General features: G+C 38.3%; 2 protein-coding genes and 1 non-coding gene across 3 annotated transcripts; 2 read left to right on the top strand and 1 right to left on the bottom strand.

The window, feature by feature from the left end:
• Nucleotides 1-1,794: 1,794 nt before the first annotated feature.
• Nucleotides 1,795-1,901, bottom strand: LOC118492608. Its single transcript, XR_004894614.1, has one exon. It is a non-coding gene; the product is annotated as a small nucleolar RNA R71 (small nucleolar RNA).
• A 24,271-nt stretch (nucleotides 1,902-26,172) lies between these two features.
• LOC118492152 lies at nucleotides 26,173-58,105 on the top strand. Its single transcript, XM_035989958.1, has 3 exons — nucleotides 26,173-26,659; nucleotides 26,786-27,363; nucleotides 58,052-58,105. Exons 1-3 carry the CDS (start codon nucleotides 26,173-26,175, stop codon nucleotides 58,103-58,105), a joined length of 1,119 nt encoding a protein of 372 aa, XP_035845851.1.
• A 40-nt stretch (nucleotides 58,106-58,145) lies between these two features.
• On the top strand, nucleotides 58,146-67,951 carry LOC110883124. The gene is made up of 5 exons (XM_022130963.1): nucleotides 58,146-58,911; nucleotides 58,997-59,070; nucleotides 64,569-65,520; nucleotides 65,606-66,073; nucleotides 66,165-67,951. The coding sequence occupies exons 1-5, from the start codon at nucleotides 58,146-58,148 to the stop codon at nucleotides 67,949-67,951; spliced, it is 4,047 nt and encodes a 1,348-aa protein (XP_021986655.1).
• The last annotated feature ends 4,138 nt before the right edge of the window (nucleotides 67,952-72,089 follow it).

Genomic DNA, 72,089 nt, shown 5'->3' with positions numbered 1-72,089 from the left:
CCCTACCAAAGGAACAGATAATAAAAGCCAAAACTGGATCACAACAGTAGATTCAAAATAAACAGATGTTTGGTTGCAAGTCTCTCCCCTTGAAAGTGGTTTCAACATCTGCTGACCTCCTATCCGCTGATCATGCAATCTGCTGACCTACAACTACTGACCAAGACAAAGTCTGATAGAAGAACTAAAGCTCTGCTGCTCAATCTACTGCCTTGGATCAAGCACTGCTGATCATGACAACATCTGCTGGGCTCACAGCAGTGGAAGGATGCAGCAGCAGTTTATATTTGGTTTATGCATTGTAATGTAATATCAGTAGTTAGCATAAGCAGTATTTGTATTGATCAGTTGTTAGAGTTTGTTAGGAGGTTAGATGTCACTTTCATGGTGACGTCAGCTTAGATGCTCAGAGGTTTGCAAGTGCCTATAAATAGAACAGTACTCTGTACTGTTCTGTTAAGCTCATTCACCATCTTCTTTCTGCACGAACAAACACTAAGCTCAGGCTGAGGGGGAGTTTGCATATCATTCACACATTGTAATCAGAGTTTAAAAATAAATTTAATCATTTGATTCAGTGTTAGAAAATGTATGATTGATAGCATTTCTTCTGTTTGATTGTGAAAAGTTTGGTTCCATTAAATTCCGATGCACTACTCTTTCATTTGTCCATCTAAATTCAAACACAAATCACAATCAATCCAAACTCAGATCCTAACACTTGGACGACCTCGGTATCTTACCAACACTATACTACGTCCATGATGGGTGCACTTGCCCATATGTATGTTTAGTGTTAGTGAATATCGTGTTTATAAATTTAAAACTTGGCTAAAAAGTGTAAAAAGGGCTTAAAATATACACCTAAAATATATACACACTGACACGCATCAAGTTTTTGGCGCCGTTGCCGGGGACACAAGGATTTTAAGAAAGTTAGGAATCAGCGGCCTAATCATTTTTTTATTTTATTTTTATTTTTTTTAGGATTTTCTTAATTTTTCAGTTTCTGCAGAGCTCAGCACGGGCCGTGCCTGGTCAGACATGGGCCGTGCCTAGCAGTGTCACTGGCAGTTTTTATTTTCCGAGTTACAGAGAGCTGAACACGGGGCCGTGTCGGTGCACCACGGGGCCGTGTCCAACTTTCCAGTAACAGGGATCCGGAAAACAATCGCTGTACCTCCGACCACGGGCCGTGTTCACTGACCACGGGGCCGAGGTGAACTTCCTGACCAACATTCTTTTCTGTTTTTATTGCAGGACTTGGAACCAGACACCACATCTGAACTTTCTACGTAGTGTATAAGCTCCAGTTCTAGTAGAGACATAAAGGAACCTCTAGAAGAACCCGAACGCTTTCTCAGAAAAAGATTTAAAGCTAAAAACCAAGAGAAGGTTTCGGGAGACCCACTTCCAATGGCGGACCAACGTACCCTCATGGATTACCTACGACCCACCGTGGGTAATCTCGGCGCCGCTATCAATGTACCGAATGTCGAAGCTAACAACTTCGAACTTCGGCCACATTTGATACAAATGCTTCAAAACTCCACAACCTTCCATGGGCTTGCGGACGACGATCCCCATCTACATATTACTAATTTCTTAGAAATATGTGATACCTTTCGGATCAATGGAGCATCAAATGACGCCATCCGCCTTCGAATGTTTCCATTTTCACTAAAAGACCAAGCAAAAGCTTGGCTCAAAGCCCTCCCAGTTGGTTCGGTCAACACCTGGGATGAACTAGCCCAAAAGTTTCTATATAAGTATTTCCCTCCCGCTAAAACGGCTAAATTAATGACTGAAATTAATACATATTCACAAGAGGATGGGGAATCCTTATATGAAACTTGGGAAAGGTTCAAGGAGTTATTGCGAAAGTGTCCTCATCACGGTCTTGCAGTATGGCAACAAGTATCCACTTTCTACAGTGGGTTGTTGCCACACACAAGACAAATACTTGACTCTAGCTCCGGGGGACTTTTAGGTAATCGCCGCCCACATGAAATATACAATCAAATTGAGGAAATTGCTCAAACCAATTTTCAGTGGCACACTCCCCGAGGCAATAAATCTATTGCCCCGGGCGCCCATAAGGTTGATGAAAGCACTTCTTTACAAGCCCAAATCGAGGCCCTTTCTTCAAAAATCAAAAAGTTAGAAATGACAAAAACTGTCTCGGTTATGGCTTGTGAAGGTTGTGGTGGGCCACATGAAAGTTGGAGTTGTATGAAAGAAACAGATGATCAACCCGAGTCGGTAAACTACATTGATAATAGACCTAGGCCGTCTGGTCCTCCAACGGGTACCTACAACCAAGGATGGCGTAACCACCCTAACCTTGGTTGGAGAGAACCCGGCAGTAGTAGCAACCAACAAAACCTAAACCAACGAACAAACTTTCAACAACCAAGAAATGAGTCACAAAATTTCCCTCAACAACAAGGTGGACGAGAAAGGCTTGAAGATACCGTATCTCGCCTCATCTCCGACACTGAAAAGAAAAACTCGGATCGATTTCAACAATTGGAATCGAATTTTAGAAATCAACAAGCTAGTATACAAAACATTGAAAAACAAATAAATCAATTAGCTCAAAATTTCTCTGAGAGACCACAAGGCGCATTACCAAGTAATACCGAAACAAACCCAAAAGCACAAGTCCATCATTAAGAGACCGTACCGTGGGTTCCGAAGAAGCTCCACCACCGCCAACTGAGGGAAGCACAACACCGCCCCAACAAGAGAAGGCTTCTCCTCTAATTCAAGAGCCTACCAAGGCTCCTCCGGTTCCATACCCCGGTAGGTTAATTCGTTAAAAGACCAATGAGTTCAAAAATCTACTAAAACAATTGCATGTTAATATTCCTTTTATCGAAGCCCTAACTCAAATGCCTAAATACTCAAAATTCATGAGGGACTTCCTCACTCATAAAAGGAAAATTGAATCATTGCAATTAGTTAACTTAGGCGAAGAATGCTCCGCCCTCGTACTCAACAAACTCTCACAAAAGAAGATTGATCCTGGAAGCTTCACAATTCCTTGCTCGATCGGGGAATCCCCCGTTCGTAATGCACTAGCCGACCTTGGGGCTAGCATTAACCTCATGCCTGCATCAATGTTCAAACGACTCGGCCTAGGAAAAACAAGCCCTACCAAGATGAGTATACAACTTGCCGACAGATCCGTCAAATACCCGCAAGATGTCGCTGAAAATCTGTTGGTCAAAGTCGACAATTTCGTCTACCCGGCCGACTTTGTCATACTAGATATGAAAGAGGACACCGAAGTCCCCCTCATACTAGGGAGGCCATTTCTAGCCACCGCGCAAGCAGTGGTAGACATGAATGACGGAACACTTACTTTGAAGTTTGGGGATAAGGAAGTGAAGTTTGGGGTTGGGAAGAGAGTAGAGGACGATGACCCGGTCAACTACATGAAGGTCATTGATTCGAGTTTGGATGATGCTCTCCGACGGTGCCACATGGGATGCAAAACATCCCGCTCGAAAAATATATGACCTCACTTTGGGTTTAGCCAAGGACCCTTATAAACGTGGCGCACCACGGAGGCATTTCGCGGAACTATCCTTAGTTTAGCTTAGATTAATTTTTAGTTTAATTTTAATTTGCAGGAATAAAACACACTCGGGATGGTAAAGGACAACAAGGGAAACGAGAAACATAACCCCATGCACGAAAACAGGGCCATCCGACAAAAAATTCTTCATTACAGTGAGATCAGCACGGGCCGTGTCCGCCCAACACGGCCTCGTGCTGCACAATCTGCAGAAAACACCCAGTTCAGGTAACTGGACACGGGCCGTGTTCACTGAACACGCCCCCGTGTCCAGGCTTCTGTTTCTCTTTACTAAATTTTGTCACTGGCACCTGAACACGGGGCCGTGCCCGGACACCACGGGGCCGTGTCCAGAGTGCCAGCAACATAAAGTTTTGCTTTTAACACCCTTTTACACATTCAATCAACCTAAAAACTTATTTTTGGGACACATTGAGGACAATGTGTAATTTAAGTGTGGGGGGATGCTAAAACTTTGAATCTTGCAAGTGCTAATCAACAAGCCTTACACAAAACTCTACTGGAACCGCTAATCACCCCAAATTTTTTCAAATTTGTTTTTCATTTTCTTACTTGTCTAAGTTTAAGTTTAAGTTGGGAATTTCAAGTTCTAAAAAAAGGTTATATTTTTACAAGTTTACAACCGATAGCGTCGTGATAAAAAGAACCAACATAAGAAAATTATGAAACGACATGACAAGCTTAGTTAAAATTTGATTATATATACTTGATCACATAAAAACCCATTCCCACAAAAGTGAGTTTTGAGCCTTTATTGAGCATACAAATACATATCTTTACACTAAATGCTCATTTTTCGTTTCTTGTGTGAATAGCCGCTTGGTTCGTATGACTCTAGAACTTGCCACAACAATGCATTCCCGGTCCTTACCAATTAAACCCGAGTAAGTAAATGATGGAGGCATTAGGACTAACTCTTTTTTTTCTTTTTACACCATTATTTTTCATTTTTTTACCACCTACCCAAAATCCCCCTAGTTAACCCCTTTGAGCCTAAACCTTTTCATTTCTTAACCCAAAACAATCACCCTTTTTACCCACCTAAACCTTTTTATTTTAACCCTTTCTTTTAGTAACAAAGCTCGGTTTTTCTTATAACTTCTAAAATATATATATATATATATATATATATATATATATGATGAAACCAAATAAACAAACAAGTTCATCAAAATTAACCTTGTTTAAAAGAAATGGTTCATCAAAATAAAAATAAAATTGTGAAAAATAAAAAGTGTTTAAAAAAAACCAATGCTTTTTACGCTTTTCGCCCTTTTTCTAACCACTAACCCAACCACCCACCTTTACAAAGGTATATAGTTAAAAAGTGTACGATCGTTTTCGGCCCTGATTGAGTCAATCAGAAGAATTCCTATCCAAAACAAGAGGCGGAAACTAATGTCTTGGTGCAATTTCAGCTGGATTCACTTATAACTGTTGTTGTATTGATCTTGATAACGATTACAAGCTCTGACAACACTTCGGCAGCACTTCGTGGCTTACCGGAAGACAACACCTAGAACTATGTGTTAGATTTCGCTCATGATACCCTATTTATAGGTTTACTGATTTCGCTTTTACATACCATGTACATAAGGGCGAAATTACAAACTTGCCATATGAGCGAAATCAGTATTATCATGTCATAAGAGCGAAATCAGGACTTTGACACATGAGCGAAATCACCTCTAATACAAGATTCTTGATTTTCGTGCCCTGTTCTATCCTATACAATACAAGACTCGATACAAGACGTAGTCGACAGACGGATGCACCAACAAACTCCCCCTCGGATGTTGACGGAGTCTTCAGTGTTGAGTCTTCGATTGTCAACCTTCAGTCTTTATCAGTCTTCAATCTTCCTCTGAAGTATTTGTTATTGCAAGAATCCTCATTCTCTATCTTTATCATCAACAAACTCCTCTCTCTCGGATGTTGAATCGTTGAACTTCATCAGCATCAGCAAATCCAGAATTAATACTGGCTTTCTTTGCTTTATCACGGTGTCTTCAGACTCCCCCTCTCATTCTGATGGGATCCTAGTCTGGAATTCACAGCTTCGAGATTCATTCCAAGATCATTATCAGGCTCTTTTTCAGTTCAGTATCGTCACCTGGCTCAAGTTTACCTGCATAATCTCTACCCAACACATAAGTTTCTTTAAAGATTAAACCTTCAAACTTTTAGAAACTTTTGCAAGAAACTACAGTAATGATTTTACATTCAGGATCTTTTCCTAGCTCTTATCAAGCAAACTTAACAAGTTCACATACTCTCTCCCAAACCTGTTCTTCATGTTTAGCACTTGAAATTTTGAAAATCAGCTTTTCAACACTAGCTGTCGAAAATCTTTTTGAATTTTTCAAAATTTATGCTAAAACACACTAAAATCTTTTTGGATTTTCTGAAAGAAAGTAAATGCAGAAACGAAATATTTACAGACAATATTTTTGTGAGTTCGTGCAAGAGGATCATATCAGTTTTGAGATAAATCACTAACACCGTTAAGCTAGATTACATTCTAAGTTCTAAACAATTCACCTAGATTGTCAATATGTTTGTCCTCTTAAATTTTCACACAATTTTCAACTGTTTCGAGATACGCAATTAGTGTTTTAATTACTTAGACTTATTCGTGTGTCCCACCTCTTGAATATACTCCCGTATCCAGATCCCAATATTCAGTCCTACAGGTGAGTATACCGCAGATGATATCTGTAAAGGGGTAAAATTGCGAGGGCCGTGAGAGCTCAGGTCGATACTTCCGTATACGCAAAGAGATGACGACTTTGACTTTTCGGTGTGTCCCCTTTAGAGGATCTTTTGATTACAACATCAGTGATTATCAATTTTATTGTTTCATCAGCTTGCTGAGGGCGTAGCTATGTTTCAAGCTTTTTGCGGAAAGCATTATCCGGGGACTAGGTCAGTACTTCCATACAGCAGAAGTCCCAGGATAATACCCCAGATATCACTGAGCATAAGGACCTAGTATCTCAGAATAAGGGACCTTTCAAACAAGATTTCAGGGGTTACCTATATATCCAAGAAGCTATTAACCCACAGAATAAGCAAGTTTGAATTTAGGTTTATATCTCGTTACAGTTTACTAAATGTGTAAAAACCTACTAACACATCTGCAGCGAGATTGTTTATCACATTTTGACTTTACATTTCTTTAGCGTGCTGTGATAGTCCACTGATGTACTATTATTTCCTCTTTTAAGCAACAAAAACTCATTTTTCAATTTTATCAAGTTTTTGGCCTTTTCAAATTTTCTAATGTTTTTGGAATTTCTGAAAATTTCTTACTCCCCCTAAAATTCAAAAACATTTAACTAAATTGAAAACAAACTGTACAAAACATGACAACTGATATGAATCACCTCAATTCTCCATCCGTTTGGCATAAACAATCAGAACTCCCCCCTCACAACTAACTATTTTCCCATAATGATTTCAAAACACTCACGTTTGTTTTAATCAAAATGGTTTTTCCGGAAAATAAGTTTTGTTGATTTTACCACTTGTAAAGTTTGGGGATCAAATCATCACATTGTTTTACCAATCTTTTGAATGATAGTTAACTCAAGTTCAATTTAATAACCTTGATTAACCACTTGTAGTATCAACCTGGTTCAAATTCTGAACCACTTGTACAAACAACAAACAAACATATCAAACCTGTTTTTCAACCAATTACCATCTGTTGGTTGAATTCTCAAGGTGCCGATTCCTACTCCTCGCTTACAGACCTGGGAGTTCCGGCAAGTCCTGTTTAAAAAAAAAACATTTTATAAGTATTTTAAAGAATGATGCCGATTCATGCTCCGCGATTACCAACTTGGGAGCTCCGGCAGGTCAGGTTTTTATTCTTTGAAAAATATATCCACCCACGCCTGACCGTCCTTGGGTGTAACAACATCTTCTTCTTCATCTTTTCTTTCAACAGATTTGTGAACACGTCTTTTAGAAGCATAAAATTCTTTGACACTTTTGGCCTTACCATTGACCATTTGTCCAAAGATACGTTTCACATTTCCGTTGAAAGTCTTTTCAACATCAAATTTCTTCTTGTCAGAATAAAATTGATTTGAAATTTCAACTTTTCCAACTTTCTTCATAAAATTTTCAGCACGCAAAGGTGGAAAATTTTCATCATTCATAGTTGGAACAGATCTTTCACTCTTTTTCTCAACACGTGGCTCCTCTGATTTTGTGGAATCAGATTCATCACCAGAATTGTTACCTGAACCTTTCACAACCCATTTCTGATTTTTTACATTTTCTTTTCTTTTCAAAGCACTCTTTGAACATTCTCCCTTTTCAAAGGTTGAATTTTCAATGCCAGTAAACTTTCGGGTTGAAAGTTCAGTTTTCTCGACAACCTTCTCTTTCAGTTTACCAGAGACTTCCTGTTTTGGTTTGAATGTCTTCGGACAATTCCTAGCAACATGACCAACAGTTTTACACTGAAAACAGGTTCTCTTTTCAATCTTCTTTTGAACAACATTCTTCTTAAGTTCTTCTTGCTTCTTGGCAAGGAATTCTTGATTCGTCTGCTTTCTGAACATTTGTTCTTTCTCAGCCTTTGATGTTTTCCCTGAAACAAACACAGTTTTTGGTTTATAAACTTTTTCATTTTTATAATTTTTCGGTTGAATAAAACCAAGACCTTTCTTTTTGAAATTACGATTATGGTTTGGTTTCTTTTGGAAACTGTAACCACAATTGTAACCCATTTTCTTGTTAATTCTTTGTTGTTCTCTTGAAGTGTATTGTTTAGGTTTTCCAATAAGATTTAAATCTTTTATTTCAGAAATATTAATTTCTGTAATTTTGAAAACCTTTTGAATCATTTCAAATCTGACACTTCTTATTGGAAAAGCTTCATCAGAATATAATTTGTCAGAATCTTTCAAAGTATATGCCACTTTGAATGATTCATCATTCAAATTAGATTTTGATAGCAAAAACTCTTTATCATAAACCCGTTTGTCCTTTATGACTGTTGACTTTGACGTATCGGACTCAGACTTTGACTTGGATTTGGACTCCGGTTTTGACTCCTCTATGTCATCTTTATCTAACACCTGATCGACCACACTTTTTATCAACTTTGACTCATGATCTGTGTCGGATGACGTGTATGTGACATTAATATTTTCTGGCAAGTTATCCGACGGCCCAGACTCCCATTGTAAGTTTATTGCCTTTTCGACTCTTTCGGAATTCGGATTTCGAGGTGAATATCCATTTTCGACCAGAGGCGGATATTTATTGTAGACCACACTTGGTTTCTTACCAGAAATATTCACTTTATCTTCATCTTTTGTCACGGATTTCTCTTCTTCTGAAGTCTTTACTTCATCAAAAGTCTTCAAATTCTCCACAATCGGATAAATCCTGTCAACAACAAAAGTAGAACATGAGTAACTTTCTAATAACTTGTTGACTCTTTCAGTTTCGATTATTTGTGTTTCCAGCTTCAATTCTAGTTCAGCACACTTCTTTATGTGAAAATTCACATTATCAAGCTGTCCTATGTAAGCTCTCTTCAGTGTATTCATTGCCACAACTTGTTCACCGTTTGAATCAGTATATTTGTTGATTTCTCTGTTCATTGTATCATAGGATTCTTTCAATCTGTTTATGTTATGCAGCAACTCATTGTTCTGCTTGATTAAAGAATCACAGTTCATGCACTTTTCAGGAACTTTGACAGGTTCTGCATCAACTTTGACTTCAAATTCAGGAACATCCTTGACTGTTCTATTTGATCGTAAAAATTCAGCTCTTCTCTTTTTCTCGGCTTCAGCTTCAGCTTTTAATCTCTCTTCCTCTTCTTCCTCTTCTTCAAGCTTTCTTCGTTTTTCCTCTACAGCTTCCATGAATTTTCTGCACTTTTCTGCCCATTTCAGATCGTAGGCATTTGCAATGAAAGCTTTAACATTTGAAGTGTCTTTGGATATCTCTTTGGCCATGAATTCTTGATCTGGGCAAAAATTGCCCCAACAGAAACCTTCAGCCAGTTTTTCATCATCTTGTTCTGCCAAATACACTTTGCTGTTTGTTGGAAGATATTTATCCCAGATAAAATTATCATATTTGCCCTGATTAACTAGACATGCTCTTTTTGATCCTTCAATCACATCTCTCCCGTGTGCAGTTTGTGCCTGATGCGATGCTTGTGGTGTGATTTGATGATAGATCGCCTTTTTGTGATAATCGTTGTTTCCGAAAGGGTTCTGAGCTCCACTTGCTTCTCGATTTGTGCACTCCCTCTTGAAATGCCCCTTTTCCCTGCAACGGAAACAAGTAACTTTAGATTTATCAAAACCTAAAGGAGAAACATGAGCCTCACGAAAATCATCTCGGCCTGTAATTTGTTTAAACTTTTTGGCTCTTCTCAACACACTGGCCATGCACCATTTAATATCCATCAATTCCATTTCCTCAGCATCGATTTGATCGTAATCCTCTTTCGTGAGCATTGGATTACCGATCTTTCCGGCCACAAAAACTATAGGATTCCAACACCATTCCCAACAAAGACATTTGATTTTTAGCTACTTCTTCAGAATAATCTTGATCACTTTCAGGATTTAATACAATATTGCATTGAAGTTTTCTTCCGTTCTTTGTTGCAGAAATGTTTGGATCGAATGATGAAAATCTTGTGCTGCTTGATCCCTCAGAAGAATCTTTCACACTGAAAGCAGTTTCAATTTTTGGAGAATGATTTGTTGTTCCAGTAACACCACTCTTGTAGTACAAGCTGATGTCCTGTTCTCCATCATAGTTCTTCATCCTGGCGATCTTCCTCTGTTCCATCTCTTGAGCTTCCAGGTGTTTGATGAAATCTCCCAGTGTCATACTTTTATAGTCTTTTCTGTTAGATCTCAGCATCATCAGAAACGTTCCCCAGATTTCATGAGGTAGCGCATCTGCAAGTTTTTCAATCAATTCATCAGTATCCTTTTTAATACCAAGTTTCGACATATTTCTCACCAAGTTACAATATCTCTCGATAATTTGCTTGGTGTTCTCGGATTTCAAACCACGAAACAAATCAAATTCTTTCTTCATGAGAGACATTTTGTTTTTGAGCATATCATCACTTCCAACAAATTTTGCTTCCAATTCTATCCAAATTGAATAAACAGTTCCATCATGTTGAAGCAGTATCAAAATATCTTCTTTTATCGCTTGTTGAAGCAGACTCCCCATCAATTTCTCATCCCTATATTTCTTTTTATCTTCAGTACTCATTTCTCTAATTGTTAACTGAGTATTATTTCGTGTGGGTCTAACATACGGCTCTTCAGTGTGTTCCCACGCATCCAAATGATACGCCTCAACCCAATTTCCAAACCGTTCGAACCATGCATTGTAATCATCAATATCCATGAGTTTAGGCGGTTTCTGAGACGTCCCGGTTTCATTTTCAAGTAAAGCATTCTGTGTGATTGTAATCGGACTAGCAAAAGCGTTATAAAATTCGTTGTCCATTGTTCAAATATCAAAAATTCACAAATTTCCAAGCTTAGGCAAAATTGACCTTGGAGCGAAATCCCAGATCGATCTTTGAGTGAAATCAGATGTAGTGTGTACTTATGAGCGAAATCACACTTAGTCGTTGGAGCGAAATCACACTTGAATGTCCACAAGAGCGAAATCTGATTTACTGGTCCACAAGAGCGAAATCAGGGAGTTTCCTATAAGCGAAATTAGATCTTTTGTTTCTCAAAAGTGAAATCAGCTATGTTCCAGGAGCGAAATAAGATCTTTATATCCTTAAAAGCGAAATCACCTATGATCCATGAGCGAAATCAGGCATGACGTCACTTTTTGCACAAGTCACTACGAGCGAAACTTCAAAAATACTAAGTTTTAGGTCGATTTTAGCTTTGAAACTTTCAAGGGTTTATTAATGCATGATTACGAGTGCTGTGTGTGAAATTGAGCTGGTTTTACCGTGAAAAATTTTCAAAAATGACAAAGAAGGTGTAGAAAATCAGAATATGCAGCTGAAATGGCAAGAACTCTTCCTCCTGAGCTCTGATACCACTTGTAGGATCGTTTTCGGCCCTGATTGAGTCGATCAGAAGAATTCCTATCCAAAACAAGAGGCGGAAACTAATGTCTTGGTGCAATTTCAGCTAGATTCACTTATAACTGTTGTTGTATTGATCTTGATAACGATTACAAGCTCTGACAACACTTCGGCAGCACTTCGTGGCTTACCGGAAGACAACACCTAGAACTATGTGTTAGATTTCGCTCATGATACCCTATTTATAGGTTTACTGATTTCGCTTTTACATACCATGTACATAAGGGCGAAATTACAAACTTGCCATATGAGCGAAATCAGTATTATCATGTCATAAGAGCGAAATCAGGACTTTGACACATGAGCGAAATCACCTCTAATACAAGATTCTTGATTTTCATGCCCTGTTCTATCCTATACAACACAAGACTCGATACAAGACGTAGTCGACAGACGGATGCACCAACAAAAAGGAGGAGGATTGATTGCTTGGCAAGCTTATGGTAGGAGTAATTTCCATACTGCTCTCGAGTGATTCACTAAAAAAATACACCTTCGGCCGAGTGTTGAGTGATCCCCCGTGAGGTATGTGAACTTGTATATAAATGGAGTTTTAAAAAGGCATGTTATGCCCTAATAAGTAATTTATTTTATGAAACGTTTTTAATAAATCATGACGAATAGGATTATAAATAAATAAAAATAAAACTTAATAAAGAATCTTGGGAATCCCGACACTCTATAACAAGTCCAAAAACCTTCTCTTCTACCCATTCCATTTGGGAGTGAAAAAGCCACATTATAACGAGTTTTGCTTGAGGACAAGCAAAGATTCAAGTGTGGGGGTATTTGATGTGCACAAAATGCAACATATAAATTACATCAATTGTGGCATCAAACTAACCCTTTTTTAGTACTAATGTTGGAAAAAGTGTGCTTTTGTCTTCCTTTTGTATTTTCAGGATTAAATGAGCTCAAATTAACAAAAGAAGCAAAAAGGCAGCTAAATCTAACATAAATACAAGAAAAGGAACAAACGTGGCGTGCCCGACCTCCTGACAAGCATCTTCCCAAGCAAAACAAGAAGACAGAAGCCTGAACACGCCCCGTGCTCAGTGAGCACGGGGGCGTGCCCAAGTGTCAGCAGAAAAGACAAAGTGGTAGAAGCTTCTATTGCCCACCACGGGGCTGTGCTTAGCGGACACGGGGCCGTGGTCAACTATAAGATTCGCTAAATCCAGGAAAATCTCAATAGTACAGATATGCTTCTGCACACGGGGTCGTGCTCAGCGGACACGGAGGCGTGGTCAACTAATGCAAACAGCATTTAATGAAATTTCAATTAATGAAGAGAGAGAGTCGGATGGGCACGGGGCCGTGCCCGAGCTTCTGTTCAGCCTATATATAGGAGTGCTTGGAGCTCTTGCAACTCATCCCTTGGCGCACCACCTCTCTCACACTTCACCCACCATCCACCACCATCACAACATCATCATCCACCACCATCATCCATTGTCCATCATAGAGTGTGTGAGTCGTTTTGGGATCCAAGATTGATCGTAAGAGTTCTTGACAATCAAAGGCCATGTTTGCCTAAGTCTCTTACATCACTTAGTGAAGACAAGTGTTTAGTGTAATACTTTTTATTTTTAATCTTTTGCACTTTTTAATTGGTTTTGTATTAATGACTTTAATTACTAGTTTCTTATGTTGAAGGTGATTCTTCTTTATCGTTTGTCCGTGGTGTCTTGGCATTATTTTACTGTCTATATAAAATAAAAGATTTTCACCATGCATATCTCCACGGTCTATATGTAGGTATGTTGGCTACCTGGTCGGGGGTTAAGGGAACGGTTTGGTAAGAGTCTTGCCATTGTTCAGTGTATAGATCCTGCAAAGGACCTGGGTCAAATTTAGTAGGACCTCCTTCAATACCCAACGGTATTGGATGGCGGGGGTACAAGCTCTTTGATCCCCTCATAAGTTAAACTACTATTAAAACTTTAACCCGACTACTTAGGACTGTATCCCTGCTGACTCAGACTACTTAGCCGAGGGTAACGTCACCTTCAAAAGAGGGGCCTACCACATTATGCATTAATAACTTAATTAATTATCTTTCAATAATCCGACCCTTTAGGATTGTATTCTTGCTGACTCAAACTACTGAGTTGAGGGTAACTTCGCCTTCAAAAGAGGGGCCTACTACAATAACTAAGATAATCTCTTAAACAAGTGCAAAAGTGCAAAAATAATCAAAGGTTACACTACACACGAGTCGGATCCAAGTGATTCATCTTGTCTATCTGTTTTTATTTTTATTTTATTTTCAGCATTTTATTAGTTTTATTTTTCTAGTTTAAGAACCTTTTTTCTTACATTTTGATTTGGTTAGACGTTGAGGATAAACCGGTACTAAAAGCTCTTGTGTCCTTGGACGACCTCGGTGTCTTACCAACACTATACTACGTCCACGATGGGTGCACTTGCCCATATGTGTGTTTAGTGTTAGTGAATATCGTGTTTATAAATTTAAAACTTGGCTAAAAAGTGTAAAAAGGGCTTAAAATATACACCTAAAATATATACACACTGACACGCATCAGCACAGTCGGAGGAACCCTTTACTACTAAGAAAAGAGGTTGGTTTAATAGAGGAGTACATGAGAGAAGAAAGAGAATGAAGAAGTTACAACAATAGAGAGCCATAGTCAGGGCTAATAGGGAAACAAATGCACAGATTCAGGAAACAGCAAATAGGCCACCTTGGGAGGAGGAACTAGATAGACACCTAGCCAATTTCCACATGTTAGCCACTACATCAGTAGATGCTAACCTAAATTAAGTAGCCGAACCGCCACTGTTACCTTTGTTCCCAGACCAACAAATGCAAGAACCTAACCAAGCAAACCAGTTCCCAATACCTGCATTTGACCCCAACGAGTTACCTAGAATCCCTACCCCACAACCTTTACAATATGATCCATGGTTTGACGATAATAGGTTGTACTCAACCCTATATACTCCCAACGAACCAATACCTTTAGAACGTGATCCGTGGAAGGATACTGATAGAACATTTTTCGAGATGAATAGCGTAGAACCTTACGAGGAACCCGTACCTCAACCTGAATCATTAGACCCACCAATGAGTAGAAAACATGTGCAGGAACTCCATCAGTATGGAGAAGATTTAGTGAATGAGGGGAATAGAATTCGACAGATAGGGGAGAAACTAGTTTGGAAATATGATGAGCGAGAAATGCAATACTGGATGAATGGCACTTAAAATCATGCCTAGATATTTATGTAATTTTGATTTTGAAAATATATATATATATATATATATATATAGATACGGATGCATAACTACTAGTATATTTGATTTCCAATTGTAGTATGTAACTGATACATATATGTATATATAGAAAAGAGTAAAAGTCGCAATGATCGACGTTTTTGACCAACTTATTTGTGTGATTGTATATAAGTAATTATATTATCCTTATTCTACAATAATTAATACCTACTAATTATTCCCAATTCAGATGAACAACGAAGTAAATCAGGAAAACCAGAAGAATGAGAATAACAGAAACCAGATAGATAACAGTGCCATCCAACATATAGTAGCACAAGGAATTATAGATGCTATGCCTTATATTATCAAGACTGTTAAGAAAGCAGAAAATAATAAATCTGCAAATGGAAGTCAACGTCAACACTCTGAACCAAGTCACAGTGTGAACGATAACGGACCCATTATCCAAGCTCCAATTCCTAAAAGAAGAAGAACCGCTTCTTACGGTTCTTTTAAAGAATTCTTGGCTTGTAAACCAATAGAATTCTCAGGCAATGAAGGAGCCATTGCAGCCTTACGTTGGATAGAAAAGACAGAAGCAGTCATAAAATAAGTAAATGTGCAGATGAAGATAGGATTATATTTGCTTCTAATCTTTTAAGAAATGCAGCCTTAGAATGGTGAAATACTATTCTCCAGTCTAGGGGAAGTGACAGAGTTTATAATATGGAGTGGATCAACTTTAAGGAAATGGTTGAAAGAAAATTCTGTCCTCCTAATGAGAAGGAACAAATCGCCAATAAGTTCTTAAATCCCAAAATGACTGGGATAGACTGCTAAGGTTACAGTACCATATTCTTCGAATATGCTAGGATAGTGCCAACCTTAGCCTCACCTGAACCAGTGTTAATCTCCCATTATATTTGAGGATTAATTAGTGAGATTAGACACGTAGTCAAGGCAGCTAGACCACAAACCATAGAAGAAGCTGCAGAACTAGCCAATACCCTGACTGATGAATTGGTACAACACAATAGGAAAACCAGAGAAAGAACCTAGCTCAAAAACTTACCCAGGAATTTCGCTATGGTAATTCTTACCAAGGAAAAGGGACAGGTCCTTCAGCACCTTACTGTAAGTTTTGTAAAAAGAAGCACTCAGGGAAGTGTGCTGTGTCCTGCAACTTTTGCAAGTACCCAGGACATAAGGAAGAAGATTGTATGAGAAAGGCTAATGCCAGAATATGCTACAATTGTGGAGAAGCTGGTCACATCAAACTGAACTGTCCGAAACTAGCTCTAGCCACGACCAACAAGGCTAAGACAACTGAAGCTCCTAAGAAGAATGCAAGAGCCTTTGTTCTGACAGCTGAGGAAGCCAAGATGATTCCGGATGTGATTGCCGGTACGTTCTTAGTTAATAACATACTTGCCAAAGTATTGTTTGACTCTGGTGCAAACCAAAGCTTTATCAATACTTCTTTCTACAAATTTCTTGACCAACCCTTAGTCAAACTTCAACAAGATTGTCTGGTAGAGACAGCAAACGGAGAATCCGTTAAGATAAGTGAAATCTTGTAGGGAGCAAGAATAGAAATCTTGAACATCATTTCTTTGCTAACCTTTACCCAATGAATCTGGCTGGTTTTGATGTCGTATTAGGAATAGATTGGTTGTTAGCCAATTGTGCCAGTATTTCACGTGATCAAAAGTCAGTACACTTAAGTACACTAAGTGGTGAATGATCACAATCAAAGGAGATAAGCTAACCCGATTGACAAAAAATTATCTCTGTAATGAAAGCTGCAAGTTATGAAAGGAAGGGAGGAATAATATATATGATTTCTGTAATCATTAATACTAAAGGTAAAGTATTAAAAGATATTCCTGTAATATCTAAATTCTTAGACGTCTTTCCAGAAGAGTTACCTGGATTACCGCCAGATAAAGAGGTTGAATTTAGAATTCACCCAATACCAAGAACGGCAGCGATTGCCAAAGCACCATATCGATTAGCATCAACGGAGATGCAGGAATTGAGGAAACAACTGGACGAACTTCTTGACAAAGGTTTTATACAACCAAGCTCGTCACCGGGGGGAGCGCCGGTGTTATTTGTTAAGAAGAAAGATCGATCAATGCGTATGTGCATTGATTATCAAGAATTGAACAAGGTCACGATTAAGAATCGGTACCCACTACCGAGAATCGATGATATGTTCGATCAACTTCAAGGAGCTCGATTCTTGTCTTAGAACGACTTACGCTCAGGATATCATCAACTGAAAGTACAGGAAGAGGACATTCCTAAAACTGCTTTCAGAACGAGATATGGTCACCATGAATTTACCGTCATGCCATTTGGTTTGACCAATGCCCTAGACGCATTTATGGACATGATGAACAAGATATGTAAACCATACCTGGATAAATTCATAGTTGTCTTTATAGATGATATTCTAATTTACTCTAAGAGTAAAGAGGAACATGCAACGCATCTGCATACACTTTTGACATTGTTGAGAAAAGAGAAGCTTTATGCTAAATTCTCAAAATGTGAGTTTTGGTTACAAGAAGTGCAATTCCTTGGACATCTGATTAATCATGAAGGAATTCATGTGGATCCAACAAAGATCGAGGCGATTACTAAGTGGAAAGTCCCTGAATCACCAACGGAGGTAAGAAGTTTTCTTGGACTGGCAGGATATTATAGACGGTTTATCCGAGATTTCTCTAGAATGGCCATTCTATTAACTAAACTGACCTGTAAATCAGTTAAGTTTGAATGGGGACCGAAACAGTAAGAAGCTTTTAAGATTCTTAAGCAAAGGTTAACGAACGCACCCATACTCGCATTACCAGAAGGAACTGAAGACTTTATAGTCTATTGTGATGCGTCTAAGTTAGGATATGGATGTGTGTTGATTCAACGTCAAAAGGTTATAGCTTATGTCTCTAGACAACTTAAGAAACATGAAGAGGATTACACAACCCATGATCTAAAGTTACGAGCCATAGTTTTTGCCATTAAGATTTGGAGACACTATTTATATGGAAATAAATTTGTTGTCTTCACCGATCATAAGAGTTTAAGGTATATTTTTGGGCAAAAATAATTAAATATGAGATAGAGACGCTGGATGGAAGTTCTTAGTGATTATGATTGTGATATCTAGTATCATGCTAGGAAAGCTAATGTAGTAGCTGATGCTTTAAGTCGAAAGTATCATGAAAAGCCGAAACGAGTACGTTCTATCAAATTAAATCTACAAGTAGATTTAAATGAGCAAATCAGAGAAATACAGAAAACAACAATCAAGGACGATGCTGAAAATTTAAAAGGAATGATTAAGGAATTAGAACAAGGAACAGATGGAATTTGGAAGTTCCATCAGAAAACGATGTATACCTAAACAAGGAAACCTACACTATAGAATTCTAGAAGAAGCTCATAAGTCTAAATATACGATACATCCCGGAAGTGATAAGATGTATCAAGATCTAAGGAAGAATTTCTGGTTGATAGGAATGAAAAAGGATACACCAAATTATGTTGCTAAATGTCTAACTTGTTCACAAGTTAAAGCTGAGCATCAGAAACCCTCAGGATTATTGCAACAGTCAGAAATGCCAATATGGAAATGGGAATTGATAACAATGGACTTTGTTACCAAATTACCCAAAACAAGAAAAGGAAATGATACAATATGGGTGATTGTAAACAGATTAACCAAATCTGCTCATTTCTTACTGTAACAACCCAACCGATGGCGGAATCATCAGGGCGCGGCACTAGGCGAATCAGATTGCTCAAGAGAATCCATAAAAACTATTTAGTGACAATATTTAATGCGTTCATTATCCCATACTAATAAACAATATATCAGTAAATAGTCATACAGATTTCATGTTCTCTCAAGCAATATAAATCCGACAACCTAGATTTATTGTGAATTTCTAGACTTCCTAGCTTGATTTCGAGATAGTTTGCGATTAACCCGCAACATACATTAAAATAATGTCAATGCAGAAAGTATTGGCGAGTATACAGGTTTGAAATAGTATAAAGTAGATAAAAAGCGCTGCGAATTTCCACATATATAAACGAGATACACAACATACACACTACAAGACAAATACTACCAGCTAAGTCACTCGATGACTGCGACGGGGATCCCAAAAAGGGCGTGATTTCCTTAACTAGACCCCGTCAGGCGTGAGTCCAACTATAGTACCATACTAGCTAAGGTGGGACGTCGCGAGTAAGAGTCCTAGCACATATGTATTAAGCATCACGTGTAAATATGTACGTCAGTTACTCGCATTTGATAATAGTTTAGAGAATAGACTGCATTTTGATAAGTGCGTTTTCGATAGGAACATATGTTACACCCCAAAGTACGTTTAAAGCGTTTAAAAGGGGGTCAAGTATACTCACAGTAGGTGTTTAACAAGTAAACACAACTTGATTGGATTGATTGGGAGCACATTGGAGTTTGCCTGAGCATAGAACAGTAGCGTAAGCGTTGAACATCGTGTATACAGTGTGTTGGATGAGTCAAGTGTCGAACGGTGAGTCGAACGGATGAACATCCATTCGATCGGATGGTCATCCGAGCGGATGGTCATCAGAGCGAATGACCATTCAAACGGATGGCCATTCGAATGAAATGTGGGTGTTTGTAAATCGTTTCAAAGCTTTTGAAGTTTTTGTTGTAGTATTAAAACAAGTCATCCAGTCGGATGGTCATCCGGATGGATGGCCATTCGATCGAGAGTTTGGTAGTTTGAAGTGTGACCAAATCGTTTTGAAGATGGAATAATATAACGGTCAGTTCACCTGGTCGAATGGTCATTCGATCAGATGGTCATCCGATCGGATGATCATTCGAGTGGGTAACTTGTTGTTTTGTAAACTTTGTAAAATTTCTAAGTAAAAGTTTTTGAGTGTTAATGGAGACGGCGTGACGGTGTGTCAAATGACGGAAAACACGCTAAGGCCCAGCTCATTCGATCGGATGGGAATCACCCCATTCGATCAGATTCACTGACCTTCGATGGAATTTCAGTTCTGAACCGTTAGTAGGTCATATCTCCGGTGGAAATCTGTTTTCAAGCCGACTCTCAGCTATGAAGTGAGTAGAGAGTGAATGAGTCTAGATTCCATCGGGTTTTGTAGGAAAGTTTGAAGAAAGTTGAAGAAAAGTTTAAAAACAGTTGAGGATGTTGAGTTTTTGTCGAGATTCGTGTTAAATTGTTTGGAAATCCTTTAGATCTGAACTATTCTTGATGAGGTGACGTCACACTACAGTTTGCATAAGAAACCAAGTGAAAACCACCTTCAAGATGTCCAAATCAGACGATTTCAAGAAGTAAACCAGTGATTTTGATGGAGAAAATGATGTAAAAGTGTTTAGTGATGGAGATTGTACAAGATTTGAGGAGAAATACTTACGAAATTGTCTTGAATCGTGATGAAAAGTGACTAAAAGTGACTTGGGAGCGAGTGATCGGATGAGAGAACCAAAGTGTTGAAATGAGACATAACGACCCTATTTATAGGCAATGATGAAAGTTAAGGCGATCGAATGGGTCGGATGGCTTCCGGTCGAATGATCATCCGATCGGATGGCCATCCGAGCGGATGGTATTCGATCGGATGTCCATTTGGACAGCCCGATTTCTTTTGTTAGTTTTCCAACTTTCGTTTCGTTCGACGTGTTTTGTTGTGTTAAGCATTGTGGATACTTTAAGCGTTATAGCAGGATACGTAGTATCGTGTTGGGTTGCGTTTCAGTGCGATAAATTGAGTTGCGCGTGCCAGCGGGTGCGCATTTAGACATGTTTAATACTCAGATATTATTATTATTATTATTATTATTATTATTATTATTATTATTATTATTATTATTATTATTATTATTATTATTATTATTATTATTATTATTATTATTATTATATATGTATAACAGGTCAAAGCATAAGTAATTGCGTTTCGAGTTTGTGTTAGCGTTTGCGTCGCATCACGACGATCGGGGGGAGCAGTTTAAGTACTCACGCGATGTCATCGTTAGCGTTAGCGTTAGCGTTTGCGTTACATCACGATAAGCGAGGGGAGTAGTTTAAGCGCTCACGCGATGTCATTGTTAGCGTTAGTGTGTGCGTTTTTATGTGCGATATAGCGTGTTGAAAGTATGTGATATATGTGGAGTGGCGTTGTAAGCGATATAGTTACATTATGATCCGAATCTCTGGTGCTAGGCGTAACGAGTGTGACGAGAGTAATAAGCACGAAGGTGCGGGTTGTTACAGTCTCCCCTGCTTTTAGGAAATTTCGTCCCACAATTAATCAACAAGGAGGGTTGCGAGAATTGATACGAGAGCGAGTAGCGAGCATTGACTCGAATAAGTGGCGAATAAGCGTTAAGGTAAGCGAAGAGTGAGGGATTAATTGATCTAGGATTGACGAGTGAGAGCGTCTCGGTAACATAGGGAAGCATTGGGTAAGGCGATTCGTTTGACTAAGGGTTGATAATGCGCGAGTTAGCGATCCAAAAATATTTTAAGGAAGAATTGGGTTTTAGGAAAATTTTTCATACGATGTGGCGTTGAACTGAGTCGATGTTCACACTAGCTTTGCCGAAAAGGTTTTGTTGAGTTATCAAAAGATCTTATGGAAAACTTAATTTACGAAAAGTTTCTTATGACGTGGTATTAACCTGAGAATTGTTAAACCAACGTTACAAGAGAGTTTTGTTTTTCAGAAAATTTCCATTTATTCCCAAAAAGTTTGCAAGAAAAATTTTGCTTTTACAAAAGGTTTTTTAACAGTACAAAAAGTTTAATTAGCGTCGACCCCCACATGGCACCTTTCCAGGAAGTTTGTTAATATGGCTAAAACACTTAAAAAAAGAAGTATCCACCATGTTTTAGCCTTATTTCCTCTGTCCCGTGAAACAATGTTATGTGTGTCGATATGGTACGGATAGATTAGCATCCTTGGTCCAAGTGATTAGTGGTTGGACCAAGTTCGGGAGGGAGATTGAGTAAATTGAGCGATGAAGTCATTTTACGAACTCAGTTTAGTGATTCGAGTGTGCGCGAACGAGTCAGCGATTGAAGCATCGAAGTAGTGCGAGTGTGGAGTGCGAAGAGCGAGGGGCGGTAGGGGAAAAACGTTAAGCGACAGGCAACGAGCGATAAGCAAAAAGCGGTACGCGATAAGCGACGCGCGACACGCGATGAGCAAAAAGCGATATGCGTAAAGCGAAAAGCGATAAGCAATCAGCGATAAATGGCGATCGTCATGCGGCGAGCGTTGGATGAAAATCGATCAGCGATACGCGATAAGCGATGGGTGAACAACGATAGGCGATAATCGATAAACGAACAGCGAACAGCGATGCGCGATAAGCGAACAACTATAAGCAAAAATTGAAAAGCGAAAAGCGAAATGCGGTAAGTGATAAGCGATGCACAATGAGCGTTAAGTGATAAGCGATAAGAGAGAAAAGCGATGCGAGTATCGAAGCGTTGAGATTGAAACGTGTGTTAAGCGTTTAAGCGATTGCGAGTTAGATTCCAGCGAAGGTGTGATTGCGTGCGTGTAGACTTACGAAAAGTCTAGCGATGACACGTTTGAGTTACGATGAGATGGTACGCCTTGCGAATGAGTTTAGCGTGTTGAAAATAGTCTCAATTGTATACGAGGTCTAATAACGTTCCACTCTGCATGGCACTTTCTTCACGAGAAATTGGTTAGCATGGCAAAACACTTATATATAGGAAGTACCAGCGGCGTATCCACCATGCTTCAACCACACGCCTCCGTCCCGTGAATACGTGTCACACTTTGTCGACATGGTTAAGACGCTTATATATAGGAAGTAGCAGCGGCGTATCCACCACGCTTAACCATGCTTTTAATGTTATGGCATCATTAGAACTTACTACGATCTCCGTGCACTGACCAAAATAATCTCGTGTGCACCCGTGATTAAGTCGTTCCTTGCACGTTTATCGTAACTTGTTTCAAGGACGCATAGTGAGGGTAAACACATTATATCGTGACATAGTATATAGAGCTAGTATTATAGTCTGTGTGTGCAAACTTAGACTAAGTGCAAGAACGAGAGAGAGAGAGAGAGAGAGAGAGAGAGAGAGAGAGAGAACGAGAGAGAGAGAGAGAGAGAGAGAGGGCGAGAGTCAACATCGCATATTGTGGCGATATCGAGCGATAGAACAAGTATATACATAAGAGTTTTCGTCGAGAATCGTGTAACACCCGAAAATTTTAAATCAATTATTTTAGAACATAGTGTCGGTAAATAATCAAGTGAACTAACTAGGATTAAAAATAACCTAGTTAAATAAAAGTCTTGTAGTGACTTAAAAGTGGGTTAACACACTAAAGATTAGAACTAAATGATAATTGAGGGGCCAAAAGTGTTTAAAACGAAACTAATTACAATTAAACATATAAATCAAAACTCAAACACACACTTGTGTGTGCTGAGTTCGACAGAAACACAGGGGGCGACATAGAGCTCCCCTTCAAACTCTAACTTCTCACAAATCTCTCAAATTGAAGGTCCAAATCAAGTCTAAATCAAAATCTGAGTACGAATTAGTGATCTCCACTGAAAAAGGAGTCACGAGGTATGTAAATTTCATGAGAAATCTCTAGTTGAATTTCTGAGCAAACCTAGAGAATTCGAATTAGATGATTGCATGTTCGTTATATGATGAAATAGGAACATTGTAGTGTCTAGGAGTAAACCCTAGACAAGTATATGATGAAATTAGGTCTAATTCTTGTGAATTCATGATCAACTTTGAAGTTGATAAGTGGGTTTTTGTATGAACATGATAAACACTAGAAATTGATATTTGTTCTAGTGTAATTTGAATTTTAATAAGTAAATTCTGATGTTGTAGATGCGAAAATTGATATGAACATGTTAATTGATGTTATAATCGGCTAAATAACAAGCCATGAACATGATAATAAAGGGTATAAAATTCTGCCTTTGAAGTGTTTGTAAAAATGCCTAAAAGAAGGCTTTAAAACTGAAAAATTGGGTTAAAACGCGTATTTGTAAATTTCGGCAAGTTATGCGTTACATGTTATGAAAAGAGTTCTAAAGGGGTTGTGATTGAACTCTATAGGAAAAGATACCAGAGCGTCAAGTGGACAAGCCGGTGGCGACTTGCGTTTGAAGGGTGTGCTTTGAAGGTATGTAACTTGTCATGTTACAATACGTAAACTAGATATGTTAACTGTTCATAATCGTGTTTTGATATAAAGGTTGATATTAGTTGAAGTGATATTGTTTGCTATTGATTTAATGAGTCGTAAATAGACTAGAATGCGTTTGGTAGTCATTAAAAACGGAGGATTCTGTAAATGAGCAAAACGGGTCAAATAATTGGTTTGTAGTAATAAAACTTTGTTTTTGATTGACATTTGGTGAAGACGGATCACAAGAGCATGAAGCCACAAGTGTGGTAACGAAACGCCAGTGGTCGTAAGCCTCGGAAGTTGGGGTAAATACGCCTTGTCGTCTTAAGTTGTTACTAGTTAAATTAGTACAAAAACTATATGGGTCAAACGAATATATTGTGCATTTACTGGTCCCCAACCGTACATTCAATTTTTGACTGAACGGTTAAGATAGGTGCGTCGGTAATTTTATTACGGATGCGTAGGAAAAAGAATCGGCTAAATTGGACGCTCGAGTCAAAAGTTATGCTAGTTTAATGTTTGTCAATGAAAAATAGTGATGCTGGGCTGATATGCAGTTCCAGTTAACGACCCTACTGTCAAAAACATGTGCTCGCGCCACGCCACGGCAAAACGATCTCACTGTCGCGCGACGCGACGGCTGATGCCATCTCGGTCGCGGGGCACGACCGCCCCAATCAGTTGAAATTTTTGTTTGTTTCTCATTGTTTAACCATGTAACTTGTTTATACTTGATTTTAAGGTGTCAAAACTAATCATTTACGTGGTTTTGACCATAGGTGATGATGGACTTACTCCGGATGGAGATCAAGCACGATTACAAGAACTGAACACGATATTTTGAAGCTTCTGCGATTACTTAAATATGTTTAAAACAATGTCTATGTAGTTAACACTTAAATACTTGTTTTGGGGTTGTTAAACTAGTAGTACTTATCTAAAATGTTAACTCTATGAAAATTTCCTTATGTTTGATATGTAAATCGAAGTTTTGGTTTACAAATGCTTAGTTTATGTTAAATTATTATAAAAAAAATGAGTGGAGTGTTACAAGTTGGTAATCAGAGCTCAAGGTTGTCAACAAAGTGTTCGGTTCAAGCTTGATCGATCGTCCGGTAAGGATTAATTATTTATGTTAGTAGATCTTATCTTATGTAAGTAAAAGAAATAAAAATTTAAGTGCACGGGAAGGGTGTGTTACCACACTCAAACCCAGAAGGTGCACTAAATAAGAACGGTCAAAGCAAGTTACGCACTTGGCTAAACCAAAATAAATAAAGCTAAGTTATAAATGAAATGTTTAATAATTAAAGTAAACATTTCAGTTTCAAGATGACGGAAAGGAATGGCAATGATCCAGTGCCGACCAGCACCGAACAAATGAAAGAAATCATTGCCGAAGAAGTGGGAAAGGCAATTGAGGGTAGTCTATCCGGGTTCATAGACAAAATTCAAAACACTGTGTTATCATTAGTCGAAGAACGAGTCAAAAGGTTGGAGGATAGTGTCAACCTTACGAAAGAGAAATCGAGAGAACGTAAAGGATGTTTGTACAAAGAGTTTATGGCATGTAAACCGCCAATCTACAACGGGGAGGTCGACCCGATAATATGCCAGAGATGGTTAAGTGATGTCGAAGGGGTGTTTGAAAGGACCCACTGTGACGTGAGTGATTTTGTTGCTTACGGAATGAGTCAGTTGAGGGGTCAAGCCAACGATTGGTGGGACAATAAAAAGAAGGAGATAGGAGCCGAAGCAGCAAGGGTCATAACATGGGATGAGTTTAAGGTGCCATTCCTTAAATGTCATAGTCCCAAGGCAGTCATTAACAGGATCAAGGAGGAGTTCATCCAGTTACGACAGAGGGGTGAAACAATTGATAAAATCACGGGCATCTTTATGGATAAGCTGAGATTCTGTGACGTGTTAGTCACCACTGAATAGCAGAAGATATATTACTATTACAACATGTTGAGCGCTGAATACCGGGAGTTCATGACTCCCTCAAAGTATGAAACCCTCACGGAAATTATCAACACCGCCCGGGAGCGGGAAATCGAGTTGAAGAAACAAATCGAGAGGGGCGAGCGAAGGGCACATGATGTGAATCCAAGCCCTACAAAGAAGGCTCGAACGGCTGAATTGACAAAGAAAACGGATGCAAAGGGTGGGTCACCAAGTTGCAAAGTATGTGGAAAGGGGCACAAGGGTGAGTGCCATTTCAAGGACAAACCGTGTCCTATATGCGGGAAAATGGGGCACACGGCATATCTATGTCCGAGTAAAGTCTCGGTTTGTTACAAATGCTATCAGCCCGACCACAAAAAGTCTGAATGCCCAGACTTAGTTGGAAAGAAAGACGCTAAAGAATCTCCAACAGAAGCTCCAAAGGTAAAGGCCAGGTCCTTCCAACTTACAGCGGCTGAAGCGAAAACAGAACCCGATGTGGTCTCAGGTATATTCGCAATAAACTCGATTCCTACACGTGTGTTATTTGATACGGGTGCGAATAAATCCTTTATTTCACATGTATTTATTCGACATCCTTCATTTGTATTGACGAAATTATCTGTGCCCTTAGAAGTCGAAATAGGGGACAACAAAAGTTTCATAGTTTGTGATATTTGTCAAAGCTGCAAATTAAGTATCGATGATGAGGAATACTTGATAGATCTAATCCCGATGTCGATTGGAGAGTTCCAAGTAGTTGTTGGGATGGATTGGCTATCTCGACACCACGCAAAGGTTGTGTGTTTCCGTAAGGAGATAAAGCTAACATCTCCGAGCGGAAAACACATCACCATCTATGGCGAGAAAGGAGGCAATCCTATAATATGCTCGATGTTGAAAGCTCACAAGCTCATGAAGCATGGATGTAGGGCGTTTATGATATACGCTAACGAACCCGAGAAAGAATCACTGAAGATTGGAGACGTGCCGGTAGTACATGACTTCGAAGATGTGTTTCCGGAAGATCTACCAGGGATACCGCCCGAACGGGAGGTAGAGTTAGGAATCGAATTGGTTCCGGGCGCGAAACCCGTAGCTAAAGCACCATACCGACTCGCAGCGTCGGAATTACAAGAATTGATGTCGCAAATTAAAGACTTGCTCGACAAAGGATTTATAAGGCCGAGTGTGTCTCCTTTGGGCGCGCCGGTACTATTTGTGAAAAAGAAAGACGGAAGCATGCGAATGTGTATTGATTACCGGGAGTTAAACAAAGTCAAGGTAAAGAATCGATACCCGCTTCCGAGAATAGACGATCTATTTGACCAATTACAAGGGGCGAATTGGTTTTCGAAAATCGACCTTAGATCGGGATATCACCAATTAAAGGTCAAAGAAGAGGATGTACCAAAGACGGCTTTCCGCACGAGATACGGACATTACGAGTTCCTCGTGATGTCATTCGGGCTAACGAATGCCCCGTGTAGGATCGTTAGACGACCTGACGAGTCGATCAGAAGAGTGTTCAAACAGAATCAGAGTCGAAATTCATTGATTCTGTCTTTGTTTAGCTTGATTTCACTAATTTGTCTCTGTTTATTGCACTTATTAACAAGTTACAAGCTCTGGAGACGATTCGGCAGGGCTTCGCCGTTACACAACTTCACTACTACCGCTACTCTGTGGTTTCGCTTATGTGACCCTTATATAGGGTTGGGGTTTCGCTTCAGTATACATGTCATACAAGCGAAACCTCCAAGTGACATTCAAGCGGAACTATATGATGACATATAAGCGGAACCTCTACCTATGTCACTATAAGCAAAACCTCTTCAATAAACACACTATACCTCCTATTTTCTCGTACAATATGCCCTAATCTAACATTCTAAGACTAAGACTTGATCCAAGACGAAATCAACAGATGTAGTGTACCAACAGACTCCCCCTCAGATGTTGATGGAGTCATTCATCAAGTCTTTTGCAACTTCATATCTGCACTTCTTCAGTCTTGATCAGTCTCTGGGCTTATCTCTCTCTATCTAAAACTTAAACAAAGATGTAGTCGACAGACAACTGCACTAACAAACTCCCCCTTGGATGTTGACGGAGTCTTTAGTGAGAGTCTTCAACATGACAATTCTTCAAATTTTGATCGGTCTTCTTCAGGAACTTCTTCCTGGAATCATGTACCCGGATCTTTCTCTGGCTCTAACTTTCATCAGACTCCCCCTATCATCATGCTGGGATCGCCGTCTGGAATTCGTTATCACCATTGAAATCAACTCCTGGCTTTATCAATATAAACTTCTTCTCAGGTTCTGATGTATCTCCTTGCTTTCCGTAACAACAGTATCAGAAACCTGCACAACTCAGACACTCTATCATAAACAAACACAATTGTGATTCAACTTAATGGATCAACTAATCATTTAAGAATATTCAAGAAATTTTCTCATTTAAAACCTATTAATCTTCCCAAAATCTGATTAAGCACTTCAAACCAATTTAAACAAACCTCTGATCATCATGTTTATCCTTTGAGATTTTGAATATCAGCTCTCCAACATCAGTTGTCAAAAATCTTTTTGATTTTTTTTTTTTAAAATGAAACATAAATGCAATAACAAAAATTAAATGCAGAAATGAAATATATACAAACATATTTTTGTGAGTTCGTGCAAGAAGATCATATCAGCTGCTGACTAAACACTAGCACCGTTAAGCTGTTAAATCATTTTAAGCTTTTAAACAATTCGCATAGATTGCCGATATTCTGATCCACTTAAATTCTCACAAAATGTTCAACCTGTTCAGGATACAGAATTAGTGTTTTAGAACTTAAACATTTACATGTGTCCCACCTCAGTATATACTCCTGTATCCAGACCCCAGTATTCAGTCTTACAGGTGAGTATACCACAGCTGATATCTGTTAAGGGGTTATGTGCGAGGGCCGTGAGAGCTCAGGTCGATACTTCTGTATACGCAGAGAGATGAAGGCTTCGACTTTAAGGTGTGTCCCCTTTAGAGGATCTTTTGTTTTCAACAACAGCGACTATCAATTTTATTGTTTCATCAGCATGCTGAGGGTGAGCTTATATTTCAAAGCTTTTGCAGAAAGTATTATCCGGGTACTAGGTCAGTACTTCCATACAGCAGAAGTCCCGGGATAATACCCCAGATATCACTGAGCATAAAGACCTAGTATCTCAGAATACGGGACCTTTCAAACAGGACTTCAGGGGTTACCTATATATCCTGGAGGTGTTCCCCACGTAAACGTAAGTGAAATTTATGTTTATATCCCAAACTGATCTACTAATCTGTGAAAACCTATCGACACATCTTTAGCGAGACTGCTTAATTGCATTTATACCATACAAATCTTTAGCGTACTGTGCCAGTCTAGCTGATGTACTATCATTTCCCCTTATTCGCATCAAAACTCATTTTTTATTTTTTTGATGTTTTTGACATTTTCAAATTTTCTAATTTTTTTAAATTTTACTCCCCCTAAAATCAAAATGTGTTTCAATTTTGATTTTCGGAGAAAATTTGAAACAGACTGTACAAAGTTTGACAACATGATATCGAATCATTTCAATTCTCCATCCACCTGGCATAAACAATCAGAACTCCCCCTCACAACAAACTATTTTCCCATAATGATTTCAAAACATTCAAGTTTGTTTTAATCAGAATGGTTTTTCCGGAAAATAAGTTTTGTTGATTTTACCACTTGTAAAATTGGGGATTAACTCATCACGTTGTTTACCAATGATAGTTAATTCAAGTTCAAACTAATGACCTTGATTAACCACATGTAAGGCGAAAAATCACCAGAGTGAAATTCCTCAAGAAATGTGCCGATTCATGTTCCACTTTTACCAACCTGGGAACTCCGGCAAGTCAGGTTTTTCTATTTGAATAAATTCACCCAAGCCTGACGGTCCTTGGGTGATTTCAAATTCTTGTTCAACAATGATGGAAAGTTTGCATCATCCATTGTTAAACCAATGGCTCCTCTGGCTTTAACGAACCAGAATCATTGCCTGAGTGTGGCTTGTCTGACTTAGATGAGCCAGATTCATCGCCGACACCTTTCTTCTTCTTCTTTTGTCCTCAGATTTGTATCCGACGAATTCGTCTTGCTTGACTTTGCAATCGAGGGAGTCGATTCATCAGAACTATTATTTTTACCAACATATGAACCCAAGGATAAAATCTTCTCGAGATACTCTCTCGCCTTCTTCCTCTTTTTCCTCAGTCTGTCTTTCTGCCCCTGTGAAAGTTTAACTTTCTTTTCTTGAATTGTCTGTTCTTGAACTTTAGGTTTTAGAACCTTCTGTTCATGGAGCTTGACTTTGACTGGAATCTTTGCCAATTTCTGAGACTTAGCCCTCAATCTATCATTCGATCTCCTTGGGCAATCTCTGGCAATGTGACCTCTAATTTGACAATTATAGCATCTTCTGGTCTCTTAACTCCAATTCTGGCAGTTAACAGCAATGTGTCCTTGATAACCGCATCGGTAACACACTCTGTTATCGTACCATGTACCACCTTCACACCAAACGCTCAGATCATAGCATTGTCTGGCTTGGTGATATTCCTTCCTCATGTTTGCTGGATTTGGCTTTTGAGCACTGTGGTCCAACCTGCACCACTTATTACCAACAATTTTTGAATTATCATTTTTTACTTTTTGTAATTTTTGATTTTGATTGGATGATCGATCTGATGAGCTTTTATTATCTTTTTCAATATTTTTCTCATTTTTAATTTTTTGTTTCTGTTCCACTTTCTTCTTCAAAGGTTTTTGCTTAGAGCATTCTCCCTTTTCAGTCGATTGTAGAACAGTTTTCTGAAAATTTTCTTTTAATTTCAAAAACAATTTTTGTTTTTCAATCTTTTCAATTTCATCATCAGATTTCTCATCGCAATCTTCAATTTTGACTTTGTCAAAATTTGTGACATCATCACTTATTGGAACTGAATTGATTGGTTTTGGACAAGGAAAATTCAAACTGTCTGATGCAGTCACAAAACCTATCAATTTCTTCTCAAGTTCATCGATCTTGTTTCTTGAATTTTCAGCTTCATTTTCAAGCTGAGATATCCTTTCAAGATGAGACTTGATTGATGTATCATTCTCATTTTTCATGTTTTCAAGAACAGTCTTTTCATTTTCCAAAACTTTTATCTGTTCTTGAAATTTCGTTTCATTAGCTTTCAAATTCTTGTTCTCAAGATTTATCCAGAAATCTTCATTTTCTGAGGATTTCTTGTTGCTTTCAAGATCTTTTTCTAACTCTTTGATTTTCTTTTGAGCACTTTCACCTTCCTTTTCCAATTTTATAATTTTCTGAACATGGGAATTTATCATTTTTTGTTTTTCAATGTTGTTTTTGCTAAACACATCTCTCCCATCTTCAAGAATCTTCATTTGATTTTGAAATTCTTTTGAAATTCTTGTTTTTTCAATTTCAAAACTTTTAATCTTTTCTTCCAAAACTTTTGCTTTTTCTTTCTCACTTTTGTTTTCAGATTTCAAACTGTTCAAACCACCCAACAGTTTGTCATTTTCAGTTTTTAACTTCTCACAATTTTCTTTCAGAATAAGAATCTGCTTATCATCAGCTTGTTTTTCATCGTTCAACTTCTTGATCTCCAATGCCAAACTTTCCGCATTCTTCAAGAGTTTGTCATTGTCAGTCTTAAAGCTGTTACACTTGAAACACACTGTTTCAGAACTTGAAGATTCATTCTTCACATATTCCTCATTCTTTGACATTTCCTTTATCTCTGTCTTGTATGTTCCTGCACAAACAATTTTAACAAAGTCAAGAGGTTTTAAATTTTCATCAATATAACATCCTCTCTTATAATCATACTTCATGTTTTGTTTTGCAGCAAAACATATACAAATTCTTTTATTAATCTCAGTAATTACATCCAAATTGATTTTATCTAGATTTCCCAAATTCAGTTCATCTAAATGTTCTTTGATTTTATTCATCAATATTTTCTTCTTATCAGAATTTTCATAACTATGTTTTTGAAGTTTATTGATGAAATCAGTTGGATGTAATTTCGAGAATTTAGGCTTTTGTTTTAATTTCTTTAGAACATCATCCCATTCGGCAGGTAAAGCTTCTTCCAACTTTGATATCTTTTCAGTATCTGTCAAATTTATTCCAAACGATTTTAACTTGTCCATCAAGTAATAAAATCTTTTTTTCATCTCTTTCAAGCTCTCATTCTGCTGGCAAGCAAACCTTTCAAGTCTAAGAGTCCAAATATACTTATCATCTTGGTCATACAGACTCATATGATTCCAACCATATCTATTTAGCCTTTCAACAAACTCATTCTCCTTTTCATCAAACATTTCTGCCATGTTTCAAATAATCTCGACAAATCTTTCTCTCAAAATGTCACAAAAACGAAATCCCAAATGTTGCACTATAAGCGAAACCTTGAGGTGTCCTGATAAGCGAAACTCCAAAGAACAGACAAGCGAAACATTGATGTACGTATAAGCGGAACAACAATGTCTGTTCAAGCGAACCCTCAAGCGGAACTCCAACAAATGACCCTTGAAGCGGAACCTCACAAACGAATCTTACAAGCGATCCTCCAAATTGTCACTTGAAGCGAACCTTTCAAGCGGAACCACTTGACATTTGGAGCGAAACTATCTGATTTTAGTGTCACAAAAGCGGAACCTAGGTGGTCATATAAGCGGAACTACAAATTGTCCGAATAAGCGAAACCTAGTCCGAAGATAGTTTAACCCATTTTTAATCCGTATTTTGGTCCAAAACTTTCCAGGGTTTGTTAGTGTCCTATAATACACAATCTGTGAAATTTTGATCCAATTTTGATCGATAAAACTCCCTGAACTGATGAAAGAAGGTGTAGAAATCAGAATTTTTGAGCGAAAACGAACTAAACAGTAAGAACTCTTCCTCTTGAGCTCTGATACCACATGTAGGATCGTTAAACAACCTGACGAGTCTATCAGAAGAGTGCTCAGACTGAATCAGAGGCAGAATTCATTGATCCAGTCTTTGTTTAGCTTGATTTCACTAATTTGTCTCTGTTTATTACTCTTTATAACAAGTTACAAGCTCTGGAGACGATTCGGCAGGGCTTCGCCGTTACACAATTTCCCTACAACCACTACTATGTGGTTTCGCTTATGTGACCCTTATATAGGGTTGGGGTTTCGCTTCAGTATACATGTCATACAAGCGAAACCTCCAAGTGACATTCAAGCGGAACTATATGATGACATATAAGCGGAACCTCTACCTATGTCACTATAAGCGAAACCTCTTCAATAAACACACTATACCTCCTATTTTTTCGTACAATGTGCCCTAATCTAACATTCTAAGACTAAGACTTGATCCAAGACAAAATCAACAGATGTAGTGCACCAACACACCGCGGCTTTCATGGACCTCATGAACCGGGTTTGCAAGCCAATGTTAGATAAGTCGGTAATCGTGTTTATCGACGACATTCTGGTATACTCGAAAAGTGAAGTAGATCATGCACGTCATTTACAAGAGGTGTTAGAGACACTCAGGCGAGAAAAGTTATATGCAAAATTCTCAAAGTGCGCCTTCTGGTTACGAGAGGTGCAATTCCTCGGCCACATCATAAGTGCCGATGGAATATTGGTGGATCCGACAAAGATAGAGGCTGTGTCGAAATGGAGCTCTCCGAAGAATCCTTCAGAGATTAGAAGTTTCTTAGGGCTTCCGAGATACTACAGGAGATTCATTCAAGATTTCTCCAAGATTGCGTCGCCGCTAACTAAGTTAACTCGGAAAGAGAAGTTTATTTAGGGTGTCGAACAAGAAAGAGCATTCCAAACGCTAAAAGAAAAGTTAACCCAAGCTCCGGTATTAACGTTGCCGGACGGAGTCGAAGACTTGGTGGTTTATTCAGATGCCTCACTTTCGGGGCTTGGATGTGTTTTAATGCAATGAGGAAAGATTATAGCTTATGCCTCGAGGCAATTAAAAATGCATGAAAAGAAATATCCCACGCACGATCTCGAATTGGCGGCGGTGGTGTTTGCGTTAAAAATATGGAGGCACTATTTATATGGGGTAAAGTGCACCATATTCACCGACTACAAGAGTTTAAAATACTTCTTCGATCAGAAGGAGTTAAATATGCGACAAAGGCGGTGGTTAGACACAGTAAAGGATTACGACTGTGAAATACATTACCACCCCGGAAGGGCAAATGTTGTGGCGGATGCTTTGAGCAGGAAATCGGATTATGTCCCAATACGAGTGAGGCCGATGCAGCTTGTTGTAACCTCGGGTTTACTTGAACTAATCTGAGAAGCACAAGTGAGGCGGTGAAAGAAGAAAACCTGAAAAAGGAAAGGATAGTCGGTCAGCTGAAGGATTTGGCGGATGGTAGCGACGGGATGAAGACTCGTTTTGGAAGAATATGGGTCCCAAACTCCTGCGGGGTCAAAACGCTTCTACTCAATGAAGCTCATTTAGCCCGTTATTCTATTCATCCGGGTGCAACCAAGATGTACAATGATTTAAAGGAAAACTATTGGTGGCCCGAAATGAAGAGAGATGTAGTAAAGTATGTTGAGAAATGCTTGACTTGTTTGCAAGTCAAGGCGGAACACCAGAAACCATATGGAAATCTGCAACCATTGGAAATCCCGGTTTGGAAAGGGGAACATATCACTATGGACCTGTTGACCAAACTGCCTAGAACGAGTCGGGGATTCGATGCTATATGGATGGTCGTGGATAGATTAACGAAGAGTGCTCACTTTATTCCCATACCTGAGACTTATACTTCGGAAAAGATGTCGGAAGTATACACAAATGAGATAGTGGCACGTCACGGGGTACCGGTATCTATTGTATCGAACAGAGATACCCGGTTTACTTCAAAATTCTAGAGAGAATTTCAAGAACAGATGGGAACAAAACTATTTATCAGAACCGCATACCATCCTCAGACGGATGGGCAGAGTGAAAGAACAATACAGACCCTGGAGGATATGCTGAGAGCGTGTATTATCGATTTTGGGGGCAGTTGGGACGTGTATTTGCCATTAGCAGAGTTTTCTTATAACAATAGTTACCATGCCAGCATTGGCATGGCCCCTTATGAGATGTTGTAAGGTAGGAAATGTAGAACCCCGGTATGATGGGGTGAAGTGGGTCCACGTGAACTAGCCCATAAAGAAGTTGTCCAAGCCACTAACAAGAAAATCGATGTGGTGCGAGCTCATTTGAAAGCGGCCCAAGATAGGCAAAAGTGTTATGCCGACAAAAGACGAAAACCGATTGAATTTCAGGTAGGCGACATGGTTATGCTAAAGGTTTCCCCATGGAAAGGAGTAATCCGATTCAGGAAGAGGGGGAAACTAAGCCCGAGATTTATCGGGCCATTAAAAATCATTGAACGAATCGGTAAGGTAGCGTATCGCCTTGAGTTACTAGAAGAATTGAGTGGAATACATGGCACATTTCATGTGTCAAAACTGCGAAAATGTCTAGCGGAGGAAACGGCTTATATCCATTACGATGATATCGAGGTGGGTAATAGCCTTAATTACGCAGTAAAACCATTAGAGATTCTAGTTCGAAAGTGTTGGGATTGAACCCTATCAGAGGAACAGATAATGTAAAGCCAAAACTGGATCAGCTCAGTGGATTCAGAATAAGCAGATGCTGATATACATATCTCTCCCCTTGAAAGTGATTACAACAACTAATGACCTCCTATCTGCTGATCTTACTAACTGCTGACCGATAACTACTGCTCAATTAAAGATCTGATGAAGACTCAAGTCCTGCTGATTCAATCTACTACCTTGAGTCAAGCACTGCTGATCCGGATAAGTGCTGCTGGGTTCACAGCAGTAGAAGGTTGCAGCAGATGTTCTATAGTGTGTTATGTAATAGAATGTAATAGCAGTAGTTAACACAAGTAGTGTCTGTATAGATCAGAGGTTAGAGTTTGTTAGGAGGTTAGATGTCACTTTCATGGTGACGTCAGCTAAAGATGCTCAGTAGTTTGCAAGTGCTTATAAATAGTACAGTACTTTGTACTGTTCTATTAGCTCTTCACATCATTCGTCTTCTTTGCACGAACAAACTACTGAGCTCTGGCTGAGGGGGAGTTTGCATTCATACATCATCATTGTAATCGTGTTTGAAATAAATTCAATCATTCGGTTCTTTGTGTAAAGATGTTTGATTAAAGTATTACTCTCATTTGATTGTATACAAAGTTTGTTATCATTTTAATTCCGCTGCACAACTCATCCATTTTCCATCTTTTTTTACAAACAAAAATACAATCAAAAGGAAACTCAGATCCAACAATTGGTATCAGAGCTAGAATAGTCAAATTTGATTTAACAATCATTTTGACGTAAATAGTTCAGCGCAAAACAGTTGATACTGATCGTTTGTTCGTCGTTGAAAAACAGAGTAAGGATTAATCACCATTATAGTTGATTTCTCAATACCTGTAAAACAACAAGAATGACGTCACAATCTCAGGACGATAAAAACAACATTGGCTCGCTCTTTAAACCACCTATGCTAAAAAGAAATGAGTACAACATCTGGCAGAGGAGGATGGGTCACATCCTCGCTCAACAAAGCACAGGTTGTTGGAAGTCTGTTATCTTTGGTCCTCATGTTCCTACAGTGCCAAGCGCTGAAGATGCTAAAAAACAAGTTCCTAAACCTGTTGAAAATTATACTGAAACGGATTATCAAAAATTTGAACTGGATGCTAAAGCATTTAGTATTGTTGCATCAGCGCTCCCCAACGAAATATATGTTGGACTGTTACATTTTAACAGTGCCAAAGAGTTGTGGGACGCACTTAAGGAACAGTTTGGAGGTACCGAAGAGGTCTTAGAAAACAATAGGGAAATCCTGAACCAACAGTATGAAACATTTTGTCATGTTAAAGGTGAATCACTGACTCAACAATTTGAGCGTTTCAGCTGTCTCATTAGTGAACTGAGGCTTGTTAATGTCACGTTTACAAACTCGACTCAAAATAGCAGGTTCCTCAGATCACTGCCAGAAAAATGGGACACAATAGCTATTGTCACCAAAACTGCACCTAAGTTCAAGGATCTGACCTTGACCCAACTCCATGGTCGACTCCTGACCTTTGAGAGGGAGTTGAACCAGAAAAGGAAGTTACAAGAGTCAGGGAAAACCGTTGATGATTATTCATTCGGTAACACTGCTCTTCTGGGTCAAGAAGAATCTGGTGGTAGTGGTAAGGATCAGGGTTATGATCACTTCATTGACATAACTGCTGGTGCAAACTTTAACAACCCTGATCCTCACTCTACAGGTTATGCATTCACTGCAAATGAAAACCAGATGTCAGACAATTTAAGGTTTGAACTCACTGATTTACAGCATTTCGACCCCACTGACCTAGAGGAAATGGACATCCTGCACCAACTGGCCTTGCTAAGTGTTAGAACTAGCAAGTTTTATAAGAGAACTGGGAGAAAATTTCCAGGTCTTCATGGGAACCTAAGGGTTGGGTTGGATAAATCGAAAATCAAGTGTTACAAGTGTAACAGGTTGGGACACTTTGCTAGGGAATGTAGGAGTCAAACAACTGGTCCCATAGTCACTCACCCTAGTTCAAATCCTAGACCTCAAAATCAAAACACTGTGCACTATGCCCAATATGCCCCAGCAGCACATGTGAACACTGCTCACTATGCTGTTGCCCCTATGCCAGTGCATTATGTCCAAATAGCTGCTCCACAGATCCAATATGTTCAAACCCCTGCTCCCCAGGCACAAGTGCAATCTGCCCCTCAAACTACTGCTCCAGTAGCTACACAACCTGAACAACAAAGTTTCTTTAGTCAAGAGTTTGTTGACTGGAGCAGTATGCCTGAAAATCTTAATGATGAAAATTTTGCACTATATGCTTCAAATGATTCTTCTCACAATGAATTTTGTTTGATGGCATTAGAGTCAATACAGGAAGGGGTTGAATCTGAGGAGGAACAGCTGAAGGTTGAAACAGTGGAAGAGGTGACTGAAGCAGTGGTTACTGCTGTGACTGATGAAGTACTGCTGGGAGAAAGTTCAGGTACCCTGATTGAACCAATGACAGATCTATGGTCTGAAGAAGACAAGAAAGATGAAAAGGCTGGTGAGGAAGAAGAGAGAGCTGATGAGGAAGAGAATCCTAAATGTGATTGTGCAATGATGGCTGCTGCCAAGGTATCACCTCAAGTTCTAGAAAAACTATGTTCTGACAATTGCATTATTGCTTTTGCTAACATCAAAGAGGTGAATGAAAACCTTAGGAACAAAATCTTAACTGATGAAGTCAAATTTGAAAGATCTTTAAAAAAACTTAAAAACAAGTTGACTGAAAAGGAAAAAGAGATTAGCAGTTTGAAAGAAGAGCAAAGCATAACCAAAACCCAACTCCAAACTATGGTAGAAAAATACCAAGTTTGCAAAAAGGAGTTAGAATCCACCCAGATCACTTGTGAAAGATGGGTGGAATCATGCAAAGGGTATGAGGTTATGCTTGAGAAACAGATAAAAAGCAATGTAAAATTTGGGGTTGGTTATAGAAAACATGATGATGAAAACACTGCTTTTGAAAAATCTGTTTCAACCACTGATGTAACTACTGAGTTCATCCCAACAAACAAGGATGGCCAAGAAGTGAAAATCACTGACAAACTTGGTAACAAAATCACACTTGACAGACCAATGGGCCCCTCTGCATTTGAGGAGATTGAAAATCATCAATTTAAACCAAGATGGTCTGATGAGTGTGATATCCTTGAAAATTTCAAGCCAATGGACTTTACATCAACTGATGGTGTTAAGGCTCCAAAAGCTAAAGTCATTCCTCTTAAGGATATTCCAGCAGTGGTCAAAACCTCTGCTACAAAGGAGTCTGAAAAGAGGAAGAAGAAAGAGAAAATTGATAACTTGTTTTGTGAATTCTGTGAGAAGAGGAACCATCTAACAAAAGATTGTTTCCATCTGAAAGCTTATGACTTAACCAAAACAAGTGTCACTACTTCAGCTGAAAGTTGCAGTGTTTGTGGTAAAACAAACCATAAAACTCAGGCATGTGTGTACCTCAAAAACTTCAATGAAAAGAAGAATGAGTACATGGCTAAAACATCCTTGAGTTCATCAGCACCTTCACCATCTGTCAGGTTCACAAAGAAACAACCACTGTTTGTGCCAGTTCAAACAGCTGTCACAAAACAGCTGAACCAAACATCTGTCAAAAGAGATGTTCAGGTTACTGATGCACCTCATGCCAATCAATTCAGAAAGGGCAAGGAAAAACAGTCTTACCAAAGGATTCCACACGTTTATGAGGTCTACAAAAAGCCCTCTAAACCCAGAGTGAATAGGCATCCTTTCGGTTACCAGCAGTTGATTGGGCAAGACCCCCAACAGTGGTTAGCAAGAAACAGTACTAAAACTGTCCAAACCCCTGACTTAACCACTGCCCATCACACGGCATCCATACCAGACACTGTTGAGACCCCATCCAAAGCCCTGTTGGCTTTGGAGTCCTTAATGAACTAATCCTTTTACTTCATGTGCAGGGAGCTTCTGCATGCTTTGATAGTCTATGGTATGTAGATAGTGGAGGCTCCAGGCACATGACAGGATGTAAAGCCCTCCTGAAAGACTTTAAAATCCATGGTGGGGGTGATATATCCTTTGGAAATAATAGTAAAGGGAAAGTTCTGGGGTCTGGCACATTGCAATCTGGCAATGTAAAATTTGAAAATGTCAATCTAATAGACAATCTAAAATTCAACCTTCTGAGTGTGTCTCAAATGAGTGACAAAGGGTTTGGGTCATTCTTCACAAAAGATTGTTGTAAGATTGTTGGACCAGAAATGGTCAAAAAGATTGAAGCAATAATTAAAAATGGTCAAACAAAACTTGTTGCTCAAAGAAGTGGCAATGTTTATATTGTTGACATGTCTAAAGAGTGTCCCAGAGCTGATGCCTGTCTGTTCTCAGCTGCCTCTAACAAAGAGACAGAACTTTGGCACAAAAGACTGGGACACACAAATCTTAAGACAATAACAGAAATTTCAAAAAATGGTTTGGTGAGAGGCCTTCCACAAAAATTGTTTTCATGTCCTGAACATTGCATTTCCTGTTTAAAAGGAAAACAGCATAAAAGTTCCTACAAGTCCATTGAGGAGTCCAAAACAACCCAGTGCTTGCAAATGCTGCACATGGATTTGTTTGGCCCAGTTCAAGTCATGAGCCTCAAAAAGAAAAGATACTGTTTAGTTATAGTTGATGACTTTTCTAGGTTTACATGGACTTTCTTTTTGCACTCTAAAGATGAACCTGCAGGTATTTTGCAAGACTTTGTGACACAGGTTGAAAAGCAATTTGATCTTCCAGTGAAAAGCTTTAGGAGTGACAATGGCACAGAATTTAAAAATAGGGAGTTGGATGCCTTCTGTGTGAAGAAAGGGATTGTAAGGCAGTATAGTATCCCTAGAACACCAGAGCAAAATGGGGTTGTTGAAAGAAAGAACAGAACTTTGATTGAGGCTGCCAGAACCATGCTTGCAGATTCAGGTTTGCCATTAACTTTCTGGGCAGAGGCAGTAAACACTGCTTGCTATGTTCAGAACAGAGTTTTAATCAATCCCAAGCACAAAAAGACTGCCTATGAAATTCTGTATAAAATCAAACCACTGATCTCATACTTCAAGGTATTTGGCTGCCCATGCTTTATTTTGAACTTAAAAGATTCCATTTCAAAATTTGCAGCCAAAATTGATTGTGGTTATTTTCTGGGATACTCAACCACTGCCAAGGCCTACAAAGTGTTCAATGCACAGACCAAGGTAGTGGAGGAGACTTTGGATGTAAAGTTCAATGAACTTTCATCAATGAAAATCCCAGCAAATCCTGCTGAACTGTTTGATCTTGAAAAATTCACTTTTGAAAATACTGCTGTCAAGACTAACAGTGCAGGTCCATCAGAGGATACAACACCAGACTATGGGTATGAAGTCATCATCCCTCAAAGGTCTGCCACCAAAGGGAAAGCATCAGTTGTTCAAAACATCTGTGAAAGCTCAACCACTGCTACATCAACAGTTGTTGATCAAAGTAGCCCATCCACCACTGCTTCCATATCCTCAACTACTGCTGACAAAAGTCCTCAAACAGTGGATAAAAGTCAGCAGTGGTCCACTCCATTACCACCCATTCCACCACCTTTTGAAGCCACTGCTGGGTCATCAAAGTCACCAGCAGTGGTTAGCTCAGATGATACACATTTGCAGCCTTCACCAACAAATGCCATCATACCATACCAAGGAGATTTAATCTTCTTGAGATCTCATCCACCTGATCAAATCATTGGCAACATCAATGAAGGGGTGCTCACAAGAAGCCAAACCCAAAACATTTGTCTTTTTGCTGGTTTTCTATCACTCCATCAGCCAGTCAAGTACCAAGAGGCACTAAAAGACAACAGCTGGGTAGAAGCCATGCAAGAGGAGCTCCAACAGTTCAAGAGACAACAAGTATGGGAGCTTGTACCACTGCCAAAAGAGGTCAGTCCCATTGGCACAAAGTGGGTCTTCAAGAACAAAACAGATGAAAGGGGCATTGTTGTCAAGAACAAAGCCAGGCTTGTGGTTCAAGGTTACAGACAGGAAGAGGGGATTGATTATGATGAAACATTCGCCCCAGTTGCAAGATTGGAAGCTATCAGACTTTTCCTGGCCTTTGCTGTCAACCACAACATGAAGGTGTTTCAGATGGATATCAAAAGTGCTTTCCTCTATGGTACATTGCAAGAAGAGGTATATGTATGTCAACCTCCAGGCTTTCAGGATCCATTTTATCCTGATCATGTCTACAGGCTAAACAAAGCCTTGTATGGCCTGAAACAAGCACCTAGAGCCTGGTATGAAACTCTTTCCAACTTTCTTCTCTCAAATGGTTTCAAAAGAGGTACCATTGATAAAACACTGTTTCTTAAATGGAGAGGGAAAGATTTAATGATCGTCCAAATTTATGTGGATGACATTATGTTTGGAAGCACATGTACCAAAATGTGTGAAGAGTTTAGAGAACTCATGACAGCTGAGTTTGAAATGAGTGCAATGGGTGAGCTGCAATGCTTTCTTGGTCTCCAAGTACAGCAAATGCAAAATGGAACTTTCATTCATCAAAGCAAATATGCTAAAGAAATTTTAACCAAATTTGATATGAATGATTGTAAACCATGCAGCACACCCATGGCCACAAATAAGCTGGTCATGTCTGATGAAAAGGATGAGCTGATTGACCAAACACTTTTTAGAAGCATGATTGGGTCTTTATTGTACCTAACTGCATCTAGGCCAGACATCATGTTTGCAACATGTGTCTGTGCAAGAAGTCAATCAGCTCCCAGAAAATCTAATCTCATTGCTGTAAAAAGGATTCTCAGATACATAAAAGGTGCTCCCACACTTGGTATCTGGTATCCAGCTAATGGGAATATCAAGCTTTCAGGTTTTTCAGACAGTGACTTTGCTGGTTGTCACACAACAAGGAAGTCCACTTCAGGAGGGTGCCAGTTTCTAGGTGATTGCTTAGTTTCTTGGCAAAGCAAAAAGCAAGCAGCAGTTTCAACATCCACTGCTGAGGCTGAATACATTGCTGCTGCAAGCTGTACAGCCCAACTCCTGTGGCTTCAAAATCAGTTACTGGATTTTGGTATCACTGCCTTAAAGACAACACTTGTGCTGGATAGCCAGGCAGCAGAAAATATCATCAAAAATCCAGTTTCTCATTCTACCACCAAACACATCGACATCAGACATCACTTTGTGAGGGATTGCTATGAAAAAGGTTTGATTTCTCTGCATCATGTCCCAACTAAAGACCAGCTGGCAGATGTGCTCACAAAAGCACTTGATACAGCCACTTTTGAAAGTCTGGTCTCTAGGATTGGGATGCTGAACATGGAATAACAAGCAATATCTTGTTTTTCTATGAATAAAAGCAACAAAATGTTTTCAGAAAATCAAAAATCCATCCTTAAAAATAGCTTAAAAATGAAAATTTCATTAAAATCCTTAAAAGTCTGCCATAACCACTGATTGTTCAAAAGTATGCTCTACTTCAAAAAGGTCTGCCCATTGCTGAAAGGCAACCTCTGTTCTCTCATTCCTTGATAATCCACTGATATGCTATCCACTGATAGTAAAAAATCATCCACTGCCCCCTTTCCACTGCTTTCATCCGTTGCTTTCACCAAAAGTACTGTCCTTCATTTTCACCAGTGGTTGTCACGTGGGCAGTACATAGCAGTCAGACTTTTTGTAACGGCTGCCACGTCAGCATTCACTATCTCTCCTATAAAACTCCCCACTCACCATCCAAACAGGGTTTTACTGTCGAATTGAATTCATAAAAATTCTCTTCTCAAAGCAGTTTTTCTTTCCATCTCTCACAAAATTTCTTCGATCAATCGTTTCAAAAATGACAAAATCGAAGTCATCTGCAAAACCCTCATCAAAATCATCGAAAACAGCCTCTCAAAAGGCAACTACCACTGAACTTCCATTCAAAAAATCTCACAATCTTCTGGGTCTTCTCACAAAACCAGGAACCACAGATGTTTTCGATTCCATTATCACCATCATGGCAAAATCAAAGTACAAAACTTTGCTCACCGCCGACGCACCCATCTACTTGGCAACCCAAAGGGAGTTTTGGAAGAATGCAACCCTTGAAAAACAAGGAGACATTGTCACTGCAATCAAATCTTCCATAAAGGGTAAAGCTGTCCACATTACACCACAATCCATCTCCGAAGTCTTTCAACTCGATGACCAGGCAGGTAAAACTTCCTTCACCAAAAACGAGTTGCAAATTGACTTCATTGAAAGAGGGTATGAAGCCACAATGATGACGAAATTAACTTTAGAAAAAGGTTATTTTCCTCCTGCACCAAGATTTTTATTTCATACCCTCCTAGTATGTGTTTCAAACAAAACCACTTCTTTCAATGAGATCCCTATAAAGATTCAAAATCTGGGATATGCGATACAAGAAGAAAATTATAACTATTCTCGGGAAATCTTTAAAGATTTGGTTAATAATGTTGAAAGCGAATCATTTTTACTGTTTCCAAGGTTTTTAAGCTATTATTTTCAAAAGAAATTCAGTAAGGATGATTTGCCTCTAATAAACCAAGGTGAAATAACTGCAATAAACTGTCTAACATCTGAAACATTTTCACGTATGTTAGCACCTTGCAAAACACAAGCAGGGGTACTTGAGCAGACTTTAGCAGCTACCACTGCTCCTCAGGTATCTGCTGCTGAGCCTACTGCTCTAGGTGATCAAAGCAGCAGAACAACTGTTTTGAAACCCACACCTACCAAACCAAAAAGGCCGTCCAAAAAGAAAAATCAAAAACCCTCCAAACCAATCAAAAAGGCAACTCTAGCAGATGAGATACTAGAGTTAATGCCTGTGACAACACAAATGTCACTAGAAACCACTGCTGCTTCTTCCTCACAGCAGTTGGTACAAATATCTCAACCCATAACCATAACTCCTCCTGCTTCTTCACAAAAAGGACAGATTGTACACAAAGGGCCACCACATCATGATGCTCTGGATACACTTGTCTCCATCATCCACAGCTCAATGTCCGGAGCAACTCCGCTTTCTAAACCCACCATCACATCCTCAATTCCACCAAAAACACAACTACTGTTGGATGCAATTGACTTGAACCAGGCACTATCCAGTCCTTCTCAATCGCCTGTCAATGAGAATATACCTCAACAAATGACTAAGCCTGCTGTATCATCCATTGCTAACCCACCAACAACGCCTGAGGAGGTTACACCCATTGAGTTACAAGTAACTCTTTGTGGTAATCCAAGTGAAGCAGCCACTACAACTGTTGAACCTACAGGTTTACAGTTGGGCAGTGGTTTCATTAATAAGACTTCCTTGGAGGCAATTCCTTACATAGCACCTCTGCCAACCACCAGTGGATTTATATATCCAACTGGCATCATCAAAAGGTTGTCAAGTGTTGAAGGAAGAAGACCCCAGTACCAAGAAAAAGGGGCATCAGTGGTTAGTGTTTGGAATAAATTCCCTACATCTGCCACTGATAAAATCACTGTTAGTGGGAAATCAGATGATCCCATTAAATTGGGTGATGATTTAAAGTACCAGAAATTGACGGATCGTGTTGAAAAACTTGATAACTCTGTTGCAGAGCTGAAAGATATGCTCCAACAGTTGCTACAAGTACAAAAGGTACAATCAACTGCTGTTCCACCTCAAGCATCTGCTCTACAACAAGCACCTGCTACAAATGAGCTCTGGAATCTCTTTTAACCTTATCTCCATCATCAGGCACAATTAGCAGATCAGCAACATGAAAAACATGTTCAACAGCTGAGAAATGCTATGGAGTCTAGGTTCAAAGACACTCAGGCTGATCTAAAGGCTCTCAAAGCTCAGATCCTGCACTCCACTGGCACTGCTCCTCCACCAGTATTTTTCATTGATCACCTCCCTGAAGATAATGCCAAAAAGGGGGAGAAAATTCAAGAATGGAGAAGAAAGGGAATAACTGATGGTCTTTACCTTGCACCAGAAAATTCAAATATGACCAAGCAAATCCCTTTGCCAGATGGGAGTAAGAAAATTGATGTGACTACAAATGCACTTGCAGAAGCACTTGCATGTGTAAAAAGGGATAGAGAGGCCAAAAAGAAAGCCAAGGTGGATTATCCGGATCAGGGTACTTCAGGTTCAAGAGATGATGAAAATCTTTTTGATGAAAAGAAGCAGCCTACTAGAAAAGTAAGGCTACCCAAATCCATTCCGGTCAGGCGTTCAAAGTCTGTTCAAAAACCACCTTCCAAAACAGGTGTCGTAACCTCTGTTGTATCAACTGCTGTTGGTACCTCAGTAGTTTCAACATCTGACATCACTTCAACACACACCACCTCAACACACACTTCATCTACTGCTTTACCACCATCACCACCAAAATCACAATCACCTCCTGTCAAAAGGCAGAAGACAGCAGATGTTAAAACATCTGTTGTAAAGACAACAGTGGTTGGAACACCAGTTGTTTCAACAGCTGTTAGTCTATCACAAACCACTGCCACTACAACCATCTTTCCATCCAAAACATCATCAGTCCCTCCTCAAATAAAGAGGAGGAGGCTAACTCCTAAAGATGATGTCACTTCACCACCCCAAACATCTTCAAAACCTTTAGCTCTTGTCAATATACCAAAGCCAGTTCCACTTTCTTCTGTTCCTATGCACAAACCTTTACCTCCTGCAGGTGTTCAATTTCCTCTTGAACTAGAAGCTGTCAGAGAAGAGATAAAATCCTTATATACTGAGGATGACCCTGCCAAAAGGAGTTTGCCCTCAATCAAAGGATATCCATGGCCCAAAAACATTGATGAATATTTGAAGATAAAGGCCAAACAAGCAGAGGATATCTCACAAAGAAACTCACAAGGGAAATCTGAAAAAGAAGTTTCAAGATACTACCAATATCTGCTTACACAAGTCAATTCCCTAGAACGTTTTGCTAAAAATGTCAGTCAACAAATTTCTGAAAGAGCAGCTGAATCTCTGAAGAAAGACTACATTGAAAGCATTATGTTTTACAAGAAATACAAAGGAGAGAGACACATGTACAAAGAGTGGACTATCCCATAGCTTGAAGCTGAATCAGCCAGAATTCAAGTTATGATAAAAAGGAAAGTCACTCACACTCCTCCTGATTGGGCAAAGTTCAAAAAGAATGTACCTGAAAAGCAGTTGGAACTAAAAAGAATGAAAGAAGAATTGGTTGTTGCTGAATTTGGCACCAAAAGACAAGTTGCTAGATGGAAAGAAGATGTGGTCAGGTCAACCTACAAAAGGTTGGAGGAATTAAGGAAGAAAGATCCTAAAATCCCTCAAAAACCTAACTACCCTGAAGCAGCGGTTTCAAAAGGACCATCAAAGCTGCAAACCAGGAGAGCCACTGCTCCAGCTGGTACTGCCATCTACAAAAGAAGGACACAAAGCCAGTTTGGAGCTGAAACTGTTCAAGAAATTCTTGCTGGAAATGCTGTCTTAAAAGAAGGCTTGTTAAGAACGTTAAAAGAAGAACTTGAACAGGAAAACTCTGCTACCACTGCTCAGCTAGTGATGAACCGGCCAGCCTCTCCAAATACTTCTGCAAATAAGCATCTCCCAAGAAACCCACCAGGCTCAAAAATACAAAAGTGGGCAACTGACAAACAGACCCGCGTATTGACTTTGCTCGGGTCTGGTGGAGAAGTGAAGATAATATCAAGGGAACAAGCTCTTGGCCTGAGTCTTGAAGATTTGCAGGATCTCCTTGATCTTCCACTTAGCAGGGATGATGAAGATACAGATGCCCTTAACTTTGAATTGCAATTTAAAGGCCAGATAAGGGAGCTGTTGATGAGGCAATAAAATATCCACAATAATGAAGAGTTTTGGCATTATCTGTTCCAGGGGGAGATTGTTGGGATTGAACTCTATCAGAGGAACAGATAATGTAAAGCCAAAACTGGATTAGCTCAGTGGATTCAGAATAAGCAGATGCTGATATACATATCTCTCCCCTTGAAAGTGATTACAACAACTGATGACCTCCTATCTGCTGATCTTACTAACTGCTGATCGATAACTGCTGCTCAATTAAAGATCTGATGAAGACTCAAGTCCTGCTGATTCAATCTACTGCCTTGAGTCAAGCACTGCTGATCCGGATAAGTGCTGCTGGGTTCACAGCAGTAGAAGGTTGCAGCAGATGTTCTATAGTCTGTTATGTAATAGAATGTAATAGCAGTAGTTAACACAAGCAGTGTCTGTATAGATCAGAGGTTAGAGTTTGTTAGGAGGTTAGATGTCACTTTCATGGTGACGTCAGCTAAAGATGCTCAGTAGTTTGCAAGTGCTTATAAATAGTACAGTACTTTGTACTGTTCTATTAGCTCTTCACATCATTCGTCTTCTTTGCACGAACAAACTACTGAGCTCTGGCTGAGGGGGAGTTTGCATTCATACATCATCATTGTAATCGTGTTTGAAATAAATTCTATCATTTGGTTCTTTGTGTAAAGATGTTTGATTAAAGTATTACTCTCATTTGATTGTATACAAAGTTTGTTATCATTTTAATTCCGCTGCACAACTCATCCATTGTCCATCTTATTTTACAAACAAAAATACAATCAAAAGGAAACTCAGATCCAACAGAAAGGTTAAAGACTTGCGAAATAAGAGAATTGATCAAGTTAAGATTAAACGGGAGCATAGGAAGGGTTCGGACACTACATGGGAGTTCGAAGAGGAGATGCGGCGTCTCTACCCGGCATTATTTGGTACGTATTTCCGGTTTCGAGAACGAAACCCTTTTAAGGGGGGTGGACTTGTAACACCCCGAAAATTTTAAATCAATTATTTTAGAATATAGTGTCGATAAATAATCAAGTGAACTAACTAGGATTAAAAATAACCTAGTTAAATAAAAGTCATGTAGTGACTTAAAAGTGGGTTAACACACTAAAGATTAGAACTAAATGATAATTGAGGGGCCAAAAGCATTTAAAACGAAACTAATGACAATTAAACATAAAAATCAAAACTCAAACACACACTTGTGTGTGCTGAGTTTGACAGAAACACAGGGGGGGACATAGAGCTCCCCTTCAAACCCTAACTTCTCACAAATCTCTCAAATTGAAGGTCCAAATCAAGTCTAAATCAAAATCCCTGTACGAATTAGTGATCTCCACTGAAAAAGGAGTCATGAGGTATGTAAATTTCATGTGAAATCTCTAGTTGAATTTCTGAGCAAACCTAGAGAATTCGAATTAGATGGTTGCATCTTCGTTATATGATGAAATAGGAACATTGTAGTGTCTAGGAGTAAACCCTAGACAAGTATATGATGAAATTAGGTCTAATTCTTGTGAATTCATGATCACCCTTGAAGGTGATAAGTGGGTTTTTGTATGAACATGCTAAACATTAGAAATTGATAGTTGTTCTAGTGTAATTTGAATTTTAATAAGTAAATTCTGATGTTGTAGATGCGAAAATTGATATGAACATGTTAATTGATGTTAAAATCGGCTAAATAACAAGCCATGAACATGATAATAAAGTGTATAAAATTCGGCCTTTGAAGTGTTTGTAAAAATGCCTAAAAGAAGGCTTTAAAACTGAAAAATTGGGTTAAAACGTGTATTTGTAAATTTCGACAAGTTATGCGTTACATGTTATGAAAAGAGTTCTAAATGGGTTGTGATTGAACTCTATAGGAAAAGATACCAGAGCGTCAAGTGGACAAGCCGGTGGCGACTTGCGTTTGAAGGGCGTGCTTTGAAGGTATGTAACTTGTTATGTTACAATACGTAAACTAGATATGTTAATTGTTCATAATCGTGTTTTGATATAAAGGTTGATATTAGTTGAAGTAATATTGTTTGCTATTGATTTAATGAGTCGTAAATAGACTAGAATGCGGTTGGTAGTCATTAAAAACGGAGGATTCTGTAAATGAGCCAAACGGGTCAAATAATTGGTTAGTAGTAATAAAACTTTATTTTTGATTGACATTTGGCGAAGACGGATCACAAGAGCGTGAAGCCACAAGTGTGGTAATGAAACGCCAGTGGTCGTAAGCCTCTGAAGTTGGGGTAAATACGCCTTGTCGTCTTAAGTTGTTACTAGTTAAATTAGTACAAAAACTATATGGGTCAAACGAATATATTGTGCATTTACTGGTCCCCAACCATACATTCAATTTTTGACTGAACGGTTAAGATAGGTGCGTCGGTAATTTTGTTACGGATGTGTAGGAAAAAGAATGGGCTAAATCGGACGCTCGAGTCAAAAGTTATGTTAGTTTAAAGTTTGTCAAAAGTACGTACGAAGATGTAGTTTCTTTTGCGAGTTCGAATGAGAGCATCAAAAGTAGGCTTGTACCAAACCTCTACTGGGTTCGCACGAAGCCAGTCTGTTGGTACTTAGACTATAGACTAGGTCAATTTCTAAGACATCAAAACCCGGTCTAGGTCGTGTCTTTCCTAATTCCCTATAGTTATGGCTCTGATTTTGATGGAGAAAATGATGTAAAAGTGTTTAGTGATGAAGACTATACAAGATTTGAGGAGAAATACTTACGAAATTGTCTTGAATCGTGATGAAAAGTGACTGAAAGTGACTTGGGAGTGAGTGATCGGATGAGAGAACCAAAGTGTTGAAATGAGACACAACGGCCCTATTTATAGGAAATGACGAAAGTTAAGGCGGTCAAATGGGTCAGATGGCTTCCGGTCGAATGGTCCTCCGAGCGGATGGTCATCCGGACAGAAGTCCATTCGATCGGATGTCCATTCGGATAGCCCGATTTCGTTTGTTAGTTTTCCAACTTTCGTTTCGTTCGGCGTGTTTTGTTGCTATAAGCATTGTGGATACTTTAAGCGTTATAGCGGGATAAGTAGTATCGTGTTAGGTTGCGTTTTAGTGTGATAAATTGAGTTGCACGTGCTAGCGAGTGCGCGTTTAGACATGTTTTATACTCAGATATTATTATATATATAAAACAGGTCATGGCATAAGTAATTGTGTTTCGAGTTTGCGTCACATCACGATGATCGGGGGGAGCAGCTTAAGTACTCACGCGATGTCATCGTTAGCGTTAGCATTTGCGTTGCATCACGACAAGCGAGGGGAGTAGTTTAAGCGCTCACGCGATGTCATCGTTAGCGTTAGTGTGTGCGTTGTGATGTGCGATATAGCGTGTTGAAAGTATGCGATATATGCGAAGTAGCGTTGTAAGCGATATACTTACATTATGATCCGAATCTCTGGTGCTAGGCGTAACGAGTGGGATGAGAGTAACAAGCACGAAGGTGCGGGTTGTTACACTTACCCATGAAGGAAACTTTCAGTATGGAACAGTTAGCCAAGCTATATGTAAATGAAATAGTTTCATTACATGGAATTCCTTTATCTATTGTGTCTGATAGAGATAGCCGCTTCACTTCTCATTTTTGGACAAGTTTCCAAAAAGCAATGGGAACCAGGTTAAATCTAAGCACATCTTATCATCCACAGACGGACGGACAAAGCGAAAGGACAATTCAGACGATGGAAGATATGTTTAGAGCCTGTGTAATTGATTTTGGAGGAAATTGGGACGACCATTTACCATTAATAGAATTTTCCTAAAATAACAACCACCATACTAGCATTAATGCTGCACCATTTGAAGCACTTTATGGATGAAAGTGCAGAACTCCAGTCTGTTAGGCAGAAATTGGAGAAAAACAATTATCTGTACCAGAGATAGTGCAAGAAACAACAGATAAGATAATTCAAGTCAATGAAAGACTAAAAAAAACACGAGATCGTTAAAAGAGTTATGCGGATAACAGACGAAAACCTTTAGAATTCCAAGTAGGAGATAAGGTACTAGTAAAAGTTTCTCCATGGAAGGCAGTAGTCAGATTCGTTAAAAGAGGAAAGCTATGCCCCAGGTATCTTGGACCTTTTGAGATTATTAGAAAAATAGGACCTGTAGCCTATCAGCTACAACTGCCAGAGGAAATGGCAGGAATACATGATGTGTTTCATGTATGAAATCTCAAAAAGTGTTTAGTAGACGAATCGTTAGGGATATCTCTAAAGGAAATAGAGGTAAATGAGAAACATAAGTTTATTGGGAAACCCATTCAGATTGAAGATAGAAAGATCAAGAACCTCAAACACAAGAGACTAGTTCTGGTCAAAGTAAAATGGGATTCCAAGAGAGGACCAGAATACATTGGGAACTCGAGTCAGAGATGTTAAGGAAATACCCATACCTGTTTCCAGTAGATCTTGAGGACGAGATCCAAAACAAGGTGGGGAGGATATAACAACCCTCCTAAAAATAATTTTGGACACCCTTAAACGTTCCTAAGTATACCCCGTATATGAGAAACGGACCCGAAATACCTTGGTACTTGTGAATATCAAGAAAAACAAAATTCTTGTGTCGCTCGCGGCCCGCGACAGACGAAGCAAGTTCCTTCGAGGGGCGCGACGAACTGGACTTGTCAGACAAGGCATTGAGCCACGTGTCCTATGCATGTCACGTTTAGCCTGCTGACTAGACTAAGCTAGTGCCGCCTTTTAGGCTCTCACAGCCCGCGACAGGCTTAGCCTGGGGCATCGCGGGGCGCGGCGGAGTGTGCAACCAGCCCTATAAATAGGGTGAACGAGCTCATTTGTTTTCGTTCAAATTTCTTTCTTTCCTCTGATCACTAGTAAGCTAAAACTCTCGAGAAATAATACCCACTATAAAGCGAAGCTCTGCCTCGTTGTAAGTATTATAACCCTACTATTACCCTACACTATCGATTTAGGATTCCGTGATGCATGTCGGCTCTGCCCGACTCAGTCATTGGAATTCTGTCTCGTGTGTAAACCCGATTGATCTAGGATTCCGTAATGCATGTCGGCTCTGCCCGACTCAGTCATTGGAATTCTGTCTCGAGTTGTGCGGTTAAAGTGAATTGGGTTATTTTACTAACACGTGTGCATTGTTTAATTTTAATAGATACTAACCAGGAGAATCACCAGGAAGCCATAGTAGTATCACCTAAGTCAACAATGTAAGTACATTCACTTTTTCTCAATATTTGAGAGTACGTTTTTTGTGAGTCAAAATGTTTTACCAAAACCTCAAATATTTTCAAATACAATTATAGTGATTAAGTTTTTGTAATTCAACAATTGCTACCAGTATTATAGGGTTTGTATACAGTACTTGATAACCTTCACAATTGGGCACGGGTATCCAATGTGTGATATGACCATAGTCACAGATCCGTCGAGTGACACGTACTGACCGGGTAATTGTGTAGATATAAACATTGTAATCACCCTTAATACTGTAATGTGTAAACAACTGATGCTTTACCAAAATGGAATGTACTTGCCAGCATTTCTTGCTAATAAAATATTTTCAAAACACGTTTTAGGTAACACAATTTGAAAGCCAAATAGAAGCCAGCTAGAGAGCACTGAAGGCTTGGAAAAGTGGCTATAAAAGTTACCTAAATAAAGAATAAGTTTTTTTTTTCAATAATTAGGGTTTATCCCTACAAATGTATTGTCAAGTGAACTTGGGTTTTATCCCAATAAATTATTATTAGAAAAAGTTGGTGTTTTACTCTGATAAACATATTTCCTAACTACGGTTCTGATGTATTCCACTGCTAAATTAATAAACATCGATACCACTGATACTGTCCTCGCAGCACCCGCTCCCGGGGTAGGGGTCGGGGGTTGCGACAACTAAAGACTAAACTACAACGCCAAACAATTTATGCCCATGCTAGTGGACCCTATAGAAGAACAAACAGTCGAGATGATGATAAACGGATTAGTTACTAAAAGACATGCAAAGTAAAGAAACATATAGTTATCTCTGCAAAGGAGAAGCAAACCATGAAAAGCTTTTCATTTTTTGGATAAAATAAAAGCATGATCAAGAAGATGGTGTTGGCATAATAGCAAAAATCCTACATAGCATATTAAACAAAGTTAGGTAGGGAATTTTATTACTATATGCAAAAATATTGATATCAGGTGAACTTAAAACTTACCAGCAGATAATAATGCAACTTCTTGTACCGATAATAAATCCACCGAAGTAGAATAAACGTAATATAGAATAAACAGTACACATATCGGATATCTTGTGGCCCTGAAATGAAGTTGGACCAACTGTGAGATTAACAAACAACTTGCTCGAAAATTTCATAATGGTATATGAAGAAGGCATTATATAGGCAAAAGATCAAATACAAATAATCTTAACATACTAAACATACAAATTGAAGGAAAACCCAAAAAGAAAAGGTGGCATTTTTGTAATTACCACAAACTATCAAAGTTACAACCAAAAATACCTAAAAAAACACAAATTTTTTTTAACATTTTTTATTAAAAAATCACTACATTTCGTTAGCAAAAAAAAAAAAAAAAAAAAAAAAAAAAAAAAATTTTGGCTGCTACTAAAAGTAGCGATTTTTTAATAAAAAATGTTAAAAAAATAAAATAAAATAATTTGCGTGTTTTTTTTTTATTTTTTTAGATTTTTTTAGGTTTTTGGGGGGTTTAGTTTTTAGCATTTTAGCTTGGGTTGGGGGGGGGGGGGGGGTTAGGTTTTTTTTTAGGTTTTTGGGGGTGGGGGGGGGGTTAGGTTTTTTTAGGTTTTTGGGGGGTGGGGGGGGGGTTTAGGTTTTTTTTGGGGGTGGGGGGAATGGTTAGGTTTTTTTAGGTATAGTTGTAGAGTAACTTGGATAGTTATTGATAATTACAAAAATGCCACCTTGTCTTTTTGAGTTTTCCTTCAATTTGTATGTTTAGTATGTTAAGATTATTTGTAAAAAACTTTACCCACATTATATAATATTACTCACTTGTACCCAAAATAAAGCAAAAACGTCCAAATGCAAAGACACCCATAAAATGACTAACCTACAAGCCACAAAGAGAAAAAAAAAATTAGAGATAGATGTTGATGTTAGTCCAATACAGAAACCCTCAGAGATGGTCAGTTTTTGACTTGTGATGTCAATTATCATGATACAAAAATGCAAATATTAAAAATATAGTTTTGTACACACTGAAGAAACAACAAAGAGATTTGTATTTATATACATGTATTTATGTACCTTTGTGATAAAACTTTCATGCTCTGTAGCCTGTTTGGCGATTTAAACAACTTGTTTCGACAAGATCTCCTTGGTTTTTTTCTTTTGTTAGTGCAGAATGTCTATCGCCTTCGTCAATCAGAACCGTAGCTGAAATAGAAGTAGAATAGGCTTTATATTGTAATTTGTAAGAAATAGGCAAGGTGGCATTATTATAAATAAGGGGAAATCCCTTATAACCTTGTGCCTCTAAATAGGAGCCTTAGGGTTTAGATTTAGGACTTTTGTCACATTAGAGCTTGAAGAGCTAGGTGCTTAGAGAGAGAAACTAGAGAGAGAAAGTGGCAAAACATGATTCATGGAGCTTGTATTCGTCACATCATAAATAGAATCACGTCATTAGTACATTCTCGTGTGTTCGGTCACGCACGTTCACTGATTCCGCACGTCGAACGTGTCGATACGCAATCGATTCAGAGCGAAAACCGGACCTACAAGTGGTATCAGAGCAGGTTCTCGGTTGCGAAGATCAAACGCGCAGATTCGTACAAGTTTTGATCAGATTCAGAGCAAAAATCATTCAGATTTGTCAAATTCTTCTTATTTTTACTTGTTCTTCATGTTTTTGACTGAATTTTGACAAATTGAACAGGTTTTCACGGTTGAAAATTGCTGATTTTTGGATATGTTGTGCGAAACTATCAGATCTACAAGCCTACAAATTTTCAGATCTAAATTCCAAGCCGTTTGAGAGAAATCTGAAATTTTGTGTTCGAAAAAGTTGTTGAACATGTTCACTGTTGATGTTGAAGATGGATGTCAGCCGATCCGCTAGCCCAGCCGATCGGCTAGCCCAATCGATCGGCCGACATCTCTAACTGTTCCTTTACATCACTGCCATTCATTAAAGTAGTTGACTTGTCAACTTTAACCATTCGGTCAGCAAATAGTCTTATAACACCTCATCTTTTTTAAATCACTTAAGTCAACCATTATCTGCTTTCATTAATTGCAATTGGTATTGCATGAGAAGCCATCGACAACTCATGTGACTTCACATTGAAAGGCCCAATCACAGTGTGTGTTAAATAAGTATTGTCGGCCAATTTTAATTGTTGATATCAAGATCTGCATGTGATAAACAGATAATAGTTTGTCAGTCACTTACATTTGCGGCCCTATTAAACTCAAGTCTTTGGTTTATTTGTCGGCCATTACAATATGATGAGATTAAAAAGTGTGATTCATCTTGTTTGCATGTGAAGCCATTTATGTCATCCGTTCAATCAAAAGCTTTTGTCGTAAAGTGATTTTGATCGAGTAGCATACTCGATCGGCTAGCAAAAACTTCTGTTCGATCGAACCAGCCACTCGATCGGCTAGCAACTTCGATCGGCCAGCAACTTCGATCGGCTATCAACTTCGATCGGCCAGCAACTTGGATCAGCTGGCGTAGCCGATCGAACAGCAAAGCAGTCTTAGGTGTTACTGAATCGACTGGCATAGCCGATCGAACAGCAATCATAGGTGAAACATTGGATCGGCTGGCATAGCCGATCGAACAGCAGCATTTATTGTTACTTGATCGGCTGGTGTAGCCGATCGAACAGCAAATCCTGTTCGATTCACCGCCTTAGTCAACCAATCAAACAGCAAATATAAACTCTTACCGATAAGTGGCATGTTCGTTCCTCTGACACATTTTTAAATGAGTTGACTTGTCAACTCTAACCGTTCGTTTAGCAAATCAGGTTATTACACATCACTGTTTGATCGACTGACACTTGCACAATTCACGTCACTTAAAGTCAATATTCTGCAATATGTGTCACAAGTAATACAAAGGCCCAATGAGATAAAGTTGAACATCACGATTGACAGCCATCATTTTTAATCTAAAACATGTGCATGTGATATGTTATCAGTTTGCATGAACAAGATTCACCCCAATCATATCAAAGATTAATTACTTGCACCGACCCACTAATACTTTCGGTCCAATCACGTTTCTTTGAATAAAAGTTCACATCTTACACAATCTGTCAATTGTCATAAGTCGGCTCATTATCAAAAGTCAAAGGCATCCACTCAAATTTTGGTCCAATCACTATTAGGCTGGACGGTATGGTACCGTCTCCCAGCCCGTCTTGGTTCGGCGACGCGCGGCACACCACGCCGGCCCCCCTCCGTCCCGTCCTCATCGTCCGAATGTTGCCGTTTGCGACGGACCAAACATGTGGGGCCCCATCTGAAAAGTAGCCATTAATAAAAAAAAAAATCGCATGAAGGAAGCAATACCATTTCAATTGGTGGAGAAGATAATACAAGTTGCAGAGATGAAGAGGAGAACGGTGTTTTGATGCTGAAACCCTAGATTTATTTAAAGCGGGTGGAAATGGGTTGGGTTTATTGGGCCTAGCTTTTATTTTTTTGGGGTGTTTGGCCTAGCTTGGGTTGCATATTCGATCCATTAGGGAGTGTTTGGCCTAGCTTTTATTTTTTTGGCTTATACTTTAGTTTATAGTTTAATTTCTATGATTTGCTAGCTCTTTAAAATATATATATATATATATATATATATATATATATATAAAAGTGGTGGGGAGGACTATGACTAGGACCATCCTCCATGCCCTCTAGTTTTGTGGGATGGACCATTCTTGAGAGGACTATGATGTGGCGCCTACGTGGCAGATCATCCTCCCTTGGAGGACCATCACCATACCCTCTAGCCTTAAATTTCTTTCAAGTGATCAATTTTTTTGTTTTGTTGGCATAGTGTAATAATTGGTCCAATCAATGTAAAGTGATCAAATTCTTTGTTGTTTTAGTGTAATCAGCCAGCTTGTTAATTCAGATTGCACGAGATTTGTTTTTTGAAAGTTAAAATCTTTGAAGAGGTCAAAAGAAGTCAACGTGATTGAATAACATTTGTCGTGTAGTGATTTTAATCGAACAGCGTTCCCGACCGATCGAACAGCATCCCTGACCGATCGACCAGCATATTGTCCGATTGATCGACATCCCGTCGGATTCAGCTGTTTGATAAGTGTTTAAACTGATCATTTGATTGTGTGTTTGCAGGTGATTCAAGGTGATTTACAAGGAGCAATTGTGCGGGATTTGAGCGAAAAATAATTTTTAAATCAAGTCACTTAACGAAGAATTTGTGATAAAAATGTTTGACGAACAAGAAAACATTAAACTTGAAAGATCAAACAATTGGTATAGTGGTTGTTATCTTGAGTCAAAGGAGGTCGTGGTTGAAAGATTTAAATATTTTATGCGTAGGAAACATGAGAAATTTAATGATCTGGAAAAGCGATATGATAATTTACTTAAAGGTTTGAGAATGCATTACGTAACGATATCAGACGCTGAACAGAAATCTAAGTTTGCAGATGCATTACCTTTAGAGTGGGATGAATTTGTGTGTAAGGTGAAAAAGGATTCTAGGTTCTCAAAATTTAGTCCAGGTGATTTCATCAGAGAGCTTAGAACACAAAATTGTGAAATTGAGAAGAAAAAGAAAGAGTTGATAGTGGAATTAGAAAGAAATTCAGAAAATATAAGTTTGGATGTGATTTTTGAAATAATCAAAAGAATTATAAATGGTCTTAATGAAAGAAGTAGGATGAAATATGATTACAAGAGAGGTTATTTTTTAAATAAAGATTTGAATCCTGCAGATATGGTTAAAATTTTTCTTGCAAGAACGTCAAAGATTGAAGAATCCAAGAAAGATGAAACTTCAAAATGTGAAGTTGTATGCTCAAAATGCGAAAAATCTGCAGCAGACAATGTTAAATTCTTGAAGGATGTGGAGAGTTTAACATTGGAAATCAAAAGCTTGAAGGATGAAAAAGAATCTGATAATAAACAGATTCTTGAAATGCGAGAAATGTGTGAGAAATTGAAGTCTGAAAATGTCAAACTGTTGAGTGGTTTGAACAGTTTGACATCAGAAAACAAAACTTTGAAAGAAAAAATTTGAAAGTTTTGAAAATGAAAAATTAAAAATTGAAAAAGAATTTCAAAGTCAAATAAAGATTCTTGACGATGGGAGATCTGTTTTTAGCAAGAACAATATTGAAAAGCAAAAGGTAATAAATTCCCATCGTCAGACGATTATTCGACTTGAAAAGGAAGCTGAATGTGCTCGAAATAACATTGAAGAGCTTGAAAAGAAATTGAAAGGTTTTGTGATTTCTTCAGAATTATTGAATTATCCTTGTCCAAAACCGATCAATTCAGTTCCAATAAGTGACAATGTCACAAATTTTGACAAAGTCAAAATTGAAGATTGTGATGACAAATCTGATGATGAAAAAGAAAAAGAAGAAAAAAGAAAAACATTTTTGAAATTAAATGAAATGTTTAAAAATATTGTTTTACATTCTACTGAGAAAGGTGAATGCTCAACGCAAAATCCTGTAAAGAAGAATGTGGAACAGAAACAAAAAGATAATAAATCGAAAATTTCAAAAAGAAAATAAAAGCTCATCAGATCAATCATCCAATCACAATAAAAAATCACAGAAATTTAAAAATCAAAACTCACAAAAAGTTGGTAATAAGTGGTGCAGGTTTGACCACAGTGCTCAAAAGTCAAATCAAGCTTATGGGAAAAGATGGAATGAAGATTCTTCAGAGATAAATCTTCGTGATGATAGAAAAAGGAGAAGTCATGATTACCACAAGGCAAATCAATGTTATGATCTAAGTGTGTGGTATAAAAATGGTGTACGATATGAAAGTGAGAAGAGGTATGATAACAGAGTGTGTTACACTTGTGGCTATCAAGGACACATTGCTGTTAACTGCCAAAGTCAGTGGTTTGAGACGAGAAGGTGTTATGAATGCCAAATCAGAGGCCATATTGCAAGAGATTGCCCCATGAGATCAAAGGAAAGATCGAGGGCTGATTCTCAAAAATTGGCAAAGAAACCAGGCAATGTCAAGCCCAAAGAACAGAAGGTTCAAGAACCTAAAATTCAAGAAAAGAAAGTGAAGCTTTCACAAGGGCAGAAAGACAAACTGAGAAAGAAAAGGAAGAAGGCGAGAGAGTATCTCGAAAGGATCTTGTCCTCGGATACAACAAGAAAATCAGAAAAGAGTTATGATAATCCAGTTTGCTCATCAAAGACTGACAAATCAAGCAAACTGAGTTCATCAGATACAAATCTGAGGACAGGCAGGTTAAAAAAGAAAGAAAAAGTTCCTGGCAATGAATTTGTTTCTTCGGAAGCAAAAGAGCCACGTGTTGGCGATGAATCTGACTCATCAAAGTCAGACAAGCCACATTCAGGCAATGATTCTGGTTCGTCAAAACCAGAAGAGCCAAGTTTTGAGGTAAAATTGTCAAAATCACCCAAGGCTGGCCAGGCTTGGGTGAATCTGTTTAAATGAAAAACCTGACTTCCCGGAACTCCTAGGTTGGTAAGTGGGGAGTAGGAATCGGCATTTTTGTTGAGAAATTCACAGGTTGGTAACTGTGATATTTCGATCTTTCAAGAAGTTAATCAAGGACATTAAGTGGTACTTGATTTAACTTTCTTACCAAGTGGTATTGTTGAAAGAACCTAAAAATGTTAAATTTTCAAATAGTGATACGAGAACAATGTGATGAAAGAACCCCAAGTTTCTGAAAAGACAAACAAAACTTATTTTCCAAAAAAACCATTTTGATTAAAACAAACTTAAGTGTTTTGAAATCTAAATGGGAAAATAGTTTGTTGTCAGGGAGAGTTCTGATTGTTTATGCCAAGTGGATGGCGAATTGAGGCAATTCTCATCAGTTTGTCATGTTATTTGTACAGTCTATTGTTTTCAAATTTTCCCAAAAAATCAAAATTGAAACATATTTTGATTTTAGGGGGAGGAAGAAAATTTTTAGAAATTTTGAAAATTTGAAAATACAAAAACATGATAAAACCAGAAAAAGCCAAAAACATTAAAAAAATCAAAATGAGTTTTGTTGAGAAAAGAGGAAATGATAGCAAATCAGTGGACTATCACAGCATGCTAAAGAAATGAAATGTCAAATGTGATAAATGATTTCACTAATGATGTGACGATAGGCTCAGCTAGACTAGTAGATTTGCGATAACGATACAAACATAAATGAAAAGGCCTAGTTCTAGTGGGAAACATGGTTGAAAGCATAGTACTTAGTTTTGTTCTTCGTGATTGTGTACCTACTCAGTAATCGCTGAATGCTAAAAGAGCATAAAAACCGGTCAGTTTGTGAACTTTCACAACTTGCTGAAAAGTCACTGTGATTGTGCATTTCATTTTGCAAAGATTTAAACTTGTTTTATTTCTTTATTTTGTTTAAGCATTGGACATCCTCTGCGTATACGTGAGTATCGACCTGGATGTTATTGCCTAAAACGTTCTGCTTTATTTTCTTTGGTGTTTCGTTTAAGCTTTGGATCACCTCTGCGTATACGGGGGTATCGACCTGGTGGTTAAAGCCTAAACAACTTCAACTTGTTTTATTTTCTTATTTTGTTTAAACATTGGACTTTCTCTACGTATACGGAAGTATCGATCTGATTGTTAATGTTTAAACATTCTGCTTTGTTTTCGCACATATCACAGTTGATGAAAGTTTAAAGGCATTACTTGAGTTAGTGTATTGCATGATGAGGGGATATGCTAAGATCGTGGGGTCCATAGAACTTAGTGCAAAATTAATATACCTTAACGTATCAGTAAGCATTTCGAAAGTTTTTAGATTGAGTTTAAGAGGTCAACTATATCGTCAATCTATGTGAATCGTTTAGAACTTAAAATGATTAAAGCTTAACGGTGCTAGTGATTTGTCTCATAAACTGATATGATCCTTTTACACAAACTCACAAAAATATTGATTGTAAATATTTCTTTACTGCATTTCATTCAAAAACAAAAATCCAAAAAGATTTTTGGAGTGTTTTAGCATAAAAAATTTTGAAAATACAAAAAGATTTTCGACAGCTGATGTTGAAGAGCCGATATTCAAAATTCTGAGTGCTAAACATGATGAACAGAATTGGGAGAGTTTGTTGAAAACTTTGAATGTTATATATAAATGTTTTTTGAAAGTTTGTGTGGATAGTTAATCAAGGTCATTCATTTGAACTTGATGTAACTTTACAGATTAATGAATGAATGATTTCTACCAATAAGTTTCTTAAATCTAAGTGTTATAAATTTGTGAAACTTATGTTGAGGTAGAGGATGTGCAGGTTAACCAGGTTTCAAATCCTGAGCAGATGCAGAACAAAGCCAGGAATTGATCCTGAACTTGTGAATCGGTGAAAGCCAGACTACGATCCCGACAGCTGAGTCTAAGGGGGAGTCTGAAGACGAGCTCAACGCAAACGGAAGCGTGTAAGGAGCCAGGTATCGTTCCTGGAAGAGCTTGTATATGGAAATCCAGGTGTTGATCCCAAAAGCACGGAAGCTTGACGAAAGGGGGAGCCTGAAGAAAAAGAGTCTAAGCGAGAGGGGGAGCAACGGAAGCTCGTAAACAGATCCACGGGGATTCTGTTTGAGAAAGAGGGAGTTGATGGTTGCTGAAACCGTCAAACCTTCAAGAAGACTCAGAGAGAGAGAGAGAAAATCAAGTTGCTACGAGTTTGACTATAGATTGACTGCGGCAATATCCAAGGGGGATTCTGTTAGTGCAGAATGTCTATCGCCTTCGTCAATCAGAACCGTAGCTGAAATAGAAGTAAAATAGGCTTTATATTGTAATTTGTAAGAAATAGGCAAGGTGGCATTATTGTAAATAAGGGGAAATCCCTTATAACCTTGTGCCTATAAATAGGAGCCTTAGGGTTTAGATTTAGGACTTTTGGCTCATTTGGAGATTTAGGGAGGGAATCTTAGAGAGAGAAAGTCTAGAGAGAGAAAGTCTCTCTACGTGATTCACGGATTTGTACACGACATCATATCAATAGAATCACGTCATTTGTACGTTCTCGTGTGTTCGGTCACGCACGTTCACGGATTCCGCACATCGAACGTTCGTTACACAATTGATTCGGAGCGAAAACCGGACCTACAAGTGGTATCAGAGCAGGTTCTCGGTTGCGAAGATCAAACGCGCAGATTCGTACAAGTTTTGATCAGATTCAGAGCCAAAATCATTCAGATTTGTCAAATTCTTGGATATTGGTTTGTCTTTGCTTCGGGTCAACCAAGGTCATTAAGTTGAACTTCGTAGACAAATTAAGTACCTAGGTTCATTAACTTGGACCTAGATACTTAAGTGGATTTCTCGAACACTGATAATGTGAAAAAGGTCAAAAAGTCAAATCGGCTTGAAAGTCAAAGTGCCTTGGATCGAACAGGCCAGCCGATCGGCTGGACCAGCCGATCGAACAGCCTAGTCGTTCCATTACCACCCTATAAATAGTAGTTCTTGCTTCATTTGTACGTTTACACACTTTGATCGAACAAGAACTCTCTCAGCCGATTCACTGTTTTTCACTAATTATTTGATTCTCTTTGCAACATATCATTGATTTGTTGGTTTGCTCATCATCTTCAATGGCAAAGGTATGTGATTCATCTTCAAATCTTTGAAATTCTTTCTGTTCTTCATGTTCTTCATCAGTCGGACCTTTGAACTTAGATTAGAAAGATTTAGGAGTTTATGATGAAATCTGATTACATGGTTTTGATCGCAATGACAAGATCTACATGTTTACCGTTTCAATTTTTGAAAAATCTTGTTTGAATATGCTAGATCTGACATTAGTTGATTACGGCAGTCGGCACTTATTTTGAGAAATTGGACACTGTGTAGGATGTTTTAGAAAGAAATAAGCATAGGGATTTGATCGCGACATCCTTAGGATTCTAGATATGTGCTTAATTTGTGTTTTTGATGATGAAATTTTTGATACATCTGATAGTGTTTTTTTCTTAGCCGATTCTGTGACATTTGCCAGCCGATCGGCTAGACCAGCCGATCGAGCAGCAATGAAGATCATGTGTTTATATTGTTGCCTTGAAATTTATGCCAAATGATTGCTATGAAATCTGTGTGTTAGAATCCTTTGATGAAAACTGTTTGATCATAGCATTGCCAGCCGATAGGCTAGACCAGCCGATCGAACAGCAATTGCTAGCCGATCGAACAGCATGACAGCATTGCCAGCTGATCGGCTAGACCAGCCGATCGAACAGCAATGTGCCAGCCGATCGGCTGGACCAGCCGATCGAATAGGAATTGCTAACCTATTGAAAAGCATATGCTAGCCAATCGAGCAACATTACTTGTTGAAGGGATAGTATTCTTTCTTCACCTAGATTTCTGTGCATAAGTTTGTCAGCCGATCGAAGAGCATTTGCTAGCCGATCGGACACCATTTGTAAGAACTTCTTTGACATGAATTGCCAGCCGATCGGCTAGTCCAACCGATCGAACAGGCATTGTCACTCTATTCATTTCCAGCCGATCGAACAGCAATGCTCCTCGATCGAACAGGCCAGTCAATTCTGTAGTGTTATCACATAGAAATTCTAAGTGTTAGAAAATTTTTCAAAATTTTCATCCTTATGCCTTTATTCTTGTTCAAGTGATTTATTCTGAATATTCTTGCAGGGACGAGGAAAAGAAAAGGACAAGGGTCATAATATACCTTGTGCACTTGATACTGAATCGACAGCTGGTACTGTTGTAGAAAAGATGGCAACATTCTTGAGAGAGAGCAGAATTGCTAAAATAATGTCTGATAAAACTGTGGTTTATGAATCACATGTTAGAGCATTCTGGGATACAGCAAGGTTTGATGAAACAGATAAAAAGATTCATGCTGTATTAAGAAAGAAGGACAAAAATGGAAAAGATATAGATGTTGAAATTGAATTCAGTGTTGCAGATGTTAGAAGGGTTCTTGATCTACAAGATTCTGATGATGATCCGACAATCATGTCAGAACGTCTTGTAAAAGGTTTGTGGTGCAGAATGGGTTTCACGGGGTACATAAATGGAAAGATGTACAAAAGAAGCTTCTCCAAAGCATATAGGTACTTGATGCATTGTATGGTGCATTCATTGGGTCATAGAAAGGGTGCTTATGATGAGGTTGCTGATTATATCATGAACATCATAGCAAGCTTGGTGTTGAACAAAAAGTACAACATTTCTCAAGTAATTTTTGAGTATATGAAGGAAAATTGCCAAGCTAGAGGAGACAACTACATCATGTATCCTAGATTCATCATGATGATTTTAAATGACAAAATCAAAGATCTTCCAAAAGACAGTGATGATGTGATGGAGATGAGCATTGTAAATAAAGTCACAATTGGAAGAATTACAAAAGATAAGGATGTGAAAACAAAGCAGATGATTTGCAAAATAAAAGATAAAGAATATGTTGCTCCTGAAAACGATAAGTGGAGGCATGACAACAGTGATTCAGACAATGAAGACTCAAAGATGAATGACTTGGTTGAGAAAAAGACTAGGTGGTGGTTTGTTAGAGATGGAAAAAGGAAAAGGACACCTAAGTCATCCCCTGCAGTTGTTATTCCAAAAGATGGAGAAAAGGGTATAGTGAAAGGGGGAGCATTAAGACAATTAGATCACATATTGTTTAAATGTTACTAATCTTGTTGTATATGTTTGTCTTGTAGGGTCTTCTGGAGAGCCGCAGCAGAAGCTAGTGGATGAGACAGTTGTAGAGCCATCTGTGGTGATTGAACATGGTGCTGAGTTGTTAAAGCAAACTTTGGAAAGTTATTTGAAAAAGAACGAAGAGATTGCAGCACAACAAGCTCAAGGAACAAGTGTTCATGCTGAAAAGATTACAAGGGTAGAACTAGAAACAAAAGATCAAAGTGGTTCAAGTGATGGAGATTCTGAAGCTACTCAATCTGAGTCTGAACTAATTCCTGAAACCCTTGGTAGAGGAAAAGCTAAATTGAAGAAAAGACCTTCAAAGAAACAAAAGGGATCTGATGAAGAAGATTCTCCGTATGATCCTGAAAAGTCAAAGAAGCAAAGAAAGAAACGAAAGGCAGCTCCAGTTGGTGTAATTCCCAGAAATGTCAGATCAAAGAAATCAGGAGCTGAGTCACAAAAGGATAAAGAAGGAAAAGAAAGTTCAACATGTGCAAAAAGAAAAGCCTCCAAGTGTTGATATTCCAAAAGAACCAGAGGTGAAATCAAAATAAGTCCCAGTTGTTGAAACAGAAAAGAAGACAGGTGATGATGATTACGTCGAGATCACAGGCTTCAAAGCTGCCAGTCCTAAACATGTTCAACAAAATATTCCTTGTTCGCCGCATCAGAAAGAAGAAGATTTCAACTTTGATTTTGATAATATTGGTCCTGCTACGGGTATTTTCTCAGAAGATCTTCCAAGAGAAAGCGATATGTTCAATGATAAAGCTGTCAAAGAGCTAATTCAAAGAGTTAACAAGTTGGAGAAAGAAAAAGGAAAAGCTGAGGAGGAACGTGATATGCTGAGAAGTCAAATTGATGATTTGATGGAAGCTCACAATAAAATAGTTGCAGCATTGGTTGAAAAGGAGAAAAGAATGAACCAGATGAAGGATGATGTCGAGGGTAATTTTAAAGTGTTTGATTCGTTAACACATGAGATATCTTCTTTGAATGCCAAGATAAAGGATCTGGAGAATGTGAACCAAACATTAAATCAGCTTCTCAATGAGATGAGCGAAGCTTCTTCTAATGAAATGAAGGCAATGAAGTTAGAGATGGAGGCTATGAAAGCTGATAAAGTAATGAAAGATAAACACCTTCAGATGCTGGTTGCTGTAGTTGAAAGCCACTTAAAGTTGAACATTCATGCTGCTTTTGACGAAATTGATGTGATAAGAGCATATGAAAGGAGATTGGAAGGTAAACGTCAAATGGCTGAAGAAGCAAACCTAAAGAACAAAGGAATAGTTGAAGAGGTTGAGGTAGTTGATGCATCTTCGAGTCAACCAGATGTTGGAGGTTCTTCTTCGCAACCAGATGTTGAAATAATTGAAGTGGTTGAGGAACAAGAACAAGAAGTTGTTGAAGATGATCAAGAGATGGTTGAAGCTGAAGCTGAAGAACCTAATGAACCAGAATATTTGATTATTGGTGAGCCTATTGAGCCTATTATTGTTGAAAATGTTCTTCGAAGAGTTGAAATTATTCAAAGAAGAAGAAGAGCAAGGGAAGTACTGTTGCTGGAATATACAACTGACAAATTTGTGTTAGTTGGCAATGCTTACCCTGTGCCATACAATTCAAAAGAAGTGGCAAAGTTGTTAAAGTTCCTTGATCGAAAAAGGAAGGGAAGGATAGCTCGTGGTGAGATTGTGGATGAAGAATCCGATATAGAAATGTTTGGAGATGAAGAAGAGGAGGATGAAGATAAGGAAGATGAAGAAAATGAAGATAAATCAGATGATAAAGATGATGACAAATCTGATAAAGATGACAAAGACGATGACGACAATGATCAAGGTGCTTCGGGTTTATTAATCAGAGATCCAAATGTTCAAGAAAGAGTGGATGAGTTGATGAATAATGAAATAAATGAGCAGGAGGATGAAGTTGAATATGAAGCATCATCATCTGGAAAACAACCTGTTGATCAGGTACTTCTTTCTAACCCTACTGTCATTTATTTATCTGGTAAACAACAAGGAGAGGTAGAGGTTAGAAGAACACGGGCTGAAATGCTAGAGGAATTGGGCTTGGAAGATGGAAAGTTTAAATTCGACATTGAAGATGAAATTCCTCATTCACCTGCAAAAGATTTTGAGCCTAGATACCCTCATGAAGCTGATCATTATGATGAAGTGATTGTTGAAAGCGCGTCTGATTCAGAGGAAGATAGGGTAGATTTTCATTATGAAGGGGAAGATGTTGCATTCCCTACGTTTACTGAAATGTTTCAACATGTTATCAGAATCATATTGAAATCAAAAGCAAAGCATACCCTGGATCGATCTTTTAACCTCTGCTTGACGGTTTGAAAGCCATGGTCATTAGATTAATAATCTTTCGTGTCTTCATCGGTCGACATGGTATCTTTTTCAGAGTTAAAATCATCAAATATGTTTTCCACTTCAAAGTAAATTCTCTAACACTGAACTTTTCATATATTCCGAAAGTAAAATCACATTGATATACCAATAGAACGCATCGAATAAGATATAACTGGAAACAAAAGTCAACAATGCTTGAAATAAACCACAACTATGAACCTGATTAAAAAATTTAAAGGGCTTGAGAAACCATTACTTTGTTTCGCTGCAGTTTCTTTTCATATTTGAATTAAAATTACCAAATACCATGAAATCGATGGATGGAATAAAGGTAATGGTAAAAAAAACATAAACACAAACATACCTTGATTGACTGCGAGATAATCGATTATCTTCCCAAATGAGAAGTATACCCCTTTGATTGATGAACCAGATTGATACCTTGAAAAGAAAACTCCATGAACAAAAACCCCAATTACCAAACCTGACCCAATGCTACCCTAACCGAGAAAAATGTGAAGAGGAATCGGCATGAACAAAAATCAAGAACACAAATTAGGGTTAGAATTTTATCAATAAATAAACTTCAAAATAATCAACCATTCGCAAATGATTAACCGATAAAAAAAACAAATCATAAAAAAACATACCCGAGGAAATTGTTTGCAAAAAACGTGGAATATAATTACCACAATAGCATACATCACCTTCAAATAACTATTGATCTGTTCTTCAAAACTGTAACACCTCAAACAAAACATCTAATTTCTTTGTAGTTTGCTTGAAAATCACAACTTTTTTAACAATTAATAAAACTGAAATATGAAGTAATAAGAGAAAACTGGAATATAATTACCGCAATAGCATCTGAAATTGATGGTTACTACTTCTTCCCATGGAGAAGATGCGACTGCCATTAACGGACGATTTCATCTTCGAGCATAACAGATCGATTGTAAGAAAGGGAAAAGAGTTTGAGAGATTGATGGATTTAGGGTTCAAACCAAAGATGTGCTTGAAGACAGAATGGAGGTCGCCGATGATCTTCAGAGAGAGAGAGAGAGAGAGATGATGATAATTAGGGTTAAGTGTTAGAATGAAGAGTTTGGTGTAAGAAACTTCCCTTATATGCTTGTTCCAATACTCGCACAAGAGTTTGCCACGTGGATTGCTTAGGTGGATTAACCAAGGGGTGACATGTGTTCCCCAATGGTTTACTTTATTATAGATATAGATATGTAATGTAATGCATAATTTCAGTCACATGAAGAATATATATATATATATATATATGTGTGTGTGTGTGTGTGTGTGTGTGTGTGTGTGGTAAGGATCTAGAGTGAACACAAGTGTATTTGTGAACTGAGTGAACAAATCCTGGCCATTGATTTACATCATCACATCGTAAAATACACTAGTGTATTTTCATCATCAAATCCTGGCCATTAATATACACATGTGTATTGATAATCAATGGCTAGGATTAGTTTACAAGTTCACTTTTCAAGGGGGGGTGTTCACAAATGAACCTAACCCTATATATAGGGTGGGGTTCTAGAGTGAACACTAGTGTATTTGTGAACTGTGTGAACAAATCTTGACCATTGATTTACATCATCAAATAGTAAAATCACTAGTGTATTTTCATCATCAAATCCTGATCATTGATTTACACTTATGTATACACTTGTGTATTGATAATCAAGGGCTAGGATTAGTTCACTAGTGTTCACAATCAAGGGGGTTGTTCACTAATGAACCGAAACCTACATATATATATATAGGGTCAGGATTTAGGGAAAACAATAAAAGTGTGAGAACGGTGAGAATGGTTATGGATCGTCAGATCAAAACAATCTATGGACTAGATTGGCGCGGTGTCGTTATCGTAAATAACATCAGTTTTATTACTAGAACGTGCTTCATTAAGGGTAAAAAGGGTAAACATACTTTCATACATAAAACACCATTGAAATATAAAACGCCAATTTTATTACTGCGTAGTTTTTTTTGTGTTTTAGTTAAGGTCTTAGCCTACAAAAAACGCCATAAAACGTAAAACGCCATAAAATATAAACGCCAAGCCTGAAAGATGGGACGTATTACAGAATTAACAGATAAAGCTGAGCAAAACCGGATACTTTGTTAATTGCATTTATTGTTATAATAATATCCCGCCTAAACTACGCGCCAAAAACATCCTATTAAGAGAAACGTCTCAGCACCTTCCGTTGATCATGCCACAAAAACACAAACACAATGGTTCCTAAATACCACTCATTGTAAAATGCCAAAAAGTTAGAAAAATCAACGATGGCAAACATCGTTTCTTGGATACTCAGTAATGTTCTACATGAAGTTTCGCTGAATGGTTTGTTAGGTGAGGGGAGTAAGATTTTGCTGCATGAGATGGACAAATTTCAAGAAAAAGAGACTAATGACACCGATATGTCATTTTGTCTTCTTTGTTCTTGAAGAAGGTTTGGATGAGGAGAAGAGACTGATCCCAATATAAATGCTATTTTGGACTCGATGATGATAATGAAGATGACGGGCAAATAGCATCCACCCACACGGCGTCGATCTATGTCTCCAACATCCACAAACCCACTTCAACAAACGAACAACAAAAAACCACACCAAAACCGAAACGCCATTTATTTGTGTCAGTTCTTGTAGTTTCAAAAGAAGAAAGAGACTAATGACAGTGAAGATTTGGAAGATAAATTGCTTCTATTTATTTAATTTTCTTTTTCTGTTGTTTGTTATTTAATTTTCAGCTAAGAACAAAATACATTAATTCTCTAAAAAAATATAATAAAATGCCAAAAGGGCAAATGCTTGTGAAACGCCATCATGCCATAAAACACCCAAACTACCAAACTATAATAAAATTACTTTGGACAAGTATTATTATAATAAAACTCAAAAAAAAGTATAAAACAATGTGCAAGAGAATAGAACAAAGTGCCAACTTTATCTAAACGCCATTGAAAATACAAAACACCATAATTACATCCATAAAGATGATGGGACGTGTTACAACCATAAACAGATGAAGCTGAAACAAAACAGTAACTACAAAACAGTAAAATGAGATGACAGAAACATTATTACTAACATTTAATATATTAAAAGTCACTACAGGGGAAATTGAATTTATTTATCTTTTCAAAACGCCATAATTACCTGTCACTTTATAGGACTGCATCCTACATGGAGGGGGAAAACGTCATTATAAAAGTAGAACATGTAAACACAACTTAACACGCCACGCATTGTCTAAAACGCCAATCATTGTCCAAAACGCCAATCATTGTCCAAAACGCCATAAAACTTAGAAAAATGGCAGAAGTTATTGCATGGAGGTTTGAGAGGTCGGAGAGATGTTTCGTCCTAAAGTTATCTAATAGGAGAAGGGTTAAGGTCAAGACAATCAAAGCCATACTTAGTATGGATGAAGGGTTCAGAGTGATATTCTGGCTTTTGGGGTTCCAATGGCCAACGATTGTGAAAAAACTCGAAAGGTAATAAGAATATTGGAGAGAAAATTTCAAGCAAAAGAAGATGATGATGATGATATTGACGATACTCATCTACCAACAGTTAGCAGTTAGGTGGTGCATTAAGAAGCAGGAACGGTTGAAGTGACTTATCGACATGGGGTGAAATATTCATTGCCAATGGAGGAAATGTTGAAGACAGAGAGGCTACTTCTCCTTGAACAACTCTGTGATTTAGCACCTTCGAACCATGCAAGATCCAGGGTTGCAATGATATTTAACTATAGGCTGCAGCAAAGAAAAGACGAGATGATGGTGTTATACGCTAATGCAAAATATGATGATGACGAATCTGAAGAAAGTGAGGAATAAAGCTGATGTGCACAAAATGCAACATATAAATTACATCAATTATGGCTTAAAACTAACCCTTTTTTAGTACTAATGTTGGAAAAAGTGTGCTTTTGTCTTCCTTTTGTATTTTCAGGATTAAATGAGCTCAAAATAACAAAAGAAGCAAAAAGACAGCAAAATCTAACATGAATACAAGAAAAGGAACAAAAGTGATATGCCCCCCCCCCCCCGACAGCATCCTCCCAAGCAAAACAAAGAAGACAGAAGAC

This window comes from Helianthus annuus, chromosome 5, assembly GCF_002127325.2.
Source record: "Helianthus annuus cultivar XRQ/B chromosome 5, HanXRQr2.0-SUNRISE, whole genome shotgun sequence".
Classification (NCBI taxonomy): domain Eukaryota; kingdom Viridiplantae; phylum Streptophyta; class Magnoliopsida; order Asterales; family Asteraceae; genus Helianthus; species Helianthus annuus.
Note: the sequence above shows the minus strand (reverse complement) of the source record. Positions and strands in the feature narration are given on the sequence as shown.

Bases quoted from the DNA above. Each gene is read 5' to 3' on its own strand.
- LOC110883124 (XM_022130963.1), top strand. From the start codon at position 58,146: ATGTTTGACGAACAAGAAAACATTAAACTTGAAAGATCAAACAATTGG. The intron at 58,912-58,996 runs GTTTGAACAGTT...AAATTGAAAAAG, and splicing joins AAATGTCAAACTGTTGAGTG to AATTTCAAAGTCAAATAAAG. The intron at 65,521-65,605 runs GTATAGTGAAAG...TTTGTCTTGTAG, and splicing joins TCCAAAAGATGGAGAAAAGG to GGTCTTCTGGAGAGCCGCAG.
- LOC118492152 (XM_035989958.1), top strand. From the start codon at position 26,173: ATGTTGAGCGCTGAATACCGGGAGTTCATGACTCCCTCAAAGTATGAA. The intron at 26,660-26,785 runs GTATATTCGCAA...CTGTGCCCTTAG, and splicing joins AGAACCCGATGTGGTCTCAG to AAGTCGAAATAGGGGACAAC. The intron at 27,364-58,051 runs GTACTATTTGTG...GTGTGTTTGCAG, and splicing joins TGTCTCCTTTGGGCGCGCCG to GTGATTCAAGGTGATTTACA.